Source organism: Balaenoptera ricei, chromosome 13 (genome assembly GCF_028023285.1).
Source record: "Balaenoptera ricei isolate mBalRic1 chromosome 13, mBalRic1.hap2, whole genome shotgun sequence".
NCBI classification, from domain to species: Eukaryota; Metazoa; Chordata; class Mammalia; order Artiodactyla; family Balaenopteridae; genus Balaenoptera; species Balaenoptera ricei.
Genome location: NC_082651.1, coordinates 26,845,961 through 26,918,049, shown reverse-complemented (window position 1 = coordinate 26,918,049; position 72,089 = coordinate 26,845,961). Strand labels below are relative to the sequence as shown.

Here is a 72,089-nt window from a genome sequence, read left to right as displayed (position 1 = left end):
GCCTGCTTGGCAGAGTCGTGCTCCCTTTAGTATTTGCGCCTTTGGGATGCCTCATGCAGGGAACTGCAAGCACCGTACTGCTCTCATGAAAATGCCCTTTTCCTAACAGGGGCATTCCAGCACTTAAGACTGACAACAGCACTGTATTCCGGCATGTTTTGAAGCTGCAGCAGTAATTCTTTACAGCTCGGAAGTGCAAGTATTCGCATAGATTCCGTTTCCGAAAGTTCAAAACTGCCCAAGTACTTTTAGTTTCCAGTGAGCGAAGAGAGACTGAAGGACCACTCTGGCCCCTTTCCCGATTAACTTTGAATCAGGAAATTGTGCAATGTGTGATGGTGTACGGGACTTAAGACTTTAGGTATGTTACGTGTCCTCACACATTTTCTAAGCATAGTAGTGTTCAGGGGAAACTATACATTTTCATGACTGCATGTAATGTCTATTCTCTACGTGGCCTATAGAAAGGTGAGGTAAGTAAGTGTACCCAGAATGGACACTAAGAAAAGAGTGTTTTCATTGCAGCTCACAGTCTGCACTGGGAGCCACTGGCATTACACCTAAGACCTGCTAGAGCTGTGTTCCGGAGGTCTCTTGAATGCTTTGGCCTTGTAGCTATCTGGAGAAGAAAGCAGACGGTTGCCTTTCACTCTGCTTCAAAGAGGTGATCCAGAGGCCTTAGGAAAAGCATACTAGAGTTCCTGCACTACTTGCCCAAAAGTAAATGGAAAAACTCTGCACTCCTCATTTTGTGGATGGAATATCTGAATGAGACTTTGAACCTTGTGGAGAGGTCTAGCTTTCTCTTTGTCAATGAGGGCTCTGGGATGCCTCCTGCAGGGCACAGGACACATTCTGTTTCTCTAGGAACTCTCTCTTTTCTCCACAAAGGCATTCTAGAAGTGAAGACAACACAGGAACCCACTCTCTTCCACAGGAAACTTTTACGCTGCAAGTATCCTGCTCTCCAGTGGGGAAAATAGTGCTTTTCTCACTAGGTCACCAATATCAAAGTTGCACACTGCATATTACGTGTAGTTTCTGACCAAGGCAAAGAGTCTCAAGCAGCACCCTGTTCTTCTCATTTAAACTTCGTTCCAAGGCAATTCTGCATGGGGTGAGTAGCGTGACGTGCTTACTGCCTTGGGATCGGTCTCGACGTCCGTACACCTTATCAATGTCTAGTGGGTGTTTCAGGAGAAAACTGTGCCTTTGTCAGGCTGCTTCAAAAGTCATCTGTCTGATTGGCATAGAGTGAAGACAAGTAAGGGTTCCCAGCATAAACCCTACGGAGAGTGTTTCTTCATTGCAGCCTAGGTTCAGAGCTGGGAGCCCCTGGTCGTACACCTAAAAGACCTGCTGGACCTGGGTTCGGGTGCACTTTAGAAAGCTCGGACATCTAGCTATCCAATGAAGAAAGCAGTGTGTCGCCTTTCTCTCCGCATTAAGATAGATGATCTGGAGGCCCAAGGCCCCTTAATGTTGTGAAGTCACCCAGGAAGAGACATTCGGGACGCAGTGTTCTTACACGGGAGGCGCTGAAGACGCAGGAGTCCTAGGAGTCCTGAAAAGCTCACTAGCGTGAAGGCACTACATGGACTATGTTTTCATGGGAAATGCTGCATGCCTAAACTTTTAGTTCTTTTAGATGTGCAGTGTAGGTAGTAGCAGAGTTCTTGGATCATATGGTAGCTCTACGTTTAACGTTTGAGAAACTGCCAAACTGTTTTCTACAGTGTCATCTTGGATTTAAACAATTATCACAAATATTAAACATATACAAATGTATACAAACTACTGTGAGTATTCCTTCTATTCCCATGAACTCATCCAGCTTTAATATTTACGAACTGATGGCTGTCATGTGTTATCTATACCTCCACCTGTTTCACCCTTTTCCATATTATCTTGAAGCAGCTCCGAGACAACATGTAATTACATCTATACATTTTTGGTATGTATATTTAAAATATAAGACTTTTATTCCTTAATATCAATTTTAATATTATATACCCAGTGAGTGCTCAAATTTACAGTTGTCTCCTAAATGTCATAAAAAATTGCTTTTAAGAATTTGGAATTAGATCCAAATAAGGTCCACACTCTGCCGTTGATTTTTAGGTCTCTGAAGTCTTTTTTAATCTATAGGTTCTCCCTCCATGTTTCTCTCACTTTTTTTTTCCTCCTTGCATTTTATTTTTGAAGAAAGCAGGTAATTTGTCCCATCTAGATTTTGACGATTACATTCCATGTTTTGTTAACATATTCTTCAATCTTTTTATTTCCTGTAAATTGGTAGTTGATCAGAATGAAGCTTGCATGTTTTGTTTTGGCAAGACAGTTTCATAGGTGTTGATGTGTTCTTCCATGGAGACATATAATTGTCTCTTTCTGTGATATTAGCAGTCACTGATGATTCATACCTACATCCATTAATTCAGTTGAGGCTTCAAAACATGGTGAATTCTGTTGTTCTTTTTTCACTTATTAGCTGGGTATATTTCTATCAGGAGAAGATTCCCGTCATCAGCTATTTGGTTGCCCAGTTGTAGAGGCATGATTCTCTTCTTTTATTTAAGTTTTCAAAATAATGAGTTGATTCACAAATATTCTCCAGTGGGGACCAATTTTTAAAAATTTATTTATTCATATCACCGTGGACTCCATTACAGTTATTATTCTAACTGAGGCCCTATCTTTGGCCACTTGGAGCTTCTCAGTGACTCCTATGTCCTTTTGACATGACATCAGTTGTTTCTAGACTTTTTCAGTGGTCAGAGCTAGGAAATATGTATGTTTGTTTTTAATATAAAATATGCCATAGGTTCATACTGCTACTTTCCATTTAAATTCAGAACTATAGAATTTTCACTTATCCTTTTCTGTCTTCTGTTGATAGTCTACTTTCTCCCACCCCAAGAATACCAGTTCTCAACAATGCCTGAAATTTGCTCTATTTCCTAATTCGAATCCAAGTTCTTTTGCCTCTCTTCTACTATTCTACTTAAATCACGGCTGCTTTATGGCCCTTGAAATGTCAGATAGAACATAAATGTAGGTAGAACTGTTTATATCATTTTGAGTTACATGTGCATTCATTCACATAGATTTGCTTTTCCTTTTGCATGCCGAGTAACTGTCCATTCTGCACTTTTAATGAAAATCAAGTGATACTTACTGGTTAAAGCAGCTTTGGAAAAAAATGGCTCTTATCAGAATGATTGACATACTAAGTTTAATGTACTCTCTTGGTTTATATTCTGCCTTCTCTAATTAATTTTTTATTCTTTCCCTACAAATGAAATAATACATATTTTCATGGTTTTGCCTTATAGGACTTACCAGAAACTATTCCTTTTTGAAAAATGTGTACAATTGGGCATCAGGTGCCAGATGATGACACTATTTTTAAATTCCAATGTGCTGTTAATGGGTTTTTGAAAGAAAATAAAGATAATGGTGAGTTGTTTTTCTTTTTTTTTTTTCCTTTCCCTGAACTTTGGTATGCATTTTGAGTGGGGTTGAGGATTTTTAACATTTTTAATAGTTCTGACATTAGGCCTGTTGTGTTTGATAACATTAAGGTGGAAATGTCAGATGGTGCTAATAGAGTACGGTGTTTTTCCTGTTTATGGTCACAAACAATTTAGTTTAGTTTGGAAAGTGATTTTTGTGAGAAATAGGAACTGAACTAGCTTACTTATCTCTTTTTGAAAAATTTGAATGGAAAATACATAAAAAAATAAAAATGTTCTTTTGTCCTATTTATTGGTTGAGGGGTGGAAGAAAGGTTAAGACTCTCAGGTTCTTAGTGTATATAAAAGAGAAAACAAAAAGCAAAGGTTCGAAGTGAGACAGATCCCTGGAAGCCAAACAAAACAGAGTGGACCAGAAGAGTGGCTTCCTCATCATATGTGTTTAAGATATTTTTGCTGCTTTTACACTTTGGGTACAAGTGAGGAAGAACACTACCACCTCTTATTCTTATCTTCAGACAGGAAGAACTTAAAAGGCTGGTGTTTTCTTGTTTCTGCTCTAAGATCTACTCTGTTGATAGTAGGTCTTAATAGCATCTGAATTTTAAGGATCCACTTGCCTTTTTCTAGCATCTAACTATCAGAAGGAACATGGTATTTGCCATGTTTTAAGACTGAGGAATCTTTTGTCTTTGGAACACCACTGACCCACATGAGAAAGTGGTCATTTTGTCCTCTCTCTAAATTTAGCCTGAGGAGTGTGCACTTTATTAAATAAATCTAACAGTAAATATTCCGTGTATATATAAAATGCTGCACATCTATACATAAAACAGGGAGTAAGGGAGAAGGAATAGAGATGGAGGTGGGAAGATAGAGGATAGGAGGTGAGAGAGAGAGGGAGAGACTGGAATTTTAAGACAAATTTTCATTCTATATCCTGGTCGCTTAATGAAGGTAACTAGCTCTTAAATATCTTAAGCCCTCTTCACAGATCTTCCCTGTACTTTAGCTTTAAAACTTGAGAGGCTTGGCCTTGCCTGTGATAACCAGGGTGTCTACAAAGGAGGCAAATTATCTGATTTGTGTAAACTGTAGTCACAGAAATGTTACCACTTAAGGTGTTAGAGTGAAGCTGCCGGCCTCCTCACTTCCTCCAGGCTCCTTTGTGTGTGTTCTGTCTGTTCCACGTGGGCTAGAAGATCCTTACAAGTGCATGAGAACACGTTTGTAAACCTTGATTGTTCACATGTTATACCAAGTGTAGTCCATTGCATATGCTGACTCCTCTGTGGGTCTTCTGCATGCAGTGGGCTAACTTCACCATGCTCTCTGCCATTGCAGTCTCAGGACCTTAGTTATGATCCTTTGGTGGCTTCCTCTGCTATAAGCCCCTCCCACAGGTGCCAGGCTCACTGATAATGAGGAGGAGACTATACTATCCACTCCCTAGAATTGGTAGAGACTCAGAAAATAAATTGTTTTAGTAAACACTGAGAGCCTTATAGGTGTGTTGTTAGGGCATGGGGATACAGAGGTGACTAGAAGTCTGTTCAGTAGAAACTTACAGTTATCTAGGAAGATAAGCATGTGGTGACTATAAGTGGGTTAATTATAATAAAAGAATCAAGTGCAGCAGAAATATAGAGGAGAAATTGAGGAAGGCCTGACTGAGGAGACATCATTTGAGCTGGGCTTGGGGGAAGAGGATTTTGCCAGAATGAGGAAAGGACAGCCCAGGTATTGGGAACAGGTACAAAAGGCACAGGGCTTGGACTTGTGCTCTGGAGGGGCAGCCTCTGGTGTGATTAGAAAGCAGTGTGAAAGGGCAAAGAATTCATACATTCATTTTCAGCAAATATTTGTATAACACCTTCTAAGTTGCAGGCACTGTTCTAGGAACAGAACAAAGATCTTGCCCTTACGTACTTTACATTCTAGTGGGGGAGAGAGATAAATAAATAAGTAAATATATGGAGTGTCAAGTGGTGGTAAATGCTTTGGAGAATAACAAAACAAGATGAAGAGGTGAGGGGATGTGGTAGGTGATCAGGGAAGTCCCCTCTATTAAGATGTCGATTGAGAAGAGCCTTGAAGTGAGAAACAAGCCATTGGATATCTGGGAGAGTGGAGATGGAGTGGGAGAGTGTGTTCTGAAGCAGAAGGAATAGTAGGTGCAAAGTCCTTGAAGCACGACTGTGCTTGGCATGGTCGAAGAATAGTAAGGAGGCCAGTGTGGCTGGACAGGGGAAAGTGAGTGAGGGCAGGGCAGTAGAGAATGGGATCAGGGAGGCTGGCAGGGGAAAGGAGGGAGGTGGATGATGTAGGTCCTTGTAAGTCATAGGTTGAACTTCTAATTCAGTTGGAGAGACAGGCTGATATTTGTTTATAAAGAGTTCTCAATGCTATGCTAAAAACTTGGGCTTTATTTTGTGCTAAGTGAAGATTTTTAAGCAACAGAGCAATCCAGCCAAGTTTATATTTTAGAGAGAACATCTTCCAAGTGGAGGATCAGTTGAAATAGAAGAGACTGTTAGGGGCTTCCCTGGTGGTGCAGTGGTTGAGAATCCGCCTGCCAATGCAGGGGACACGGGGCGAACCCTGGTCCGGGAGGAGCCCACATGCCGCAGAGCGGCTGGGCCCGTGTGCCACAACTACTGAGCCTGTGCCCTGGAGTCCGTGAGCCACAACTACTGAGCCCACATGCCACAACTAATGAAGCCCACGTGCCTAGACCCCATGATCCACAACAAGAGAGGCCACCGCAGTGAGAGGCCTGCGCACTGCAGGGAAGGGTGGCCCCCGCTCGCCGCAACTAGAAAAAAGAAAGCCCGCATGCAGCAACAAAGACCAAATGCAGCCAAAAATAAATAAATAATTAATTAAAATTAAAAAAAAAAAAAAAAAAGAAGAGACTGTTAGAATCGTAAGGCGGTAGTAATCCAGGCAGGAGATGACGAATGTCAGACACCACCTAGTCACAGACATACCTTTTGCAGAGATCAGCTACATGTTGTTGTTTTTTATTTACTTTCTCATATAATTTTTTTTAAGTCCTGGACCACAAAATACTGTGGCACAGTTGGAAAAATCTGAGACTCGATTCTAGTCTTTTTTCTGTTTGCCTGCTGTGCAGCTTGGGCTTACGTCTCAAGCCTTAGTTTTTCATTGTGAAATAAGAATGGTGCTACTTAACCCGAGAACTCCACAGGCACCTAGACCTGTGGCGTGTGAGGAGCAGTGAATGAGAGAAGGAATGGAAGTGTTTTGGGACCCCAAGAGCCCTTCAGAAACCGTTTGTTCTTTTTAATATTGAGCATTAAAAGTGAAGGCATTCCATTTGTTTCACTCAAAAACAAATTCTATTCTTCTGATAGCCTGTTTTCCTTTTCCACTCCCTTTTTCTGTAGTCAGATCAGTTCCTGATGGGCATTCTCCAGTCCACACTATTGCATCTGATTGGAGACTATGCAAAATTTCCCAGAGGCAATGAATTTTGACTTTATAGTAGTTAATTCTTTATAGTACGTTCCTGCAAAAACACTCTTTTCTTCAGAGTTTTTCCTTTTCAGGATAGTGGTAGTGTTGTGGTAACTAATAAAGGCTACTCTTCAGAAAATTGTGTAACTTGCTTTTAGTGTATCTACTTCGCTTACTTAATTCCATATTCCCTGTTTTCTAGACAGACTTCTTGGTGTCCACTGTACCCATGGTTTAAACAGGACTGGCTACCTCATGTGCAGGTGAGTTGCCAACCCCAAAAGGCAGACCATGTTTAAATTGTTCTGTTTACAATAGTAATGTAAGCTAATGTAAGCTGAATGCAAAAATGCAGTCAAGAAGTGTATGAAGTGGAAGGCAATTTTGCCCCCTACTCAGATGTTACCACTGGTAATAATTTAGCACATATTTTTTCAGATGTAAAAAATGCAGATATAAGCATATACAATGGTCCCTTGGTATCTGCAGGGGGATTGGTTTTAGGACTCCTCATGGATACAAAAATCCTCGGATGCTCAAGTCCCATACGTAAAATGGTGTAGTATAGTCGGGCTTCCATATCTGCAGTTTATGGAACTGTTGGATATACAGAACTGACTGGACATGTGATTTAATGGTATAGTGTTTAGACATTCTGGTTTATAATTTAATATATGGTGGACATCTTCCTCTGAAAATATTTGGAGACCTCATTCTTATTTATTATTCTTTTTTTCCTCCAAATTTGCTTTATGTAGTTGGATATAAATTAATGAACACAAACTTAAGCAAGATACATGTAACAATTTAATAGAACCTGATACTCTAATTCTTTCAGTTTTTCTCAAACTCATCATGGGGCTCATAAGAAAATTAACCAACATGGATACTACTACAGTTGAATGTCAAATCTTTAAGTGCTTATGACATACTAAATTCTTGTATAATGCACTTATGAAGAACCCTTCAAAAGACTTGTGTCTTGTATGTAGCAAAAAGTGTTAAGAGTCAAATATTCAACTCAATATAAAATAATAAGAAACACTTCTGATTTGTTAGGTTGAGATTGCTTCTCCTTTTACTAATGAATGATTTTTTTAGCTGTAATATCACTGAGCTGAACTAATATGTCACCTTGGAGTACATAAGGAAAAATAAACACATGCTAAATGGGCAAAACATTACAACTACATCTTTACCAGGCCATCTCTACTTCTAACACTTCAGAAGCTTAGAGATTCAGAGTGTTCTTACGTTAATTGCAAGAAAAATAGAAAGGAGAAATTCCTTCTTTTTTGAGATCACAACTGTGAAGTCGTGATTATACAAATTCTGCATTTGTGTGCAAAACATGAAACACATTTCTCTTAATTCTCCCTGCTTAGAATTGTCAGTCAACTAGCAGGAATTTCCTTCCAAGAAACAGAGACTGAAATGTGTTTTATATAACTTCAATAACCTCAGCACTACAATAAGAAGACATGCAGTATCCTTTTGCTGTGGTTCAAGACAACAGGGAAGGAGGTCACAGGAAAGAATAAATCAAAATTGTTTCAACTGAGAAATTTTTCTCAGTTTAACCATGGTGCCACTTTCATTTTTATATAAGCATGGTGGCATAATTCAAGCTCAATAAATCAGAATTCTTAATATTTAAAATTTACCTTGACTTTTAATTATCACCATGTTAACAACCAAAATAATTCTATGAAACTCATAAGAAAGGGTAATGTTAAACCCCACTTTACTAGAGTTAGTTTCTGGACACATTAACTCATTTTTTTTTTAGAAGAGGGACAGTGAATCTCAGTTTGCTTACAAGCTAGGAGATCACTTTGAATTCTGCATTTCTTAACTGCAAACAGATATAGCACATGTAACAAGTTATAACTGGTTTTCAACTGGTTTTCAAGCACAGAGCCAGCCCCAAGAGTAATAGTACACTATTTAAAAAGACCTAAGGTAATGAATTCCATTTCCAGTGGAAAAAAAGAATCGTATGGTCTTGGACAAACAATTCTGATGGTTTACTTAACAGTCACTTAGTAGTTCTTCTTTGCTCATAGAACTTTATGACTTTTTTGAGGAGTGAAGCATTCAGCTTTAGTGGATAAATCCTTGTTAGGCTAACACAATCATTATCATATCCCTCTTTGCCATGAATTGTCTTATGAATGGTCATATCAATCTGTTTTGGCAAATGAGTAATTAGGGGAAGGCTGTTATTGTGCTTATGAGAATGATATTTTTCTCTGAAAAATGATAAATATGCATTAGGAAAATGACCATTTGGGCTCTTTTTCGGCTTCCTCCTTCTTTTGTGAGAATATGATACTTGGTTTTACAGCAGCCATCTTGTGACCCTGAGATGATCATATGCCAATAACGACAAATGGTAGATTAGAAAGAACCAGCAAAGACAGAAAACAGCAACATCAATAGTAACAACAATCACAGCAAAAGAACAATGGGACCTTAACTTGTGGAGTTCCTATAAAGTAAAAAATAAGTGCTCTATGATTATTCTAAAAAAAAAAAAGAACTATGCAAACGAGCTTAAAACTCCTTTTTTTGTGCCAGTGTTCTAAAATGTAGCTTTTAATAAAACCTTGACCCAAATGCCAGCAACTTCAGAAAACAATTTGGGTAGGAGGAAGAAGAAAGTTTTCTCACTTAGGAAAAACAACCACTATCTTTATCCTAATCTTCGACACCCAATTTAAACATATATAGCTGCTGTAACACTTCACACAATTCCTATGTACTGGAGCAATAACAAGAGCTAAATACAATTATATTTTTAAACACTGGGTGAAGGCTTTACATAAAAATACCATCCTACTTTTCCCCCTAAATTTCTAAAATATCACGTACTTTTCCCCAACATCTGCAGCCATTCAGGAATTTTTAGGAAACTTTCATGCATGATCTTAATTCCTAATCCCTGGCTCTTTGGGCTCAACGACAAAAGATCAAAACCACCAAAAATGATGGTTCACTTGAAGTCAGGTGAGAGACACTGGCTCAGTTAGTCTCGTAAGACAAAAGCCGTGCTGCATCAACTGTCTCCATGCAGGAGGGGCACGTGAAGGATCTCATCAGCCAGTCATCTGTACAACCCAGGTGATCTGCATACACAGCAGAAATCAAATTGGGTTCTCATAAACAAAGTGCATCATACAGATCACACACTCCCCGATCTTTTTTTTTAATATTTGTTTTATTTTGTTTATTCATTTATTTATTTGGTTGCACCGGGTCTTAGTTGCTGTCGGTGGGCTCCTTAGTTGTGGCATGCACACTCTTAGTTGCGGCATGCAAACTCTTAGTTGCGGCATGAATGTGGGATCTAGTTCCCTGACCACGGAACGAACCCGGGCCCCCTGCATTGGGAGTGCAGAGTCTTTAGCCACTGCACCACCAGGGAAGTCCCCCGGATCCTTTTTTCTGATCCATTTCTTCCAGGGTCATAAACTCCTTCAGGCTGATGCTGTATGAGGCCTATTCTTTGAGCTATCCTAATTTGCTCCTCTCAGCTGAGGTGCTAGGCGAGTCTGACTAGGTGTTGGATGAGAGACCAAAACTGGAACTTGATCCAGATATGGCAGCAGCAGCTCCTGATCCAGCTCCATCCCCTTGCCAAAGCTAGCCCAGTCGGACTGAGACTTGTGAGGCAAGGAGATGTCATCCGAAGTGGGGGACTTAAGGCAGTTCCCCATCTTCCAGGGCTTGAGTGTGTGATCTGTGTGCTGTTTTGACAGTCTCCCAACCTCATTCTTTTTTTTTTTAAATTAATTAGTTTATTTATTTATTTATTTTTGAATTTTTAAAATTTATTTTGTATACAGCAGGTTCTTATTAGTTATCTATTTTATACATATTAGTGTATATATGTCAATCCCAATCTCCCAATTCATCTCACCACCACCGACCCCTGCCCTGCCCCGCTTTCCCCCCTTGATGTCCATACGTTTGTTCTCTACATCTGTGTCTCTATTTCTGCCTTGCAAACCGGTTCTTCTGTACCACTTTTCTAGATTCCACATATATTCATTAATATACAATATTTGTTTTTCTCTTTCTGACTTACTTCACTCTGTATGACAGTCTCTAGGTCCATCCACGTCTCTACAAATGACCCAAGTTCATTCTTTTTTATCACTGAGTAATATTCCATTGTATATACGTACCACATCTTCTTTGTCCGTTCATCTGTTGATGGGCATTTACGTTGCTTCCGTGACCTAGCTATTGTGAATAGTGCTGCAATGAACATTGGGGTGCATATGTCTTTTTGAATTATGGTTTTCTCTGGGTATATGCCCAGTAGTGGGATTGCTGGGTCATATGGTAATTCTATTTTTAGTTTTTAAGGAACCTGCATACTGTTCTCCATAGTGGCTGTATCAGTTTACATTCCCACCAGCAGTGCAAGAGGGTTCCCTTTCCTCACACCCTCTCCATCATTTGCTGTTTGTAGATTTTCTGATGATGCCCATTCTAAGCGGTGTGAGGTGATACCTCATTGTAGTTTTGATTTGCATTTCTTTAATAATTAGTGATGTTGAGCAGCTTTTCGTGTGCCTCTTGGCCATCTGTATGTCTTCTTTGGAGAAATGTCTATTTAGGTCTTCTGCCCATTTTTTGATTGGGTTGTTTGTGTTTTTAATAGTGAGCTGCATGACCTATTTATATATTTTGGAGATTAAATCCTTTGTCTGTTGATTGTTTTTTTTTTTTTTTTTAAGGCTGCATTGTTCCTTTGTTTACTGATGAACATGTACAAGTCAGAAGTTTTTGATATTATAAAACATCAAAGTAATGAACATTCCTGTGTGAACATCTTTGAATATATATGCTTTGTCTCAGTTAACTTCACTCAGAATGGGACTTCTGCATCAAGGAGTTTATGCCCTTATGCTTTTTGTGGGTATTGCTACACTGTACCAATGTATGGTTGTTCATGCAGGAAATACTTATTGAGCATCTGTTATGTTTAAGCATTGTGCTGGGTGCTAGCAAAAAGACTTGTGAAATTTTGTGAGTGAAGAGACTTGACCTGCCCTTTGTGAATTCTAGCAGTCCAGAGAGGGAATAGATATTCAAGAATCATACTCTGCATGTAGAATTACAACTCTGACAAGTGCCAAGGAGAGGGACATGGTACCATGAGAGCATATTTTAGGGAGGATTTGATCTCATCATGGAGATTAGAGAAGGTTTAGGGATGTTTCAGCTGATATGTGAAGGATGAGTAGGTATTAACCAGATAGGGACGTTGGGGAGAGATTTCTGAGCATAAGGAATAGCCAAAGACCCTATAAGAGGAAAGCATATGCTGTGTTGGAGGAACTGGCCAGGAAGGTGGGGCCGTTGGGGGAGCATGTCATTATAATGGAGCTGCAAGTGTGGGTAGGAGCTCGATCGTGCAGGCTTATGTTTAAGGTTTCAGACTTGAAGAGTAATAGAAAACCATTGAACTTTTTTTGTTGAAGGTGAGTGTGTGGAACATACCCAATTGCATTTTCAACCTACCGTTTTGCTACCGAGTGGAGAATACACTGCAGGGAGAAAGAGTGGAAGCGAGGAAGCAAGTTAGGAGACTTGTGTAGAAATTGGGCATAATGGTGGCTTGGACCAGGGTATGGTGGTCATTTTGGTGGAAAGATGTGGACAGATTCTAGAGGTATGTAGGCAGTATCATTGTCAGCACTGGTGGTGGGTTGAGGATGAGGGTGAGGGAGAAATAGCTGTCAGTGATGGTGATTCCTAAGTTTCTGGCTCCTATGGTTGGTTAGATAGGGTTTTTTAGATATGATGTTATTATTTGTCCTAATTTGTCTTTTGTTATTTGTTGGTTCTTGATGAATACTCTATCATATTAAGTCTCCTGTTTTTAGTGTACAAAGCATTTTGACCGAAACTGACCATTGTATGTTATCAGATAACTTTTTAACATCTGCCAGTTTGGTCCTGTATTTTATTCTCTTTCATTTATTAATTAAATTGTTGTATTAATGTAAATAACTATATAATAGATTTTCTAAAGTTGCGTTATCCTTGCATCCTTGGTCCTTGGAATAAAGCCTTTTTTTTCTTTTCTTTTTTTTTTTGGCTGTGTCGGGTCTTTGTTTCTATGCGAGCGCTTTCCCTAGTGGCAGCAAGCGGGGGCCACTGTTCATCGCGGTGGGCGGGCCTCTCACTATCGCGGCCTCTCTTGTTGCAGAGCACAGGCTCCAGATGCGCAGGCTCAGTAGTTGTGGCTCACGGACCCAGTCACTCCGGGGCATGTGTGATCTTCCCAGACCAGAGCTCGAATCCGTGTCCCGTGCATTGGCAGGCAGATTCTCAACACGGCGCCACCAGGGAAACTCTGGAATAAAGCCTTTTTGTAGTCATGGTATATATCATTCTTTAATAATTATTGATTAGATATGCTGATATTTTCTTAGGATTTTTCTATCTATATTTGTAAAGCACAATTGGACCTTTTTTTGCAAAAACTTGATTTTCTTTCCTTTTTATTTACAAATGACTCGAATTTTGTTCTTTTGTAGATATTTGATTGATGTAGAAGGCATGTGGCCAGATGATGCAATTGAATGTAAGTATAAGGGTTGTCACTACTTTTCCCTTGTTATAAAATTTGAAGGTAGAAATGTAAGGGAATTTCTCAAATTTTGGAAAAATAGAAAAGTTTGTAATTCATTTGTTCTGACATACGATAACCTTTTACCAAAAGTTTATAAAGAGATGTATCTGGAAATAGCAAGATATAATAGCCTGAATAATTAGTCAGTGGATTTCAGCATTTTTTTTTCTTTTTTAAATTTATTTAATTAATTAATTTACTTTTGATATTATACCCACTGCCCCACCAAGGAAGTCCCTTTTTCTTCCTTCCTTCCTTCCTTCCTCCCTTCCTTCCTTCCTTCCTTTAAAACTCCAAGTTATTTAAAATACATGACTTCTTACTTAAAATCTCCAGTTCATGTAACCAAGGGGTTTATAACTTCTCCTTTAAAAGTTATATTTCTGGGACTTCCCTGGTCATCCAGTGGTTAAGACTCTGCGCTTCCAATGCAGCAGGCCTGGGTTCAGTCCCTAGTTGGGGAGCTAAGATCCCACGTGCTACACAGCCAAAGAAATATTTTTAAAAAGTTATATTCCTGTATTATTGAATTTAGTGGTTTAGATTTTTTTTTTAATGTTTAGAAGATTTCAATTTCTTTACCAGGAACAAACAAAACATAATGTAAAACTAGTTTTCCAGAAACTATTTCCATCATTCTCTTCTTCCCTTTCTCCTGCAGACTGGTGTTTTATCTTTACAAGTTCTCCGTCATTCCATAAGAAAGCTGCTCGTCTTCTGGTTTCATAAGAGATGGTGAACAGTGGTAAAATATCCAGTTGACCGAAATTTCTAGAGTACACTTCAGGGAGCGAATGATGGGGTGGAATGTTGGGGCAGAGTGAGAGATACAGATTCTGGTGAGACTGAGAGTCATGCACAAAAATTACTGGGCTGTGGTGAAGGGAGAACAAAACTAAATCAGGTTCCTGCTGGTGGACAGGAAGCCAAAATGAAGAAGAATGGTGCGTAGCGGGGCAGTGTAATTAGGCCCCTAAGTGCTGTGTCTTCTGATAGTAATTATGAACAGAAACCAAATAATAGTTACTAATAACATGGAGGTGACCAATCCTTGAGAGCTGAGGCAGAGAGAAGGAAAGATGGCATTATGCCTTGTCTCTGGTTCCTTGAGTTTCCCAGGCTGGTTTGTGACCAATCTTGGGTGAAATCATAACTAAGTCATTTCTGCTAAGGTGATCAGCTTTCGTGGGGTCCTTTCTCTGCACTCTGTCCAATGGTAAAGCCCACTGGTTTATGCCTCCTGGAAAACAGTTATTCCAAAGCAGTATAAGTGAAGCATTGATGAAACAGCCATGAAGAACATGTTTCCACATGGCCTCGCACCACCTTTTCAAAGTGCTGTAAAACTTTTTTCATCCAAAAATCAGTAACAGAAAAGGATTGGGATCAAATCCCGTACAGAGGTAGTGTAAGAAAAAAGAGAATAAGGAGCAGAATAGCATGTCTTCAGACAATAAAATCAAGTTGGAAAAGACAGGTCCACAAAACAGATCAAAACTGTAACCTATTATTTCAAAGTGGGCTAAAAGATGTTAGGAAAAACAATGCAAAAGATGAAAGAACATGGATCGAGGTGGGAATGGGAAGTTATTGTTTAGTGGCTATAGAGTCTCTGTTTGGGATGGTGAAAAAGTTCTGGAAATGGTAAATGCTGATAAATTCCACCTATAGGTGTTTGGTTTTAGTTGATCTTCTTCCATGAAAGGGTTTGCAGAGATTCAGAAACTATGCTGCTGCCTCCATCTTTCTGATGTCCTGCTCAATCTTTTGACATAATTATTTTGAATTTGCACAGTGGTGATGGTTGCACAGCATTGTGAATGTATTTAATGTCACTGAATTGTATACTTGAAAATGGTTGAAATAATAAATTTTGTTTTATGTATATTTTACGATAATAAAAAAAAGATGAAAGAACAGCCTAAACCAGAATTAGGTAAGATGATAGAACTCAAGACAGAATTCAAAATAAAAGAAAAAAATTTCAGAAATGAGGACTAAATTTAAAATAATACAAGAGTGGGGACTTCCCTGGTTGTCCAGTGGTTAAGAATCCACCTTGCAATGCAGGGGATGCAGGTTCGGTCCCTGGTTGGGAAACTGAGATCCCACATGCTGCAGGGCAACTAAGCCCGCACACCGCAACTACTGAGCCCACGGGCTCTGGAGCCCACGCGCCACAACTGGAGAGCCAACGTGCCGCAAGGAAGAGCCCACGCACTGCAACAAAGAGCCCACGTGCTGCAACTAATACCCGACACCTCCAAAAATAAATAAGTTAATTAATTAAATAAATTAAATAAAATAATATGAGTGAATGAACATAATGGATAATGCCTTAAGAGAAACAAACAAGAAGAGGAAAAATTTTTTTTAAATCAAAAAGAAGATAAAAAGAATTTTAGAGAAAAGGCAAACATAAAAGATAGGCAAAAAAGAGTCAGGACAGCTCTGAAAAGAGAAATATAAATACGTATAAGGGGCTTTCCTCGTGGTGCAGTGGTTAAGAATCCTCCTGCCAATGCAGGGGATATGGGTTCGATCCCTGGCCCAGGAAGATCCCACATGCCGTGGAGAAGCTAAGCCCGTGAGACACAACTACTGAGCCTGTGTGCCACAACTACTGAAGCCCACGTGCCTAGAGCCCGTGCTCGGCAAAACGAGGAGCCACCGCAATGAGAAGCCCGGTTGCCGCAACTAGAGAAAGCCTGCGCACAGCAACAAAGACCCAAAGCAGCCAAAAATAAATAAATAAATACATTAAAATATATATATATATACGTATAAGAATCTGTTATACCATAAAAGTGACATTTCAAATCAGTGGGACAGATTAGTCAATAAGTTGTGATACATAAATGTTGGGGTATAAATATTTCTCTGGAAGGATCCACAGCACGGCCAAAGCAGATGTCTCTGAGGAGGGAAATGTGTGGCTGGGGAACGTGGGGAAAAGGGTCACTTTTCATTGAATACCCTTGTGTACCTTTTCTAGTGTTCTGTCATGTGAATCTATTACCTCTGAAGTTTGCCTGAGTTCAAACCCCAGTTCCCCCAATTGCTAGCTCTTAATCTTGGGCAAACTCTTCACACTCTCCAAGCCTCTTTATCTGTGAAATAAGGTCAGTAACTTAGCCTGGTGCTGCCTGGCACAGAATAAACTCTCAAAAAATGGACATTATTAGTGAAAAAACCCCAAATGCCCATCAGTGGATGAATGGATTTTTTAAATGTGGTGGATATGTGAAATATTATACAGCCATAAAAAGGAATGAAGTACTAACACATGCTACAACATGGACGAACTTGAAAACATTATGCTAAGTGAAAGAAGCAGACACAGTGGTCACATTTGTATTATTTCATGAAATGTCCAGAAAAGGCAAAACCATAGCGACAGAAAGCAAATTAATGGTTGCCAGGACTGAAGGAAGAGGGGATGAAGAGTGCCTGCTGATGCTTAAGGGGGCTTCTTTTTGGGGTGATGAAAACGTGATGGGTTAGATGCCGGTGATGGTTGCATAGGCTTGTGGATGTACTAAATGACACTGAATTTGCAGTTTCAGAAGGTGAATGTTATGGCATGTGAATGACATCTCAAAAAAATAATTTTGAAAATTAAAATTGCCAGTTTTCCCATAGTCACTATCCACTGTCTCCATCTCTCCCTTCTCCCCACTGCATTCCTTTTCACGCCCACCCCTGCCGCTCTCTCCCATCGTCACTCCCTCGAGCTGCCCCACGAGGCCTCCCAGGGAGCCTCTGAACCCCTGGGCGCCTGCGTCCTGTGGCTGTTGGAGCTGCTGCCCAGTGCGCGTGCCCCCACCACTCTCACCCGTGAGAGTGGACGCTTGCGTCGGATTTTTTCTCATGTGTTTCAGTTGATGGTGATGTTTACAAAAGGCGGCACGTGCCCTGCTCAATGGAGGAAGCCCCTCAAGTTAATATTTAGGCCCCTCCAGAAGTTTAATCTCGTCCACCAGTAACCTCAGGATGCTGTGCTCTGAAAGCCAGGTTGGCCGCCTACGGGCATCTGCAAATACAGAGGACTTCAGAGGCATTTCGGCCTCAAATTGAGTACTTGTACCTCCACATGGGATGTGACCTCAGCCCTTTGCTGCACCTCTGTAAGTGAAGTGGCACAGGAATACTGGCCTTGAAAAGATCGTTGCCAAGGTTAACTGAATAGTGCATTGGCTCCCCTCGTGCTTAGGTGTTGAGTACATCGTGATTTACATACCAGGCCCTATTCGTGGGCCTCCTGATGCAGCAGTTCCCTTGGCTCTGCCCCTGTCGTCAGCTGCCCCTAGGATAACTCTGAGCCCTAGCCACTTCTCTGGTAGATTTCCCTATTCCCCCACTACAGTCACACCTGAATAAGGCAACTCAAACCTTTCAGAGATGTGTCCTGAACCTCTTGTTTTCTGAAATACCTATCTGGTGGTTGTGAGACTTAAGGCCAACCTCCCCAAGAGACTTTTTCTATTTCTCCTAGTAAACCTAGACTCATCTTCTGTCATCTTCAGCTCTACTCAAATTGTGTTCTTTCAACCCAGACCTCTGACCCTGCTTTTTACTTCTGCCATTTCATCCTCACTCCTGCTTCATTTCATAAATCCATAAATCTCTTTTGGCCTTCCTAGCCCTAGGCCAAGTTCCTTCCTCTTTCCTCAGTTTTAAACCCTTTCCTTTATTCTCCCGTCCAACTTTCAGTCCTTCCTTTCTCATGCAGACTTTGATTCCAACCCCATCAAAAAAAAAAAAAAAAAAACACGCCACACTTAGCATCTCAAAATTCAGAAGGTTGATTACTCATCTCTTAATTCTATTACATTTATTTATTCAGCTCTATTGTTTTAAAATATATCAAAGTAAATAGAGAAATTTATACCTATCTTATCTATATATGGAAGAACAGCTGGTACCCAAGGTGGCACCAACAGTCCTAGCAGGTCTTACTTTACATATATGTAGTAGTCAGCAATTTCCATTTCTTTTTCCCTCTCAATGAAAAATTGCAGTTTCCCCGAAGAGGTGTATCTGGCAGCATTCTCACGTTGTTGAGCCCGCCTCTTCATGGCCTCTCGCTCTGGCCTCTGCTCTTGTTCAATGGGCTTTGACATTACTGGCTCAGGCACGTTGGGTTCCCTCCATGGAATTCGTTGCTTGCTGAAGTCTTGGCATAGAAGTTGGGTTTGGAGCTTGGGTGGGGACTGGCGCTTAGTCACAGCAGGGGGAACAGGCTCCCGCTGGAGAGAAGTGCAAGATGAAGTTTTGTAGGGTGCAGGCCTAGGAGCAGCAGACTGAGGGACACGAGGCTGGGTATGGTTGGTTCAACCCGGTTGGGTTGGGTTGGTCACAGTTGGCTGAGCTGATTTGGCAGGACCTGGCAGAGAGGCAGGAGCTGGCTGGGATGAATTGACTGCAGCAGGTTGAGCTGAGTCAGTAGAACCAGGCTGGGCATGGTAAGCCCCAGCAGGCCGATGTGAGGCCAGAGACTGTGGCCTCCGAGGAGCGGGTCGAGCTTGAGGCTTGTCCCAGGCAGAAAAAGGCAGAGGTATCAACTTGACCTTCCCAGGAGGAGGCCGCTCATACTGGGCTGGAGATGGACACTCTGTTTCAGCACTGCTGTCTGGTTTCTGGGCTTGGACTTGCGTTTTCTCAGGACTCTTCCCCTCACGTGGAGTATGCCGCCATGGCTGGATAGCTGGGGGTGGCTGGGGGTCTTTGGGGTTGCTTGAATTTCCCAAGACCCGACAGGAAAAGAGCCCAGTTTTCGTCTCATTCTTTTTCCCCAGTGCATGAAGAACCTTCACAGACTCCAGCGTGCGCACGCCAAGGGAGGTTCGAGGCTTTTGAAAGCTCTGTTGGAGAAGCTCAGTTTGGTGTTCCTTTCGCTTCGTGTTGGGAATTGCTGGCTTCTCTTCTGCCTTGACTTTTTTCCCTGACTGCTTGTTCTCTTCAGCCTTGTTTCTTCCTCTGGTCCTTTTGGTCTTTTCCTGCCCATGGCTCTTAGTTTTGCTGATCTTTCTGGATGCAGCTTTCTGAGGTTTGCCTTGAGGGTGCTTGGCCGTGTTCACAGGAGCCCTGTCACTGACTGCAGCATTGCATATAACCACTTCTCCCCCTAACAGCACTCTGGATTCTTTGGCTGGATTTTGGCCTTGGGAGCACCACTGATAAGCTCAGAGGCTTTATGTTTGTTCTTCCTGGGTTGATCAGAGGGAACCTTTATGACACTTGGCTTTTCCTGCACCTGATTCACCTTAAAGGCTCTGGTATCTTTGGCTTTGATCACGTTGGGACCTTGGGATTGATCAAGATCTTTCAAAGAACTAAAGAGCTGGGGAAGGTGAATATCCTCCGCCAGTGTAGTAATGTCTGCAAAACCACTGCTAGATTCAATCCCATTTTCAAGTGTCCCTAGGTCCTCACAACTCAGGCTGTTCTCTCCCAGATCAGCATTTTCAGAACCAGGCTGCTCCTCTTGTCTGAGGGGACCGGTGTAGGCCAGCGGCTGGTGAATATCAGGGATTTCTAAAGGGAGTAGTGGAGGATCTTGGTTTTCTTTTGGGATGTGTTAGGCATCCAGAATCTTTGAAAGCTTGGTTTTAATATCATCCACGTTCTTACTCTCTATTTGTCCCTGGCTTGGAGCTGGAGGCAGGGCCAGGAGACGACTGGCACTCTGGACTGGAGCTGTCACTGAAATGTCCCCAAGTTCAGGTGGTGGGTTACTCTTAAGTATCTGAATATTTCTGCTACTACAGGGCTTGGGGAGTTCTTGAGTTTATGTCACACAAAATGTCTGGCTTGGAGGTTGCAATCCCAGGGAATTTTTCATCACCAGGGATGTCTCCGTCACTACAAAGGAATCAAGGTAAAAGTTAGTCCCTGGTAAGTGAGATGCTCCCGCTAAACTCCAACACAGCAATCATGTACCGTTCAAGGTACATGATTGCTGTGTTGGTGTTTAGGGGCAAGATGGGCGAGGCATTTCTAGTAACTCTTCTTAAGGATCATGGACAATGCCCTATGCTACGAGATAAGCGGTGACTGTTGTAATTCTTACTGGTGATCATTTCATGTCACTGATTCTTGGCTTTCTTTGTATTTCATAGGATTGTTATAAGTCCAATACAAAATGAGTCTTATTTTTAAAAAACTGAAGTGTTTTACAAAGCCTAGCATTCTCATGTAGAGTCCTTTCAATTCTCCCCACTTTCCTGAGAGGCTAAGAACTCTTCACACCATGAACTAGGAGAGGGGGTAGAGCCCTTTCTGATGAAATATATAAACAAAGACAGAGTCTTAACCTGCTTGCTCTGGACAGGATCTCGGACCACAAGGTCTTCAATCCTGGTATAAATTAAGGAAGTGAGGACAGTTAAACTGGCACTATCATAACAAGAGTTCTGAAACACCTTCCAAAGAGACTGTAGCAGTAGATCAGGGAAGGGAATGCTACAGTGTGGTAGTACAGGGTGAATGATCGGCTACAGCAGTGAAAACTGTGGTACCTATTGGTGTGCTCTCGGGGTTCTTGTACATGTAGCATAGATGACCTTTACAGTGTCCCTCCCACCTTCCCACCTGCATTAGGTGTTTTTTTTTTTTTAAATTTGTTTATTTATTTTTTGAAGTTATTTATTTTATGTATTAATTTTTTTGGCTGCACTGGGTCTTCATTGCTGTGCATGGGCTTTCTCTAGTTGCAGCTAGCGGGGGCTACTCCTGGTTGCGGTGTGCGGGTTTCTCATTGCGGTGGCTTCTCTTGTTGCAGAGTATGGGCTCTAGGTGCGTGGGCTTCAGTAGTTGTGGCTCATGGGCTCTAGAATGCTGGCTCAGTAGCTGTGGCACATGGGCTTAGTCGTTCCACGGCATCTGGGATCTTCCCTGACCAGGCCTCGAACCCGTGTCCCCTGCCTTGGCAGGTCGATTCTTAACCACGGCGCCACCAGGGAAGCCCTAGGTGTTCTTATATAGAGTCTAAAAACAGAGAGCACTGAGCGAAGGTAGTGCTTATTAAAGGCTCAGGATCTAAATTCTACCTGTCTCTACACCACTTCCCAGCTGTAGATTTGACCCCATTTTTGAATGCTGACCTCATTCTTCAACTTTCTTGCTGTTTGTGGGGCTTGCACTTAGGCATTTTCTTAAAAGCTAAACATAAACTTACCATATGACCCAGCAATTCCAGTCCTACGTATATATGCAAAAGAAATGAAAACATATGTCCAGAGAAAAACTTTTACAAAAATGTTCATAGCAGCATGATTCACGTTATCCGAAAAAAAAAAAAAAATGAAACAATCCAAATGTCCAACACCTGGCAACTGGATAAACAAAATGTGGTAGAGCCATACAATGGAATACTAACCAGCAATAAAAAGGAGTATTGGTACACACTATAACAAGGATGAATCTTGAAAACATCATGCTAAGAAGCTAGATGCAAAGACTAGATATTATATAATTCTATTTACATGAAATGTGCAGAAAAGGAAAAAGGCAGATTGGAGGTTGTCTGGGGCTGGGAATGTGGATTGATTGCAAACAGGTATAAGGGACTTTTCTGGGTAACAGAAGTGTTCTAAAACTAGATTGTGGTGATGATTGCACAGCTCTGTAAATTTACTAAAAATAATTGAATTGTATACTTAAAATGGATGTATTTTATGGTATGTAAATTAAACTTCTATAAAGTGTTTTAAAAATCTCTGTAAAGATATGCAAGAACAAGTCACACTGAGTAGCTCTGGAAAGGAAAGATGGGTGCCTGGGAAACGGGAGAGGGAAGACACTTTATTAAATACTCCTTTATATATTTTTAATTTTGTACCATGTATTATCAGTTTAAGAAATGAGAATAAACAAAACAAAAACTTACAAGGAAGAGTGTGGCAATAAAGGTTTAATGGCTTTGGTGAGTTCAATAGGAGTAAAACATATGTTAGGCCATAGAAATGTTCTAGCTTACAGAAAGGAAGATGATAAATCCTCTGTCACCATCTGAAGCACAACATGCTTAGTTCAAAGGGACATGCTTAAAAACAGGATGTCAACAAATAGACCCAGAAGCTGTCAACTTAGGAAAGGGGAGTAGAAAGGATGACCTGTGAGAAATGGTTCAAAGAGTGAAGACCTGAGGGAAAATACTTCAGGGAAGGAAGTGGGGACCTGAGAGGTAGAAGATTAGGTCTCTTTTGTGCCTTCAGAGAGCAGAACTGGAAGCAGAGCCAGGAAATCTAGTACAGGCAGATTTTGGATCTTTTTAAGTTTTAAAACCTTTGCCAGCTGGAGCCTTAGACAAATGAAACAAGTTGCCAGTGAGCGGCAAGTGAGTGGTGGAGCTGTTGAAGCAGAGGCTGGAGCACCCTGTGGAGCAGAGGCAGCGGAAGTGTGGACGGTCCCTTCCAAGAACGAGTCTGAGAACCTCTGGCACTTCCAAAGGACATGGTATGCACCGCTGGGTGTAAAGCACACATGTTTACATCTGATTAAATGAGGAGCCTTGGTGTGTGTGTTTCTGCTTCTAGTTTCAATCTTTCTGATTAAGTTCATTCCTGCCTATAAAACGGTAAACATTTAAAAATAGAAAATAGTCTAAAAATAAATTCTTTCTCAACAAAATATATCTAGTTAGCCCTCTAGGATGGTGAAAATCAAAAGGACAGACGACAACAAGTGTTTTCAAGGATGTGGAGAAATGGGAACCTTCATACATTGCTGCTAGGAATGCAAAATGGTAACAATACTTTGCATAACAGTCTGGTAGTTCCTCAAATGGTTAAATATAGAGTTACTGTATTATCCAGAGTATATCCATTCGTAAGCATATGCCCAAAAGAAATGTAAAATACGTCCACACAAAAACTTGTACATGGATGTTCACAGCAGCTTTGTTAATAGTAGCCAAGCAGTGAAGAAATCCAAATGTCCAGTAACTGATGAATAGATAAGTGAAATATGTGCATTCATACAGTGGAATATTATTTGGCCATAAAAAGGAATGAATACATGCTACAATGTAGATGAACTTTGAAAATATTAAGTGAAAGAAGCCAGTCACAAAAGATCACATGTTGTATGATTCCATTTACATGAAATGTCCAGAATAATGAAATCTATAGAGACAGAAATCAGATTAGTAACCACAGCCAGGGCAGGGGTGGGAGACTGGGAGAAATGAGTGACTGCTAATGTACATACAGTGCTTATGGTAGGTGTTGAAAATGTCTTAAAATTAAATTGGGGTGATGGTTGCACAACTCGGTGAATACACTAAAACACACTTAACTGTACGCTTTAAATAGGTGACTTTTATGGTATGTTAAGGATCTCAAGAAAGTTATAACAATGTGTTTATTCATGTACGCAAACTGAAATACATGTCGATTATGAAGACTTATTTGGAGAAAAAAGCTTCTCGGGCTCTCTGTTCTTACATCTTCTGTTACTGAATCAGGGGTACAAGAACAATGGAAGGTGACCAACAGCGTCATTTCCATTTAATAGTGGACAGTCCGAACAAAAATGTGGGCGCTGGGTATTGTACGTTTGGTGCAGCGTTACACACACTACGGCTAGCGCTAAGTGCAAACCGTCAGAACCGTGCCGTCACGCTAATTTGACTTCCACAGATTCAATCAATAACCACAATTCACAGGTCTGCACTGTGTGTGACAATTTGTGCTGAGGACCCACCATGGGATAGAACATAGAACTGTTGCTGAATTCATTTACAGATGCTGTCGGTAAACCACAACAATCCACTTTCCTTAGTCCGTGGGAGAGTCTCAGGCATTTCCTGTAATGATCTCATCATCCCTTAGCGCCTGGATGTGAATCAACCCACTCTGTTCTCTGCCACTGGGCTTACACATAAAGATTGAAGTGACTACAAGTCAACTCACATTATCAGCTACCATGATTTAAGCTTTCTGTTGCAGAGAGTCTTGAAAGGAGATACACACTGGCTGGCTTCTTCTGTTATAATTTCTATTATTGTGAGAGTAAACTCACCTGTTAATGCCTTATTACAACTGGGGAAAAAGTAACTGCCACCATCTCAGAGATGTTTCAGGCTTTTTGTAGTACTTTATAGTTTAATTAAAATCTAGGTGAAATTCATTCCTATATTCATTGATCAGACAAACCATCATAGAGACCCAGGGGGGAAAAAAAAAAGCTTTTCAATTAAATAATGACTTTTTAGGTGGAAACTGAGCTTAGGAAAACATCTCTAATATAGGAAAAAGGCTGTATTTTCTTACGTCACCTTATACAGCTATTCTTCATGTATGAAGATTGTTATTGCTGACCTTCTGCCGGCAAGGTGCCTGCTGAAAGATGCTTTTCTTTCAGAAAAATGGGTTTATGCTAATTTATTTATAACAACTAAAGTTTAGGACCAGAGATACACATTGATAAGACAGAGTCAAAATTAGAAATACAGTCGATGGCACCAAAAGACAGTCTTTTCTTGTGAAAAGTTTTTAGATATGCACAGTTCAAACTGGCAACTGGCGTTTCAGTACTAAAACTTACTAGCTCGTCTGCCCCCAAAATAACATTTTGACGTAGATTTAATTCTGAAAGGCAAGATTAGAACTTCTAAAAGCAGGAACTAAGGTGATAACTGTCTATTAGTCGCCATCAGAAAATCAGAACTGGTCAATTATTTCTGCAAGTATGGTAGATGATAACTCTAATATATCCTCCCCCTCAAATCAAAAATGCATTGCGCCTGCAGAATGGTCCTCAGAAAATTTCTTTTCATACATGAATGAGTAAAGATTGCAGAGACATAACGAATCTGAATAATGTCAAAATTCAAAGTATGGCCATGAGACTGTAGAGTTAAAATGTAATGGAAGTACTTGTCATTAGAACCGAGCTCAATAAACTAACAGGATGGTAAGGTTCCCAGATAGTGGCTGCGTTTGGGGTAGAAAAGAAAGAAAATCAAGAGCTAAAGTCCTCAATTAATATACAGGAAAAACTGGAAGGTTAGCAAATGATCATTAAAATCTTGTAGAGGGTGGTAGAGCTAGATGACTTAAGTCCCAAAGGATTTTCTATCAGGTTTGAAAAATTATGGTCTGGAAGTGACCCTCTCACTCTCTTTTCTTCTCTGCATTCTCTGAAATCTTTCCTCTTAGCTTTAGTATTTATGAGGATTATGATCACCGTTTTTACATGGATGGCTCTAAAATCTTTATTCCACTCATGACATACTCATGAGGTCATACGTAGCTATGTTTTTAGATATTTTCACTTGGATGTTTTGATCTAACTTCAACTTTAATCAATAAAACTCCTTCATATTTCAGTCAGAATTAGTTTCCTCTTCCAATCTCTCCATTTTGATAAGGTGTTTGCATAGTATTTTAGTTGCTTTGGGTAGAAATTTCAAAAGAACCACGGCTATTAATTACCAAGTCCAAGTGATGAGAGTCCAGCTTAGTTTAGTCTCATAAATTAATTTATGAATATCACTTACTTATTTAAAAATCTCTACTGACAACTAGCTAAACATTTGGCAATAAAATTATATCTAGACACACAAAATAAATTCCGTGTGGATTAAGTGTTTAAATGCATTGCCCTCCACCCTAAATAAGTATGAAAAAAAAAAAAAAAGGAGAATACTTTTTTATAATCTTGTGGTTGGGGACATCTTTCTTAGCATGGAAAAAAGAAATAAAGAAGTTGATTACACAACAATGCTATTACACTATTAATACTATATAAATAATGCTCAAGAATTAATAAGAAAAATTCTTCAGAGAAAAATGGGCAAAGGATATAAGCAGCTAATTCTCAAAACAAGAAATGTAAAGAGCAATCTCTGAAACCTAATATTTAAAAAATGCAATTTAAAGCAATGAGTTTTTTCACACATTAGATTAGCAAATATTAAAAAGACTGATACTACCCATAGTTGGCAAAGGAATGAAGAAACACATCCTCTCATACTTTTGGTGGGCACATATATTTGTACAAAATTCCTGGAGGGCACATAGTTAGAGGTGGGGAGGTCTACAGATTACTGACAGTCTTTTAAATTTCTATTATTAATGATCTACTTAGGATTTAAAACTTCTTGGTCAATTCTGTTAATTTATATTTTCTTAGAAAATCACCCATCTAATTTAGGTTTTAAAATATATCAGCCTAGGGCTTCCCTGGTGGCCCAGTGGTTGAGAATCTGCCTGCCAATGCAGGGGACACGGGTTCGAGCCCTGGTCTGGGAGAATCCCACATGCCGCGGAGCAACTAGGCCCGTGAGCCACAACTACTGAGCCTGCGCGTCTGGAGCCTGTGCCCCACAACAAGAGAGGCCGCGACAGTGAAAAGCCCGTGCACCGCGATGAAGAGTGGCCCCCGCTTGCCACAACTAGAGAAAGCCCTCGCGTAGAAACGAAGACCCAACACAGCCAAAAAAATAAAATAAATAAATAAAATCCAGCCATTCATATTAAAAAAAAAAAAAAAAAAGGAAAAAATTATATATATCAGCCTAAAGTTGCATACAGTAATCTTTTTAAAAAAAACACTTCTTTGACTGTGGTTATACCCTTCCATACTATTAGTGTTGATCCTTTTCCTCATGGTCAGAATAACCAGAGATTTGGTCTATTTTTTTTTTTGAAAGAACCAGATCTTGGTTAAATCGATCAATTCTGGGAACTGATTTATAGAATGCTTATTTCAATTATTTCCTAGTTGAGTTTGTTGAACTAAAATATCATTGAAGGCTATACATTTTCCTCTCAATATAGATTTAGTCACATCCCGTAAGTTTTGGATATGTGCTTTTACTGTCATTAATGAAAAAAATTCTATAATCTCAATTTTTAGTTCTCCTATAGCCCAAAAGTTTAGAATGTTTTAAAATGTTTATTTAAGGAAGAAGTTATAGTTGTTAAATTCCAACCTTATTGTACTGTGGTTAGAGAATATAAGCTTAGTTAGAAATGTTCTACTTTGCGGATTTATCAACATTTTGCCTAAATATACAGTTAATTTTTGTAAATATTCCGTGGGCATTTGGAACAACTGTGGATGCTGTGTTTCGGGAATAAAGTTTTCTATAGATACTTTAAATCAAACTTCTTAATATTGCTATTAAAATCTTCCATATCTTTTATCTGTTATATGTCAAAATCTGATATAAACAATGAAAATATCCCATTCTTGTACTTTTGTCACGTTGTATATTGTAATTATGTCTGGATGAACATATGAATGCACTCTGGTTGAAAGCACAGCAGTAATTTTGGAAGTCTCTGAAAGACTCTTTCTTCCCTTGGAAATTACAGAGTGGAGATAGGGTAGATTCTCAAGACAAGTAACATTTAATTAAAAATGACCCAAAAACCCTACCTTTCCATGGTATAGAAACTTGTATTTCTAATCCAGAAAAACTATAAATTATTGGCAGAAAGGGGGAAGTATAGGAATTTTCATGCATTGCAGGTAGGAATATAGACTGGAAATTAATTTGGTACTAATGTAGAAAATTAAGTATACATATAGCTTATGATCCAAGATTTCCACTTCTGGGTCTGTGCAACAAAGGTAGTCTCACAAGGTCCATAAGGCAATATGGACAAGGATGTGCACTGCTGGTGTTTTGCCTTGTTGGGAATTGACGGCGACCTGGGTGTCCATTACAGGGAAAGTGCATAGGTAAATTGGTAGATGCACTCCATGGAGTACTATGCAGTGATCAGAAACCTGAATTAGATGTATGTATAGCAATGTGAAGAATCTTAAAAATACAAGCTTAGTGAAAATAACAAAAATAATGACATACCTTTTATATAAATTGAAAATACATGACAACACAGAATACATATTTTGTAAGAACTCTTGTAAGCCAAAAGATATTTACATAACAAGGCCAGTTCCGATGGGAGGACAGGAATGAGGATGGGATATGGGAATGAAATTTTAAAAAGAGAGGCCATGAACTTAGGAGTATACTTAACTCAACTCTTGGCAGCTGAAGTTAAAAAAAAATTTTTAACTTTATCTTGGCATAGAAACTGCGTACTAATTCTATGCTTTCGCTCTGCTTCTAGAAAGATTTGTTATGACTAGATTGGAGGTTCAAACAGGTACTTTAGGCAGAAACTAGAACACAATGAAAAGCTTGAGAATTCTCTCTTCCAGCTCATAACTAACGTTTTATGTTTGATCAGTCTGGCTGAGGTCACTTTTTAATTAATGTCACAAAGAAATTTTTATGGTTTCATATTAGAAAAGATGTGCTTCTTGTTTAAAAAAAACATGAAAAAATAAAAAGAAAAAATGTATAATCCCATAATCTTAAAATAATCTGCTAATATTTAATTTTGATCCAGTCATATAAATACATGTAAATATTATATCTTGCTTTTTACCTCTTAGCATATAATGAAATGTATCCTTGGGTTCCAAGATACTGCTTTTGACTGTTGTTTCTCTCCATATATGTGTGATTGTGAAGAGTGATACGAAATTAGCCTGTTTTATAAAAATGTAAGAAACACTGGTAAACATTTAATTAAATATTACTAAAGCTCTCATTTTATTCTCTCATGGAGGTCTCTTTGTTTGGTAGTTAGTTTGTGTTGTTCATTTTCCCCACTGCTGAAAACGTGGGCAACTGGAAATAATGAGAGGTCAAAAATACAGAGAAATTATTCATCTTCAGCTTTTTCTCCGTTAACAAAAACTGATAAATATGGCTTCTTTTGCACTGACAGTAGTAAACTATCCCTTTTCTTTGATCCCAGTATACACCCAGACATTGAGAGAAAAAGATGGGAAAGGGAGGGGGAAAGAAAGAAAAAACAGGGAGAGACAGAAAGAGCACAGAGACAAACACAGCAAGAACATGAGAGAAGGAGAGGAGAAAAGGAGTAAGCAGAAGAACAAGAGAGCTACACAGCAGAGACAGTGAGACAAGAGACAGCATGGGGTGGGGTGGAGGAGAGCACAAGTGCACAGAATGTGGGTGCACAGAGGCAGAGAGAAAGAACACAGAAGCAGACAGAGTGCAAAGACACTGTAATAAGAGAAAAGCATGAACTATAGAGCCTGGGGACAGCCTGCATAGACACAGCAGAGAGAGACACAGAAAGAATGAGTCAAAGAAAGAGTAGGTGTAATCAAAGGAAGAAGGGAAGAACAAGCAGGCAGTTGCACTTATTCCCTTAACCCCTCAAATGTACATGTCCTGGGTACACATGTTCAGGGAAAAAAAGCATTAGCATATCTAAGGAAACCTGGGTTAAAGATAAGATAGGCAGTTCAAAAAAGAAGAAATATGGTCGATCAACACACAAAAGAAACTAAAAACTCCATGTGATTAAAGAAATGTGGATCAGGATAGATACCATATTTCTGGCCTATGTGGCAAGTATTAACAAGAATGCTGTTGGCAGGTATTGACCAAAATATTATTGCACATTACTGGTGAACAAATAATTGAATCAACATTTCAGAAGGACAATTTAGTAGTGTGGCTTAAACATTTTTAATGTGCCTACTTGGTAACCCAGAAATTCCATGTTTAGAAATGTTTCTCAAGGATATTGAAAAATTCAGAAAGATGTAACAAGACTACCCATCGAAGTGCAGATTATGATAAAGAAAAATTCCAAAAAAACTTAAATATCTGTCATTAGGAACTAACTAAATATTATATTTATACAATGGAACCCATAAAGCTATTAACAATGGCTACATAAATCTTTATTTACTGCATAGAAAGATGTCTATGATATACTAAGTGCAGAGCTTCAAAACAATATACCTAGTATGATTTCATTTTTTTGGACTGTTGTTTCTCTCCATATATGAACATGATTGTGAAGACTGGTATGAAATCGGCCTGTTTTATAAAAGTGTAAGAAACACTGGTAAACATTTAATTAAACATTAATAAAGCTCTCATTTTATGCTCTCATGGAGTTCTTCATTTGATATTTAGCTTCATTAGATTGCAGACCTAATAAAATAGATCCAAGATAGGCAGTAGGTATGTGAATCATAAAATATAAACCTGGAAGCTTATCTGTAATGTTAATCATGACTATTTCAGGATGGTGAGAATTATGGGTGATTTCCAAGGTCTTTATATTTTATATATTATCTAAACTCTTTATATTTAGTTATCTTTTCACTTTTATACTCAAAAGTAATAAAATATCTTTTTTGACCAAAGTATTTAGTAATAAAGAGAAGAGAGAGATGTAAAGTGGTAGAAGCATCAACCACAGGCAAGCCCTCCACTCCCCAGTCTATGATAAGGAGAGACATAAGCATGGTTCTAGCTGAGAGGAAGGAGCCTACAGAAAAGGAATAAATCGAATATAAAAGAGAGAGAGAAAACAAAACTGAGAAAACAGATAATGCATTTTAGAAAATATGACAGCACAGACACCTTAATGAACCTTTTCTTTCATAACTGAAAGACACAAACAAAAAACATCAAAAAGGAAAAAAATAGGGCTTCTCTGGTGGCACAGCGGTTGAGAATCCGCCTGCCAAGGCAGGGGACATGGGTTCGAGCCCTGGTCAGGGAAGATCCCACATGCCGTGGAGCAACTAAGCCTGTGTGCCACAGCTACTGAACCTGCGCTCTAGAGCCCACGAGCCATAACTACTGAGCCCATGTGCCACAACTACTGAAGCCCACATGCCTAGAGCCCGTGCTCCAGAACAAGAGAAGCCACCACAATGAGATGTCTGCGCACCACAACGAAGAGTAACCCCCACTCGCCACAACCAGAGAAAGCCCATGCACAAAGACCCAAAGCAGCCAAAATAACTAACTACATAAATAAACAAATTTATTAAAAAAGTAAAAAAATATTCAGAATCTAGGGAACAGACTCAACTCACACCACAAAATTCCAGAAATAATATCTAAAGAAACAACTGGGAATAAGTATAAGGAGCCACCACAAAGCTCTTCCTACACAAAGGACCATACAGCAGAAGGGTAAAAGGTGAGTCAACAATTCAAAATATCCCACTGGTATCTCAGAAAAGGGACTGAGGTAATAAGTGGCCCAGGAGAAAGATAAATGTCCCAATTGGAGACACGTTCCCTGTGAAAAAATAGCTCCTTATGTCCTTGCCAGAATGGTTTACTGTATGCCTGCTCTGGCCAGGAAGAAGTCAGAAAAAGGAATGGGAAATAACCTTTTAAGTCTAAATATCTTAGTTTTATTACTAAGATTTGCTAGAAAATAATAAGGCCTCAGCCATATCACTGCCCACACAACAATGCTATGAAAGCAGCTGCCAGGTGACTTTACAGTAGTGTAATAGCAAAACCCCAAAGGCATGTCCTATAGAACAAGATACTTTCCTCACCTCCACACTTGATAAGGTGGCCATCAATTTATAAGTTTCAAAACAATGGCAGAGAAAAATGTCACCTACTGTAGCTGTCCAGAGTCCTAGAATCAATTACTATCTTTCTGCCTTTCCCAAACTCTGAGGGGCAAAAGAAATACAAGCCATACACAATGAGCCTTCAAGTTCATGTCCTAGGAAGGGGACTCAAGCAGTACCTTGTAAATAGGTAATAAGGTCATCAAATGTGATCAAATAAATGGTTGTGATCAAATAAATGGCTTCCACAGAACTGTTTTGAGACAAAGGTCATCTGAAAACAAAAGAGAAGGATTTATGAAAATATTCTATAGCATTAAAGTGGAAGAAAGGGGGCTTCCCTGGTGGCGCAGTGGTTAAGAATCCGCCTACCAATGCAGGGGACACGGGTTCGAGCCCTGGTCTGGGAAGGTCCCATATGCCGCGAAGCAAAAAAGCCAAGGTGCCACAATTACTGAGCCTGTGCTCTAGAGCCTGTGAGCCACAACTACTGAGCTCACGCGCCACAACTACTGAAGCCTGTGTGCCTAGAGCCCGTGCGCCACAACAAGAGGAGCCACGGCAATGAGAAGTTCCCGCACCACAATGAAGAGTAGCCCTCGCTCACCACAACTAGAGAAAGCCTGGGCGCAGCAATGAAGGCCCAACGCAGCCAAAAATAAATAAATTTATAAAGAACCAAGTGGAAGAAAGGAAGGAAAAAAAGAAGGGAAAGAGAAAGAATTTATTTTGCCAGAAGGTTTACCCATTTTAGTCAATAAAGAATTTGTACTCTCACTCTAGAGAAAATTTAAAAAGAACATGGACTTAATGAAATGGATCCAAGATAAGCTAGGACAATACAGGGAGACTAAAAGGTAGTTGACAAATTAACACACTTCATCCAAAAATTAATGAATGTCTGCCATGTGTTGGAAAACCAAGGACAGGTACCAAAGGAAAAAAACTGACAGAAATGAAGGGAGACATAGACAATTCAATAGTAATAGCTGGAGACTGCAATAGTACACTTTCAAAATGGATAGAAAAACTCGACAGACCAATAAGGAAATAGAAGGCTTGAACAACACTATAATCCAACTAGACCTAAAGACATATACATAATACTCCAACCAACAGAAGCAGAATACACATTCTTCTGAGGGCACATATAATGTTCTCCAGGAGAGACCATGTGCTAGGCCATAAAACAAGTCACAATATATTTACAAATTATACAAAGTATGTTTTCTGACCACAATGGAATGAAACTAGAAATCAATAAGAAAATTTGGGAAATTCAAAAATATAGAGAAATTAAATGACACACTCTTAACTACCAATGTTCAAAGAAGAAATCACAAGGACAATTAGAAAATACTTTGAGATGAATGAAAATGAAAGCAAAACATACCAAAACCTTTGGGATGCAGTGAAGGCAGAGCTTACAGATATTTGTATCTGTAAATGTCCATATTAAAAGAAGAAAGATTTCAAAACTATAACCTCACCTTCAACCTTAAGAAACCAGAAAAAGAAGACCAAATAAAACCCAAAGCAGGCAAAATGAAGGAAATTATATAGATTAGAATGAAAATAAATGAATCAGAGAATCAAAAAAAGAGAAAAATCAAAGAAATCAAAAGTTGGTTCTTGGAAAAGGTCAACAAAAATGGACAAATCTTTAGCTAGAATTCACCAAAGGAAAAAAGGGGAAAACTCAAATCATTTACATTAAGAATGAACCAGGGGATGTTACTACCAATCACACAGAAATTAAAAAGGATCATAAGGGAATATTATAAACAATCACATGTCAACAAATTAGGTAACCTAGATGAAATAGACAAATTCCTAGAAAAACAACCTAGCAAAACTGACTCAAGCAAATATAAAAAATCTGAACAAACCTATAATAAGGACAGAGGCTGAGTCAGTAATCAGAAAACACCCCCCAAAGAAAAGCCCAGGCCCAAACTGGTGAATTCTAAAAAACATTTAAAGTAGAATTAACAACAACCATTCACAAACTCAAAAAACAACATCATCATCAAAACAAAATGAGAAGAAGGATTAATTCCCAATTCTTTCTATAAGGAGATTATTACCCTGATAAAAAAGGCAAAGATACAGTAAAACTACAGACCAATACCCCTTATGAATATAGAAGGAAAATCCTCAACAAAATACTAGCAAACTGAATCCAGCAACACAGAAGAGGGATTATACATTAAAACCAAGAGGAATTTATCCCAGGAAGGCAAATTTGGTTCAATATATGATTATCAATCAACGTAACACACCATCTTCATAAAGAAAACATAGGATCATTTCATTATACGTAGAAAAAGCATATGGCAAAACCCAAAACCCTTCCATAATAAAAACACTCAACAAAACAGGAATAGAAGTTCCTCAACCAGATAAAGGGCATTTATAAAAAAATTCACAGGGCTTCCCTGGTGGCACAATGGTTGAGAATCTGCCTGCCAATGCAGGGGACACGGGTTCGAGCCCTGGTCTGGGAAGATCCCACATGCCGCGGAGCAAATGGGCCCGTGAACCACAACTACTGAGCCTGCGCGTCTGCAGCCTGTGCTCCACAACAAGAGAGGCCACAATAGTGAGAGGCCCGCGCACCGCAATGAAGAGTGGCCCCCGCTTGCTGCAACTAGAGAAAGCCCTCGCACAGAAACGAAGACCCAACACAGCCTAAAATAATAAATAAATAAATAAATAAATAAATAAATAAATAAATAAATAAATAAATTTAAATACTGTTAACCAAACTCTTAAAAAAAAAAAAAACAAAAACTCACAGCTAACATCATGTTTAATGACCAGAAAGATTTCTCCTTAAAATCAGGAACAAGACAAGGATACTCATTCTTAACACTTCTATTCAACACAGTACTGGAGGTTCTAGCAAGGGCAACTAGGCAAGAAAAAGAGATAAATGACTTGATATTGGAAAGAAGAAGGAAAACTATCTCTATTTGCAAATGACACAATATTTTATATAGAAAACACTAAGGAACACACAAACACAAATTACTCAAACTTATAAGCAAGTTCAGCAAAGTTGCAGGAACCAAAATACATACAAAAATCAGTAATATTCCTGTACCACAAGGAAAATTCCCAAAATGAACTTAAGAAACCAATACTAGTTACACTGGTATCAAAAAGAATAAAATACTCAGGGATACTTTTAACAACAGAAGTGCCAAACTACAAAGAAGTGGAACCCACAAACATCGTTGAAGAAATTAAAGATGACCTAAATAAATGGAAAAACACCCCAGTTCATGGATTAGAAGATTTAATATCGTTATGACAGCAGTACTCCCTAAATTTTTCTACAGTTTCAATGCAATCCCTACCCAAGATTCAAGTTGTCTTTTTTTTTTTCTTTTTGGCAGAAATTGACAAGCTGATCTGAATATTCCTATGACCTAAGAATAGATAAAACAATCTTGAAAAAGAAAAAACAAAGTTGGAGGAGTCACAATAATTAGACAGTGTGGTAGTGGCATAAAGAGTGACATACAGATCAATAAAATAGGGTTTATAGTCTAGAATAAACCCTTACATTTATAATCAATTGCTTTTTTTTCATTTTTTAAGTTTATTTTTATTTTTCTGATTTTTTTTTTCTTATGATCAATTGATTTTTGCCAAGGGTGCCCAGACAATTCAATGGAAGAAAGAATAGTCTTTGCAACAAATGGTACTAAGACACTGGTTATCCACAGGCAAAAGAATAAAACTGTACTACCTCAATGCCACATACAAAAGTTAACTAAAAAATGATCATAGAACTAAAAGTAAGAACTAAAATTATAAAACTTTTAGAAGAAAATAAAGAGTAAATATTTTGTAACCTTGGGTTAGACAATAGTTTTAGATATGACATGAAAAGCACAAGTGACAAAAGAAGAAACAGACAAATTGTACTTTGTCAAAATTAAAACTTTTGTACCACAAGTAAAATCATCAAGAAAGTGAAAAGGACGGCACAGAATGAAAGAACATGTTTGCAAAACATATCCTAATAAGGGACTTGTATTCAGAATAGACAAAGAAACAGAACTCAGTAATAAAATGACAAATAAGCCAATTTTAAAATGGGCAAAGGATTGGAATAGACATTTCTCTAAAGGTAAACAAATGGCCAATAAGCATATGAAAAGATGCTCAACATCTTAGTCATTAGCGAAATGCAAATTAAAATCATTAAAAAGTGAGATACCTCTTCACACCCATTAAGATTAAGCTATTATCAAAAGACAGACAACAAGTGTTGATGAGGATGTAGACAAACTGAAATATGATCCAGGTGGGAATATAAAATGATGCAGCCACTTTGGAAGACACTTTGGCAGTTACTCAGAAGTTTAAACAGAGTTACCATATGATCCAGCAATTCTACTCCTAGGTATATACGTAAGAAAATTGAAGGAACATGTCCACACAAAAACCTGTACATTAATGTTTACAGCAGCATTTTTCATAATGGCCAAAAAAGCAGAAACAATCCACATGTCCAACAACTCATGGATAAACATGTTGTATATGTATTTGAAATACTGTTTGTTACTGTTCATAACAAACAACAAGTACTGATTCCTGCTACAAAATGGATGAACCTTGAAAATATTAAGTAAAAGAAGCCAGACACAAAAGGCCACATATTGCATGATTTGCTTATATAAAATGTGCCCAATGGGCAAATCCATAGATACAGAAAGTAGATTAATGGTTGAAGGCTAGGAAATGACTGTGAAGGGGCACAGGGTTTCTTTTTGGTATGACAAAAAGTTCTGGAATTAGTGGTGACAGTTGTATAACCTCCTCTGAATATACTAAAAACCACTGAGTTGTATACTTTACAAGAATGAATTTTAAGGTATGTAAATTTCATTTTTAAAAAATCAATAGAGATTGACCAACGCTGAGACATACCCTGGGAAAGTAAGAAAATTTAAATTTTAAAAACCCAACAAAAATCCAGGATCCAATAGGGAAAAAATATTAGGGTTGCCTCTGGCACAGAAATATTAATTGTATGTGCCCAGAAAGTGGGAGCAAATCTGACTGAGTTTTGAATTAAAGATTATTATTCAAAAGTTTTATACCCAAACAAGTTGTTATTCCTATACAAAGGTTACAGAATGATAATCTCAAATTTATAAGAACTGAAGAGATGCTCACTCCTGAACAACTGTTGAAAAATCTAGCTAAACAATAAAATTATTTAAATTAATAAACTCACAAACAGTTACACTGAAAAGACTCATGATATTGACCCTCTTTAAAAAACACATAAAATGGTGATTTTGCTTATAACATGGAAGAAAAATGCTATACTTCTTAAAAATAAAGCTAATCAATATAGTAGTAATACTACCATAATGAACTGAGACAACATTCACAAAATTAACGAATATTGTTATGTTGGGGGAAGTGTGTGTAGGTGGAGAGTGGAGAGAAGTAGGGCAAGTGCAACCAGTTTCTTAATTTTTCATATAATGGAGTCAATAGATACTATTTCATATCTGAGTGGTACATTGAGACAGTGGCTTAAGCATATTTGTTAATTACATGGCTGCTAAGTTAGCAAAAAACAACTCAAAGAAAATCATATAGCAATAAAAAAAATGGAAAACAATAAGAAATCATTAAAAATGATAAGAAACCCTGAAGAACCAAAACAATTTTGAAAGAGAACAACAAAGTTGGAGGATTCACACTTCCTGATTTCTAAACAGTAATACAATAACAGTGTGGTACTGGCATAAAGATAAATAGATCAATGGACTAGAATAGAGAGCCCAGAAATAAACCTTTGTGCCACATGGTCAAATGATCTCTGACCCTTGACAAGGGGCCAAGACCATTCAACAGGAAAAGAGCAGTCTCCTTAACAAATGGTGCTGGGAAAACTGGATATGCACATGCTCTTTGAATGAAATGGGGAAAAAAAAAAGAATGAAGTTGGGGCCTTATCTTACATCGTATACAAAAATTACCTCAAAATGGATTAAAGACCTAAAACCATAACATTCTTGGAAGAACACACAGGGGAAAAGCTTCATGGCATTGGACTTGGTAATGACTTCTTAGATATGACACCAAAAGCACAGGCAGCAAAAGTAAAACTCGACAATTGGGACTACATCAATATTAAAAATTTCTGGGCATCAAAGGACACAATCAACAAAGGTGAGAAGGCAACCCACTGATTGGGAGAAAAATTTATAAATCATATATCTGATAAGAGGTTAATACTCAGAATATGTAAAGAACTTCTACAACTCAATGACCAAAAAATAATGCGATTCAAGAATGGGCAAAGTACTTGAATAGACATTTCTCCAAAGATGATATACAAATGGCCAAGAAGTATATAAAAAGATGCTCAATATAATCATGAAAGAAATGCAAATCAAAAACATATCACTTCATACACATTAGGATGCCACTATTAAAAAAAAACAGAAAATAACAAGTGTTGACAAAGATGTGGAAAAAGTGGAACCATTGTGTGCTGTTGGTGGGACTGTAAAATGGGCAACTGCTGTGGAAAACAGTAGGGTTGTTCCTCAAATAATTAAAAATAGAACTACCATATAATCCAGCCATTCCACTTCTGGATATGTAACCCCCAAAATTGAAAGCAGGATCTTGAATGGATATTTGTACACTCATGTTCATAGCAGCATTATTCACAATGGTCTAAAGGTGGAAGCAACACAAGTATCTATTAACGGATGGATGAATGAATGAACAAACAAAATGTGGTATATACATACAACGCAGTATCACTCAGTCTTAAAAAAAAGACAATCCTGTCAGATAGTACAACACTGATGATCCTTGAGGACATTATGCTAAGTGAAATAAACTTGTTACTTAAAGACAAATACTGTATTCCAATTACGTGAGGTACCTAGAGTAGTCAAATTCTTAGAATGGTGGTTGCCAGGGGCTTGAGCATAAGGTGGAATGGGGAGTTGCTATTTGAGTCAGTGTAGAAATTCAGTTTTGCAAGATGAAAAGAGTTCTAGAGATGGGTGATGGTGATGTCTGCACAACAATATGAATGTATTTAATACCATTAAACTACACCATGCACAAAAACAAATTCAAAATGGATTAAAGACTTAAATGTAAGAACTGAAACCACAACCAAAAAAAGAGACAAAACTTCTTGAAGAAAACATAGGCACTAAGCTCTTTGACACTGATCTTAATAATTTTTTTTTGCATATGTCTCCTCAGGCAAGGGAAACAAAACCAAAAATAAACAAATGGGACTACATCAAACTAAAGAGCTTTTCCACAGTGAAGGGAACTATCATCTACTGAATGGGAGAAGATATCAGCAAGCAATCTATCTGATAAGGGGTTAATACCCAGAATATACAAAGAACTCATACAACTCAACATCAAAAACCCAAACAACCTGATTTTTAAAAATGGGCAAAGGATCTGAATAGACATTTTTGCAAAGAAGACATACAGATGGCCAAGAGGCACATGAAAAGATGCTCAACATCATTAATCATCAGGGAAATGAAAATCAAAACCACAATGAGATATCACCTCCCACTTGTCAGAATGGCTATTAGCAAAATACAACAAGTACTGGCAAGGATGAAGAGAAAAGGGAACACTCGCGCACTGTTGGTGGGAATGTAAATTGGTGCAGCCACTATGGAAAACAGTTTGGAGGCTCCTCACAAAATTAAAAACAGAACCATCACATGATCCAACAATTAACATATGGGTATTTTTCTGAAGAAAACAAAAACACTAATTCAAAAAGGTATATACACCCCTATGTTCACTGCAGCATTATTTACAGTAGCCAAGATATGGAAGCAACCTAAATGCCCATGGATAAAGAAAATGTGGTGTATATATTTATGAAATGGAATATTGCTCAGCCATAAAAAGAATGAAATCTTGCCATTTGCAACAACATGGATGGACCTAGAGGGTATTATGCTAAGTGAAATCTAAAAACCAAAACAAACAAACATAACAAAACAGAAACAGAGTTATAGATAGAAAACAAACAGGTGGTTGTCAGAGGGGAGGTGGTGAAGGGAGGAAAGAAATAAGTGAGGGAGATTAAGAAGTCCAAACTTCCATTTGTAAAATAAATGAGTCACGGGTATTAAGTGTACAGTGTGGGGAATACAGTCAATAACTATGTAATATCTTTGCATAGTGGCATATCGTAACTAGATTTACCGTGGTGTTTGAAATGTATAGAAATATCAAATCACTATTTTGTGCACAGGAACTAACATAATGTTGTAGATTAATTATACTTCAGAAACAAAATAACAAACTCATAGAAAGAGATCAGATTTGTGGTTAACAGAGGCAATGGGTGGGGGGAGGGAGTGGGAATTGGTTGAGGGCAGTCAAACTTCCAGTTATAAGGTAAACAACTCTTAGGGATGTAATGTACAACATGATAAATAAAACGAACACTGCTGTATATAATAGATGAAAGTGGTTAAGAGAGTAAATCCTAAGAGTTCTCATCACAAGGAAGATATTTTTTTCTATGTCTTTAATTTTGTATCTGTATGAGATGATAGATGTTCACTAAACTTACTGTGATAATCATTTCATGATGTATGTAAGTCAAATCATTATGCTGTACTCAAACAAACAGTGCTGTATGTCAATTAAATCAATAAAACTGGAAGAAAAATAAATAAACTAGAATTACAAAGAAAAAATGGTTAAGATGATAAATTTTGTTATGCATATATTATCACAATTAAAAATAATAAAGAAAAAGAAAGAAAACACGAGAATCAAATACTTAGGAATAAATTTAGACAAGAAGGTATAACACTTGTACGTTGGCAACTACAAGACCTTACTGGAAGAAATTAAAGACCTAAATAAATTGAAAAACATCCTGTGTTCATTGGCTGGAAGACAATGTTGTTAAGATGGCAATAAACCCCAAAGCAAGCTACATATTAAATGCAATTAACATAAAATTCCCAACAACCTTTTCAGCAGAAATGAAAAAAAGCTGATCCTAAAATTCATATGGAGACACAAGGGCCCTGACTGGCCAAAACAGTCTTTAAAAAGAACAAAGTTGGAAGACTCATACTTCTCAATTTTAAAACTTACAACAAAGCTCCAGTAACAAGATCAGTGCAGTAATGGCATACAGATCGGTGTATAGATCAATGGAACAGAACTGAGAGCCTAGAAATAAACCCTCACACCTATGGTCAACTGATTTTTGACAAGGGTGCCAAGACCATTCAATGGAGAAAGAACAGTCTCAACAGCTGATTTTGGGACAATTCCATGTGGAAAGAATGTTTGACCCCTACCTCATACCATATAAATAAATTAACTCAATATACATCCAAGATACAAATGAAAGAACTAAAAGTATAAAATTCTTGAAAGAACATATACGGACAAATCTTCATGACTTTGGATTTGGCAATGGTTTCTTAAATATGACACCAAAAGCACAAGCAACAAAAGAGAAAATAGGTACACTGGGGCTTCATTGAAAGTAAACTGCTGTGCTTCAAAAAACAGTAGTAAGTGAGTGAAAACACAACCCAGAGAGTGGAAGCAAATATTTGCAAATTACACATCTGATAAGATTCCACAATCCAGAATATATAAAGAACTCTTGCAACTCAAAAACAAAAAGGCCAAACAACTTAATTAAAAAGTGGGCAGGGACTTCCCTGGTGGCGCCGTGGTTAAGAATCCACCTGACAATGCAGGGTTCAAGCCCTGGTCCAGGAAGATCCCACATGCCACGGAGCAACTAAGCCCAGGCGCTACACTACTGAGCCTGCACTCTAGAGCCCAAGAACCACAACTACTGAGCCAGCAAGCCAGAACTACTGAAGCCCACACACCTAGGGCCCATGCTCTGCAACGAGAGATGCTACCGCAATAAGAAGCCCACATGCCACAACGAAGAGTAGCCCCCGCTCGCCACAACTAGAGAAAGCCTATGCACAGCAATGAAGACCAAATGCAGCCAAAAATTAATTAATTAATTAATTAATTAAATTTTAAAAATGGCCAACAAGCACATAAAAAGATACTTAACATCATTAGTCATTATGCAAAGGGAAAGGCAAAACAAACCACAATCAAAATGACAATGAGTATGAGATACCACTTTGTACCTACTGGGATGGCAAAAAAAAAAAAAAAAAAAAAAAACTAAATAAAGAGTGTTGGTGAATGTGGAGAAATTGGAACCCTTAGTATTTGTTGCTGGGAATGTAAAATGGTGTGGCCACTGTGAAAAACAGTTTGATGGTTCCTAAATAAGCTTAAAATAAAATTACCAAATGACCCAGCATTTTCAACTCTTATGTGTATACCTAAAAGAACTGTATGTAGGTGTTCAAATAAAAACTTGTACACAAATGTTCATATCAGGTCTATTCACAATAGCCAAAAGGTAGAAACAACCTAAATGTCCATGAATGGATGAACAGCTAAATAAAATGTGTCTAAACATATAATGAAATATTATTCAGCCATAAAAAGCAATGAAGTACTGACAGATGCTAGGACATGGGTAAATCTCAGAAAGATTATTCTAGAGTCAAAGAAGCCTGACACAAAGGCCACATATGATATGATTCCAATTAAATGAAATAACCAGAATAGGCAAGTTCACAGAGACAAAAAGTAGATTAGTGATTGACAGGGACTGGTAGGAAGGGGGAATAGAGAGTAACTGCTTAATGCGTATGAGGTTTTCACTAGGGTGATGAAAAAGCTGTGGAACTAGATAGTGGTGACAGTTGTAAAACACTGTGAATATACTCAGTGCCACTGAACTGCATACTTTAAAATGATAAAACTGTAAACTTTGTTATGTATATGTATTTTAGTACACACACCAAAAAACCCTCTATCTGCAGCCTTTCCCCCTACCTCCTCTATGGAGCAAAAAACCTCAATCTGTGTCTGTCCCAATTTTTGGCTTACTTTAAAAAAGAGTCTTATTGTACTATTTATATGTGTAATTACTGTCATTTAATACCTACCAAAAACTCAATTGAGAAATAATATTTATGGTTAAAGGTCTGAATGTTTTGTGCCTTCTTTTGGCTAAACTAGTGGTCTCCAAATTGTTTTGATCATGGGATCCCACTGATAAAACATTTTTGAGTACAAATTACTAAAGTAGATATTTATTTATAAATTATATATTATTGCTGTACTCATACACTGTAAAACATATACAAAAAATATAAATTTTAAAAGGTTCATACTCCAATGAACCATTTTGCAAGTATCCCTATTTGGAGAGCACCTCTCCAAATCAATTTTATCTTGGGTTAAAGTAATGGTCTGCATTTACTGACCCTTTGAAATCTGCCTTTATGGAATTCCCTAAACTAAGGCCCTATTAGCCTTACATGATTGTTGTTACTGAGAATATACTGTAAGGATGCCGTTGAGGATTTTGTTACACCACAATGCCTTCTTTATGAGAACAGATGAGAGAAATTTAAGAAGTCTTAGTACCAGAAATATCTGTAATGCTTTTGAAAATTTCGCTTGCTTTTATATTAGAGTTATGTAAGTGATCACAAAATTCTAGCAACACTAATTGCTAGAAAACATAAAGCAAAATTTGTGGTTCATTTTTAGCAACCATATCCACAAGGTATCAACTTGCCTTCCCGTCACTCTTAATTCTTCATGTATTTATTTTCTAAATTATGTTGTAGCTCACCCCTCCCTGGCTTCAGTCTAATTTTCCATCATTCCAATTCTTCATTTACTTAAAAAACAATCATATCATATTACTTATATATGTATGTGTCTGTGTGTGTGTGTGTGCTTAAAAGCACCTCAAAATTTCTTAAAAGACAGGGAGGAATGAATAAACAAAAACCAACAGGCAAAAAAACCAGGCAATATTGTTCAGAATGGAGGTCATTCTAAACTTGAAGCTCCCCTGTACCACAGGTATAGACTTTGCAGATTTTGAAGCATTTAGAAGCAAAGCCTTTCATCCAAAGGGTAATTCGTAAACGAGTGTTGATGAAAAGAATGACAACTCAAACAGCACTGTACTACACTTTCTCACTCTTTTCCAGCTGGTAAGAAATGTTATAGTGAGGAAAGGGCAATTGGCTATTTTTCACCTGTGTGCAAAGCTTAACTAAAAAGTCAATGAAAAATGCAGTCACATTGCCAGATGGAATTTGTAGCCATGTACCTGGACGTGTTTCCTTCTGGTGTGCTCTGAAGTAATTTGGGGGTAACCTGTATTCAATGGTTTCTTGTTTTTCTTGCTCTGCTTCTCAAGGTATCTCCTCTGATGGTCAGTGATGCTGCTGTATAATTTAATTCGCCTGGGTGACAAACAAACTCTTTCATGGCCAAAAGCATGGATCAGTCAGTCGGGCAGTATCAATGGTGGAAATAGAGCTGCTCCTCTCATGCAGAGTCACTTCCTTATCTGTTTGGGTCAATATATCTGATTCCACAGAAGTGGTGGTGGAAAGGATGTTGGTGGCAGTATCTGTGAGTAGCTCACTCTCCTCTGAGTGTCTAGAATCTGAAGAAGTGTTATTTATGTAATGAAAACCTGGCTGTTTTCTCAGAATATATTTATCAAATTTAATCTGTTCAATTTTAATCTGATTGGACCTCCCAGGTTGATGAGTAGAAAGAACCTTGTTTTTTTTTTAAGATCGCCTGTGTTTTTATGGCATTTCTCCAGGCTTTTATACTGTTTATTTTTCTGAAGCTTGTTGTTCTGCTGTTGCTGTCTACCACTCCATTCCTTAACATCTTGTTCCCCCTTGCTATCATCCTGTGTACTTTCTGAGGGCTGGAGAGAATGTGTGATGGGATGCTGAAGAAGTTTAGACAAAAGATCAAGTCGCTCCACCAAGGAAAGTTCCTTCTTGGCACTGAACTCAGGAGGTTTCTGTTGCCTCTGTCGCTCCTGATACCTGTTCCAGAATTCATTTAAACTCACAGTGTGCTGAGTTGTTAACTCTGGGGTGGCCTTATGATCCCTTTTTAGGTCATTAACTTGTTTGTCATATTTTGGAAAATCTCTAGCCTGACTTTTAGTAGTATGCTGTACTTCTTTGTTTTCCAAGCTTACATTGATACTGAGGTATACTATTCTGGTATAATCTGACTTTGTCTTTGCCACATTTTGATAAGAGGAAGGAAGACAAGTGTGTTCTCTTTGTTTGTCTGGATGATGCTGAAAGGAATCTTTCCAAGAATGCCTCATGAAAACTCTTCTTCCTAAGGATTCATGGCAAAAATCTTGATCACATGGTAGGTGCACTGGATGATGAAAGTAAAGCTTAGCTGACCTGAAGACAGAATGGCTGGTATTTTCAAATTCTGAATGACATCTGGACTCTGAAAAGGCGAAAAAAAAATTTGAAGGACTTTCAAAATATTTGCATTCCCTTTAGAAATAGTATTCACATTTAATTCTTTAGATACAAAACAAAGACTGAAGGAAAGAATGGTCTATATAAAGAATCAGAAAATTCACTGCCTGGACAAAGGATTCATGCCTTGTGCCTAGTGGCCAGATTGACATGATAATAGTTTAAGAGACTCAGGTTCAAAAGACCCAGATTCTGGGCTGGATTGTGCCACAGACTGGCTGTATGACCTTGAAGAGGGCATTTAGGTTCTTGGGATTGTAACAGCAGCTGCTATGTATTACTGCTTGCTATGTGTGGGCTATTATGATATATGCTCTATATCTGTTTTTTTCCCCTCTTATAAAACTGAGAGAGAGGTATTATTAATCTCATTTTCAGCTAAGAAACCTGAGACTTTATTTTTATCATCAGTAATTAAATGGATGGAATTTTAAAAACTCCAACTCTTTATATGTTTTAGAACCTTGAAAAATTATTTTTTCTGAACCATCTTCACACCCCCTCAATTTTTTTATTGTGGTAAAATACACCTAATATAAATTACCATCTTCCATCTTCACATTTTGACAGTCATTCTTTATCAAAATAGGCATTTTAAGATGTAGAACATCTTAACAACTATAAACCATAATTGTAAATGTTAATTCAGTTTCCATACACATTTTTAGAGTTCTAAGTCATGGAAGAAACAGACATACATATGAAACACAGTATCACTTGTAACTATGGGATCCATTTTACCTTCTCTATAGATTATTGGTAATCAGAATTTTCACTAAATACTCTGGGAATCCCTAAGACAATTTCCCCAAAATATAGTGGAATACATGGAATCTGCTTTTATATCTAAAGTATAAAAACACTCTCAAACCTCCCAATGAACAAAAGTCCAGGACCAGGTAGCTTCACTGCTGAATTCTACCAAACATTTAAGGAAGAATTAATATGAAAGATTCTCAAACTCTTCCAATAAACAGAACAGGAGAGAACACTTCCAAACTTATTTTATAAGGCCCACATTACCCTGTTATCCAGACGTTACTTAGATACCCAGTGTAGATACACTACAAGAAAATTACAAGCCAATATCTCTGATGAACATAGATGAAAAAGAAACCAAACAAAACATTATCACACCAAATTCAATAATATATTAAAAAGATTATACACTATGATCAAGTGGGATTTATTCCAGGAATGCAAGGATGGTTCAACATCTTACAAATCAATCAATGTGGTACATGACACTAACCAAATAAAGGATAAAAATCATATAACCAATAGATGTAGAAAAAGCATTTGAGAAAACTCAAAATCCATTCATGATAAAAACTCTCAACAAAGTCGGTATACAGGAAACATAGCTCAACGACCATTTCTGACAAGACCACAGCTGACATACTCAATGGTGAAAAATGGAAAGCATTTCCTCTAAGATCAGGAACAAGAAAAGGATATCCACTGGCATCATGTTTATTGAACACTGTATTGGAAGTTCTAGCCATAGCAATTAGGCAAGAAAAAGAAACAAAAGGCACCCAAATCATAAGAGAAGCAAAATTGTCACTATGTGAAAATGACATGATTTTACGTATAGAAAACCCTAAAGACTCCACCAAAAAAACTGTTACAACTAAAACATTCAGTAAAGTTGCAGTATACAAAATTATTTAACAGACAAAAATCTGTTGCATTTCTATACATTAATAATAAACTACCAGGGGCTTCCCTGGTGGCGCAGTGGTTGAGAGTCTGCCTGCCAGTGCAGGGGACACGGGTTCGAGCCCTGGTCTGGGAAGATCCCACATGCCGCGGAGCAACTAGGCCCGTGAGCCACAATTACTGAGCCTGCGTGTCTGGAGCCTGTGCTCCGCAACAAGAGAGGCTGCGATAGTGAGAGGCCTGCGCACCGCGATGAAGAGTGACCCCCACTTGCCACAGCTAGAGAAAGCCCTCGCACAGGAACAAAGACCCAACACAGCCATAAAATAAATAATTAATTAATTTTAAAAATAGCTTTACAAAAAAAAAAAAAGAAGTACAACCAGCCTCCTCCATCTAAGGAGCATACATTTAAAATAATAATAATAATAATAATAATAATAATAATAATAATAAACTACCAGAAAAAGAAATTAAAACAATCCTGTTCATAATTGCATCAAAAGAATAAAATACCTAGGAATAAATTTAACCAAGGAGGTAAAAGACCTGTATACTGAAAACATTGATGAAAAAAGCTGAAAAAGACATGAACAAATGGGAAAATATTCTGTGCTCACAGACTGGAAGAATTAATATTGTTAAAATGTCCATACTACTCAAAACAATCTACAGATTCAATGCAATCCCTATCAAAATTCCAATGGCATTTTTCACAAAAATTGAACAATCCTGAAATTTGTATGTAACCACAAAAGACTCCAAATAGCCAAAACAATCTTAAAAAAGTACAAGAAAACTGTAGGCATCACACTTCCTGATTTCAAACTATATTACAAAGCTACAGTAATCAAAATGGTATGGTACTGACATAAAAACAGACATGTAGATCAATGGAAAAGAATAGAGAGACCAGAAATAAACTCACACATATAAGGCCAATTACCTTATGACAAAGCAGCCAAGAATGTACAATGGGGAAAGGATAGTCTCTTCAATAAATGGTACTGGGAAAACTGGATAGCCACATGCAAAAGAATGAAACTGAAGCATTATCTTACACCATACACAAAAATCAATTCTAAATGGATTGAAGATTTAAATGTAAGATCTGAAACCATAAAATTCCTAGAAGAAAACATAGGCAGTAAGAGCTTTGACACTGGTGTTAGCAATAATTTTTTGAATTTGATGCCAAAAGCAAAGACAACAAAAGCAAAAGTAAATAGCAGGAGTACATCCAACTGAAAGGCTTCTGCACAGCAAAAGAAACCATCAGACTACTGAATGGAAGAAGATATTTGCAAATGACATATCTGACAAGGGGTTAACATCCAAAATAGACAAAGAATTCAAATCAAATAAAAACAAACAAACAAACAACCCAATTAAAAAATGGGCACAGGATCTTAACAGACATTTTTGTAAAGAAGACATACGAATGGCTAACAAATACAGGAAAAGATGCTCAGCATCAATAATCATCAGGGAAATGTAAACCAAAACCACAATGAGATATCACCTCACACCTGTTAGAATGGCTATCATCAAAAAGACAAGAAATAACAAGCATTAGTGAGGATATGGAGCTAAAGGTTCCTTTTTCTGTGCACTGTTAGTGAGAATGTAATTAGTGTTGCCACTATGGAAATCAGTATGGAGGTTACCCAAAGAGTTAAAAATGCAACTACCATATGATCCAGCAATTCTGCTTCTGGGTCTACACACAAAACAATTGAAGGCTTGGTCTTGGAGAGATATTCATGTATCTGTGCTCACTGCAGCATTATTTAAAATAGCCAAGACATGGAAACAACCTAAGTGTCCATTGATGGATGAATAGATAAAGAAAATGTGGTATGGGGGGCGGGAGGATTTGGGAGATTGGGACTGACATATATACACTATTGATACTATGTATAAAATAGATAACTAATGAGAACCTACTGTATATAGCACAGGGAATTCTACTCAATGCTCTGTGATGACTTAAATGGGAAGGAAATCCAAAAAAGAGGGGATATATATATTCGTATAGCTGATTCACTTTGCTGTACAGTATAAACTAATACAACACTGTAAAGCAACTATACTCCAAAAAAAATTAAAACAAAACAAAAAAAAAAAGAAAATGTGATATAGAGGAAAGTGGGCAAGATGGCAGAGTAAAAAACCTTGAGCTCACCTCCTCTCACAAGCACACCAAAATCACAACTATCCGCAGAACAACCACTAAAAACACACACACACACAAAACACTGGAACCCACCAGAAAAGATCTCCTACACCAAAAGACATAAAGAAGGAACCGCAACAAAACTGGTAGTAGGGGGAGACTCACAATAAAATCAAATTCCATAACCCCTATGTAGGCAACGAAAACTGGAGAGTAAATATATTACAGAGGTTCTCCCAGGTTGGGGGTCTGGCATTTGTTGAGATGAGCCCACAGAGCATTTGACTTTGAAGGCCAGAAAGGCTTAATTGCAGGAGTCCCACAGGACTGGGGAAAATAGAGATATCGCTCTTAAAGGGTGCACATGAAATCTCATATACCCTGAGACACAGGGCCAAAGAAGTAATTTGATAGGAGCCTAGGCCAGACCTACCTGCTGGTCTTGGAGAGTCGCCTGGAGTGGCAGGGGTTGGGGGAGGGTGGCTGCGGCTCACCCTGGGGACATAGACACTGGTGGCAGACATATTGGGGAATACTGTTGGTGGATGACATATTGGCTCATTAGCTCCAAAACCTGGCCCCACCCAACAGCCTGCAGGCAACAGTGCTAGGACACCTCAGGCTAAAGAACTAACTGGGTCAGGACACAGCTCCACCCATTAGCAGACAGGCTACCTAAAGACAAAAAAGCTCACAGGTGCCTTTGGACTAGCCCCTAGACATGGCCCAGCCCACCAGAGGGCCAAGACCCAGCACCACCCACCAGTAGACAGGCACAGGACTCTCCCACCAGGAAGCCAGGCCAAGCTTCTAGACCAGTCTCATTCACCAGGATGCAGGCACCAAAAGCAAGAAAACTATGATTCCGCAATGCAGGCCAGAGCCTACCCTGGGACCAGCTGGGCCCTGGACTGGCCCACTAGCAGGCCAAAAAAACCTTCAGGATACCCCAGACCCTGTACCCAACTGTGTCAGGAACTGACACCATCCCCTCAACAATCTGAAATGAGCTCTGGGATCCCAGGACTCTGCAGCTGGACTCCAGGGACCAGCTCTGCCTGCCAGTAGACCAGCACTAACCCTATGATCTGGCTTCAAGTACCAGTGGGTAGGCAACAACCCTAGGGTCTTCAGAACCTTGACTCCACCCACCAGTGAGCCAGCATTAGCCCCGGCTCCCCTAGCATTCTGCAACCAGCCACATTGTGACCAGGCCCTGCTAAACAACAGCCAGCAGCATCCACACAAGGCAAGACCTGGCAACCAACCAGACTAGGGGCCTACCAGACTGCCCACATAGTTAGCCCACCACAACAGAAGGCCCAAGTAGCCCTCTTAGGGTGAACCACTAGAGCACACAGCTTGGGTAACGAGAGGGGAGTGCGCTGCTGAAATACACAGGACGCCTCCTACAGAGGGCCACTTCTCCAAGGTTGACAGATGTAACTTACCTACTACATACATAAAAATACAAATAGCAACTTATTGACAAAATGAGATGGCAGAGCAATATGTTTCAGATGAAGGAACAAGATAAAATCCCAGAAGAAGAACTAAGTGAAGTGGAAATAGGCAATCTACCCAAGAAATAGTTCAGAGTAATGATCATACAGATGATCAAAGAACTCCAGAGGAGAATGGATGCATAGAATGAGAAGTTATAAGTTTTAAGAAAAGACTTAGAAAATATAAAGAACAACCAGAGATGAAGAATACAATAACTGAAATGAAAAATACAGTGGAAGGAATCAAAGTAGACTAAAGGATTCAGAAGAATGGATCAGTGAGCTGGAAGACAGAGTAGTGGAAATCACTGCCACTGAACAGAAAAAAGATTTAAAAAAAAAAAAGAAATGAGAACGGTTTAAAAGATCTCTGAGACAACATCAAGAGCACTAATATTCGCACTACAGGGGTCCCAGAAGAAGAGAGAAAGAGCCCGGTAAAATATTTGAAAGAAAGAGCTCAAGAAAATATTTGAAGAGATAATAGCTGAAAACCTCCCTAACCTGGGAAAGGAAATAGTCATCCAAGTCCAAGAAGCACAGAAAATCCCATACAGGATAACCCAAAGAAGAACACACCAAGACACACTGTAATCAAAATGTCAAAAATTAAAGATACAGAGAATATTAAAAGCAGCAAGGGGAAAGCAACAAATAACATACAAAGGAACTCCCATAAGACTATCAGCTGACTTTTCAGCAGGCATTCTGCAGGTTGGAAGGGACTGGCATGCTATATTTAAAGTGATGAAAGGGAAGAACCTACATCCAAGAATACTCTACTCAGCAAGGCTCTTGTTCAGATTTGACAGAGAAATCAAAAGCTGTATAAACAAGCAAAGGCTAAAAGAATTCAGCACCACTAAACCAGCTTTACAACAAATGTTAAAGGAACTTCTCTAGGTGCAAAAGAAAAGGCCACAACTAGATATAAGAAAATTATGGAACAAAAAAGCTCACCAGTAAACATACAGTAAAGGTAGGAAATCATTCACAAACAAAGCTAGCAGGAAGATTAAAAGACAAAAGTAGTAAAATCATCTGTATCCACGATAAGCAGTTAAGGGATACACAAAACAATTTGATGTAAAACATGACATAAAAAACAGTAATCATGAGGGGAGGAGAGTACACATGTAGGGTATTTAAAATGCATTTGAAATTAAGACATCAGTAATTTAGAAGAATCACATATATATATACAGAGACTGCTATACAATAACCTCAAGGTAACCACAAGCCAAAAATCTATAACAGATACACACATACAAAAAAAAAAAGGAATCTAAACATAACACTGAAGATAGTCATCAAATCACAAGAGAAGAGAACAAAAGAAGGCGGAAAAAAATACCTACAGAAACAAATCCAAAACAATTAACAAAACGACAGTACGAACATACATATCGATAATTACCTTAAACGTAAACAGACTGAATGCTCCAACCAAAAGACACAAACTGGCTGAATGGATACAAAAACAAGACCCATGTATTTGCTCCCTACAAGAGACTCACTACAGATCTAGAGACACATACAGACTAAAAGTGAGGGGATGGAAAAGGTAGTCCACACAAATGAAAATCAAAAGAAAGCCAGAGTAGCAATATTTATATTAGATGAAATCAACTTTAAAATAAAAACTGTCACAGGAGACAAAGAAGGACACTACAGAATGATCAAGGGATCAATCCAAGAAGAAGATATAACAACTGTAAATATATATGCACCCAACATAGGAGCACCTGAATACATAAGGCAAAAAGTTAATAGACATAAAAGGAGAAATCAACAGTAGCACAATAATAGTAAGGACTTTAACACCCAACTTACATCAATGGACAGATCATCCAGAGAGAAAATCAATAAGGAAACGCAGGCCTTAAATAACACATTAGACCAAAGGGACTTAACTGATATTTATAGAGCATTCCACCCAAAAGCAGCAGAATACACATTCTTTTCAAGTGCACATGGAACATTCTCCAGGATAGATCACATGTTAGGCCACAAAACAAGCCTTGGTAAATTTAAGAAAACTGAAATCATATCAAGCTTCTTTTCCAACCACAACTCTATGGAACTAGAAATCACCTACAAGAGAAAAAAACTGCGAAAACCACAAACACGTGGAAGCTAAACAATACGCTACTAAACAACCAATGGATCACTGAAGAAATCAAAGAGGAAATCAAAAACTACCTAGAGACAAATGAAAATGAAAGCATGATGATCCAAGACCTATGGGATGCAGAAAAAGCAGTTCTAAGAGGGAAGTTTATAGTGATACAGGCTTACCTCAGGAAACAAGAAAAATCTCAAATTAACAATCTAAACTTACATCTAAAGCAAGTAGAGAAAGAAGAATAAATAAAAACCAAAGTTAGTAGAAGGAAAGAAATCATAAATATCAGAGCAGAAATAAATGAAATAGAGACTAAAAAAACAATAGGAAACTAAAAGCTGGCTCTTTGAAAATATAAACAAAATTGATAAACCTTTAGGAAGACTCATCAAGAAAAAAAGGGAGAGGGCCCCAATCAATAAAATCAGAAATGAAAAAGGAGAAGTTACAACCAACACTACAGAAATACAATGGATCATAAGAGACTACTATGAGCAACTGCACACCAATAAAATGGCCAACCTAGAAGGAACTGATGAATTCTTAGAAAGGTACAACCTCCCAAGACTGAATCAGGAAGACACAGAAAATACGAACAGACCAATTACCAGAACTGAAATTGAATCAGCAATTTAAAAATTCCCAACAAAGAAAAGTCCAGGACCAAATGGCTTCACAGGTGAATTCTACCAAACATTGAGAAGAGTTAACACCCATCCTTCTGAAACCCTTCCAAAAGTTTGCAGAGGAAAGAAAACTTCTGAACTCATTCTAGGAGGCCACCATCACCCTGATACCAAAACCAGACAAAGATGTTACACAAAAGAAAACTACAGACCAATACCACTGATGAACATAGATGCAAAAATCCTCAACAAAATACTAGCAAACCGAATCCACTAATAAATAAAAAGGATCATACACCATGCTCACGTGGGATTCATCCCAGGGATGCAAGGATTTTTCAACATCTGCAAATCAATCAGTGTGATACACCACATTAACAAACTGAAGAATAAAAACCATATGATTGGGCTTCCCTGGTGGCACCGTGGTTAAGAATGCACCTGCCATTGCAGGGGACACGGATTCAAGCCCTGGTCCCAGAAGATCCCACATGCCGTGAAGCAACTAAGCCCGTGTGCCACAACTGCTGAGCCTGTGCTCTAGAGCCTGTGAGCCACAACTACTGAGCCCACATGTTACAACTACTGAAGCCTGTGCGCCTAGAGCCTGTGCTCCACAACAAAGAGGAGTCACCGCAATGAGAAGCCCGCATACCACAACAAAGAGCAGCCCCTGCTCGTTGCAACTAGAGAAAGCCTGCACACAGTAATAAAGACCCAACACAGCCAAAAATAAATAAATAAAATAAATTTATTTTAAAAAAAACCATATGATCATCTCAATAGATGCAGAAAAAGCTTTTGACAAATTTCAACACACATTTATGATAAAAACTCTCTAGAAAGTGGGCACAGAGAGAACATACCTCAACACAATAAAGGCCATATATGACAAACCCACAGCTAACATTATACTCAATGGTGAAAAGCTGAAAGCATTTCCCCTAAGATCAGGAACAAGACAAGGATGTCCACTCTCGCCACTTTTTTTCAACATAGTTTTGGAAGTCCTAGTCACGGCAAGCAGAGAAGAAAAAGAAATAAAACGAATCCAAATTGGAAAAGAAGAAGTAAAACTGTCAGTTTTTACAGATGACATGATACTATAAAATCCTAAAGCTGCTACCAGAAAACTACTAGAGCTCATCAGTGAATTTGCTAAAGTTTCAGGATATGAAATTAATACACAGAAATCTGCTGCATTTCTACATACTAACAATGAAAGCTAAGAAAGACAAATTAAGCAAACAATCCCATTCACCATTTAGAACTAATAAACGAGTTCAGCATCGTTGCAGGATAAAAGTTAAATATTAAAAAAATCAATTGTATTATGATATACTCGCAATTAACAAACTGAAAATGAAATTAAGAAAACCATTCTGGGGGAATTCTCTGGCAGTCCAGTGGTTAGGACTCTGCAATTCCACTGCAAGAGGGCATAAGTTAGATCCCTGGTTGGGGAACTAAGATCCCTCAAGTCAAGCAGCACTCCAAAAACAAAAAGAAAAGCAAAAGGAAACCATTCTGTTCACAACAGCCTCAAAAAAATTAAAATATTAATGTAAATTTAACATAAGAAGAGAAAAACTTCTACTCTGAAAGCTACAAAAAATTACTGCAAGAAATTAAAGAATATCTAAATAAATATCTAAATAAATAAATAAATATCTAAATAAATAAATATCTATCTAAATAAGACATCCCAAGTCCATGGACTTACTGTTAAGAAAGCAATTCTCACCAAAGTGATCACAGATTCAACACAATCCCTATCAGAATCCTAGCTGATTTCTTAGTAGAAATTTTGCAAACATATGGAATTGTCAAGGACCCAGAATAGCCAAGACAATCATGAAAAATAAGGTCATGTTGGAGGACTCATACTTCCCAATTTTAACTCACAGAATGGGAGAATATATCAGAATCAAAATTTTGATAAGAATGTGTATCTAGAATACATAGAACTCTTAAAACTCGATAAAAAAGAGAAATAGCCCAAATAAAAACCAGGCCAGAATCTGAATACACATTTCTCCAAGGATAACACACAACTGGCCAATAAGCACACAGAAAGATGTTCAACATCATAATCATGAGGCAAATGCAAATCAAAAGCAAAATGAGATACAAATTCACATCCACTAGAAGAGATCCAATGAAAAAGTCAGATAATAAGTGTTGGTGAGTTTGTAGAGAAATTGAAATCCTCATACATTGCTACTGGGAATGTAAAATGGTGCAGCCACTTTGGCAAACAGTCTGACAACTCCTCAAATGATTAAATATAAAGTTATCACACGATCTAGGAATTCCATTCCTGGGTACATACCCAAGACAAATGCAAACATACTGTCCATATAAAAACCTGTACATGAATATAAAAGCATTTATATTTTATAAATATAAAATCATTATTTTATAAAAGCATTATTCATAGTAGCCAAAAGGTGGAAACAACCAAATGTCCATCAACAAACAGATAAACAAAATGTGATACATACATACGATGAAATATTATTGAGCCATTAGAAGGAATAAAATAATGATACAAGCCCTAACTTGGATGATCCCAAAAACATCATGCTGAGTTAAAAGAAGCCTGTCACAAAAGTCCACACATTAAATGACTCCATTTGTATTAAGGTCTAGAATAGGAAAATTTATAATAGAGACAAAGTAGATCAGTGGTTGACTTAGGGCTTGGGGGAGGTGGGTGATGAGGAAATAGAGGGGTGATAGCTAAGGGGTATAGGGTTTCTTTCTGAGGTGATAAAAATGTTCTAAAGTCAACTGTGTTGATGGTTGTACATATCTGTGAATAGGGTAAAAATCATTAAATGGTACACTTTAAGTGGGAGAATTATATATGTGCATTACACATTAAAAAAGCTGTTTGAAAAAAAATGTTCTATGAGCATTTGAAAGGTTTTTTTTTTAAAGCATACAAACATTTATACACATCAACCTCATTATTTCCAGATGTTTCTCTAACTCTGCCTTTTTTTTTTAATTTCATTTCTATGGTCTGTCATGGGCTAAGTATGTGTGTTCAAGCTCTCTAGTGTTCTGTATTATCCATTTCTCCTTGAGGGTCCTCTAGGACAGCGGTCCCCAACCTTTTTGCCACCAGGGACCGGTGTCATGGAAGACAATTTTTCCACAGACGGGGGTGGGGGGTGGGGGGATGGTTCAGGTGGTAACGTGAGGAATGGGGAGCGATAGGGAGCAGCAGATGAAGTTTCTCTCGCTCGCCCGCCCGCCGCTCACCTCCTCTGTGTGGCCTGGGCTAGAGTATGCTTCTGCAGGTTATATTTCCATCTTTCTTTTCCAAGCTATGTGTCCTAGACTACCCACTGCAGAGTTGCAATGCTGTTTTTTCATCTTATACGTTCTTTTTTGTGTGTGATAAACACAGAAGATTAAATTTACCATCTTAACCAATTTTTAAGCATACAGTTCAGCAGTGTTAAGTATGTTCACACTGTTGCACAACAGATCTCTAGAACATCTTCATCTTGCAACACTGAAACTCTATACCCAATAAACATGAATTCCCCCTCCTTTCTCTCCCCAGCCGTTGGCAGCCACTTTTCTACTTTGTTTCTGTGATTTACACTATTTCAGATACTTCATGTAGGTGGAATATACAGTGTTTATCTTTTTGTGACTGGCTTATTTCACTCAGCACAAGGTCCTTGAGATTCACCTATGTTATAGCATGTGAGAGGATTTTCTTCTTTTAAGGCTGCATGACATTCTATTGTATATATATCACATTATATTTATCCATTCATCTGCTGATGGACATATCTTGATTATTGTGAGTAATGCTGCAATGAACATGGGTGTGCAGATATCTCTGAGATCCTGCTTTGAATTCCTTTGGATATACACCCAGAAGTGGGATTGCAGTATCATATCATCATTCTATTTTTAATTTTTTAGGAACCTCCATACTGTTTTCCATAATGGCTGTGCCATTTTATATTCCCACCAGCAGTGCACAAGGGTTCCAATTTCTCTGCTTCCTTGCCAACAATTGTTATTTTCTGTTCTTTTGATAGTACCCATCCTAATAAGTGTGCAGTAGTATCTCATTGTGGTTTTGATTTGCATTTCTTTGATGATTAGTGATATTAAGCATCTTTTCATATACTTGTTGCCCATTCATATATACTCCCTGGAGAATTGTCTATTCGAGTCCTTTACCCATTTTTAAATTGGGTTTCTTTGTAATTGACTTTTAGAAGTTCCATATATAATCTGGATATTGATCACTTATCATGATTTGCAAACCTTTTCTCCTATTCCACAGGTTGTCTTTTAACTCTGTTGATTGTGTCCTTTGAAGCAGAGTTTTAAATTCTGATATAGTATAATTTATTTATTTTTGCTTTTGTTGCCTATACTTTTGGTGTCATATCCACGAAATCATTGCCAAATCCAATGTCATGAAGCTTTCCCCCCATGTTTTCTTCTAAGAGTTTTATAATTTTAGCTCTTCTGTTTGGATCTTTGATCCGTTTTGAGTTAATTTTGTATATGGTAAAAGGTAATGGTCCAAATTAATTCTTTTGCATGTGGATATCCAGTTTTCCAACACCATTTGTTGAAGAGACTATTCTTTTCCCACTGTGTAGTCTTGGTAGCCTTATGGAAAATCATCCATCTAATACATTCTTGATGTTAGCAGCTGCACGAGGACTATTTTCAAAATACAGTATCGCTAGATTAGCTTCTTGACTCCTTTCTTTTCTTATCTGGATACTGTTCTATATTCCTCTAAGACATAAAGTTTGACAGCTAAGTAGTAACGGCTTGTGTCCTATACACTTTTCTGTTATGTTATTAGAAAAAGGGGGCCATGGTTAAACATAAATAGATTTGATCTTGGGTCTTTTTTGTTGTAATTTTTAAAAAGTTTGTATTGAGATTCTTTCTGTCTTTGTCACAGTCATCTGGAATGCCTTAAGCTTTCCTTCCCCTGTTTCAGTGTTGAGGCATGATACTTCACTTCTAATACTATCAGCCTTGGGTATTTAATTGTAATTTTGTTTCTAAATTGCCAGTATCTTTTCCCAGAAGTAACAATTATTTTACAAATAAATACATACATCCACACAAAGAAGCACTGAAGTGATATGCATAAGAAAGCAAAAAATAAAAAAATGGAATTCTGTTTAAATTGTGAGACTATAGTCTCATCAGAATTAAGTGGAAACACGTAGACACAGGCGTTTGTGTGTGCATGCTCTCTCTCTCTCACACCCCCTACCCCACTCCCCATTACCTGCAATATCTATTTGCAAGGATTTTTTCTCTTTGGGCCAGGCTTCCTTAGGAACTGTCCTCTTACTGTGGATCTCCTCTTTCTGTTTAATGGCTTTAGTGTCTGGTAGATTATCAATCTTCATGTCTTGTAGTTGAGCTGACTGCTCTGAAGCAGCAGCAGCACTGGAACCTAAGAGAGGGAAATCAAGATTCAGACAGGAAGCTGACAAAAATTATTTTAAAGTACCTCTCAAGCATCTACTAGTGTGAGAAGAGAGTTACACTGGATAAACAGTGAGATGGATGCAGGACAGGGATAAAGACGCAGCTGTAGAGAACAGACGTGAGGACACGGGGATGGGGAAGGATAAGCTGGGATGAAGTGAGAGAGTGGCATGGACTTATATACTACCAAATGTAAAATAGTGGGAAGCAGCCGCATAGCACAGGGAGATCAGCTCAGTGCGGTGTGACCACCTAGATGGGTGGGATAGGGAGGGTGGGAGGGAGACGCAAGAGGGAGGAGATATGGGGATATATGTATATGTATAGCTGATTCACTTTGTTATAAAGCAGAAACTAACACACCATTGTAAAGCAGTTATACTCCAATGAAGATGTTTAAAACAAAAAAAAAAAACTGAGATGGAAAGAGAAAAGCATTTTGGGCAAAGGTGAATACATATGAAAAAAATGGAATCAGGGAAGCAATTGAACATCTAAGAAACAGTGCAAGTATATAATTTATTAGATTATAGAATTTGTAAGGAAAAGAGAGAAAAATTAGCATTTGAAAAGTTCTTTGGGAGCCCATTCTACTGTTTTGAAAGACTAGGCTTAAAAAGTTTGGTTTTCATTCTTTTTTTTTTTAAATTAATTAATTAATTAATTAATTAATTTGGTTGCATTGGGTGCTCGTTGCTGCACGCGGGCTTTCTCTAGTTGCAGCGAGCAGGGCTACTCTTCATTGTGGTGCGCGGGTTTCTCATTGTGGTGGCTTCTCTTGTTGCAGAGCACAGGAGGGCTCGAACCCGTGTCCCCTGCATTGGCAGGCAGATTCTTAACCATTGCACCACCAGCGAAGTCCTAGTTTTTATTTTCAAGGGCAATGAAAACTTTCTGATGAGGAGATTAACATGATCAAAACTTTTTCTGAAACATTCGTTTAAACACAGCAAAAAAGCGGGTAAATTTTCAAATACAATATTGCCCAGAATACAATATAACTTCTGAAAAAGAAGCAATACACAAAAAAAGAGAAGTGGCTAATTATACTCCAAACTATGTTTTTATTTATACTTGTGGCAGACTACCAGCTGTCCTCCGAAATCCATTTTCCTTTTCCTCTAAAATAGAACCTGACTTAGCTGGGCATACCGTAATAGAGATTATATTTCCCAGCCTCCCTGGCAACATAGGTTGGTGTGACCGTGTGAATAAGTCTGGCCAATAGGATGGAAGGGGAATGGTACATTTAACTTTTGAGAAGTATTTAAAGGAAGAAATACACTTTTTTCTTTTTTTTCCTTTTTGCTGGCTAGAATACGTGTCTGATAACTACAGCATGAGAATGGAGGCTAAAATGTTGAAGCAACAGGAGAGAAAGAGCTTTGTTCCCTGATACTCTTTTCTGTCTTCTTTAAGCCAATGTCATTTTGTTTTTGTTTTCATCTCTCAGAGCCAAAACTATCCTAAACTAAACACACTTTTACAGGCATTTTTAATCAGCACAGTCCTACCGAAGTAAATTAACTCGGTAGGTAGTTAGGAAGTAAACAAGCTAAATTCCTGAAGAAAAAGGCCTATGTAAAACAATTTTATTAGAGAATTAGTATCTCATGGCAACAAATATTTTTATCAGTAGAGTTTTAAAAAGTCCATTATGTGAATTTCCGGCAATGAGATTAATTTGTGTACAATATTCACAAAGTTCTCCAAAAATATCTCAAAGAGCTTTAAAAATGTTAGTTTTACCTGCCAGTGTATACCAAAAGTTGCAGCTAACATCCTATTTCACATATGAAGAAGATGGAGGGTTGAAGAGAGCAAGAATGTATAATACTTTTCTATTTATATTCATTTTAGAAGGCCAGAATAGAACAATAGGCAGATAATTCTACAGTTCCACTACCTGTAGTGTCTTTCTGCAAGGATTCTTTTTCTTCAGATCGAGCAGCCTCGGTCACTGCCCTTTTACTGTAGATCTCCTTTTTCTGGTTTTTGTCTGAGAGGTCCTCATCCCCAGTGATGAGAACTTGAACTTGAGCATCTGGAATAATGATGTCATTTGATCCCAAGGAGAAGGAAAAGATAACACAAGCAAGTAATCCACCGCCTCCACCCCAAACAAAAACAAAAACCAAAACCTTTTTATGTATTAGGAAAAGAAGCATCTCTTAGGCTCAACCATGTAAAAGCTGTGACAGTTTTAAGGACTTTATGACATATGACAGTTTTGGGGGGTTTGGAAAGTTTTCCATATTTTTCTGTGTACGATCACTTTAAACAAAATCTGTTCTTTGCTGATTTGATGCAACAGTTAAAAAAAAAAAATCCAGATCAGGTATCTTTCAAAGTAGTAAAGTACATCTGAACAAACCTTTTCAAAATTTTTGTCACTTAGGGGGCAAATTTTGATATTTCATATAATCCTAGAAAAGCATCTATATCATCTAGATTTTATATATTATACTCATATAATTTTTTAAAATCTCCTGAGGTTAAATTTGTCTAATGCTTTCTATTTTCTTTCTGTTTTTCTTGGTCATACTTGCTAGAGATTTATCTACCTTATTGGTCTTTTAAAATCAGCTCTTTTCTTTTTTATTGTATGAGAAAACTCAAGTGAAAAATAATAATGTTGGTAAATAAATTAAAAATCACCAATACAACAACTAGGATACAGTTATCAAGCAGTTAATATGGTTATGTTTTTTACAATGGATTGACAAGAGATTCACTTCCTATCTCTAAGAATGAATATTTTTCAACAAAGCAGTCAGAAAGGCAATAGAGGTTACTAAAAACAACATAATGAACACCAATGTGTCTACTATAGAGCTTAAGAAATAAGATAAAACATTACAGATATAATGATATAATGATAATGATACCCTGTGTAAAGCCTCAATGATACCATTCTCTCTTTTCAGTAGCAACCTTAAGCTCAATTTAGAGTTCGTCAATCTCAAGGATGTTCTCGAACTTTTTACTATACAGTGTTGCATGTATTAGTCAACAAGGTACTGGATTGTTTTGCATGTCTTTAAACTTTATGTAAAGGGTATAATACTCTGTGTACCTTTAAGTAACTTGCCTTTTACACTCAGTATTACGATTGGGGGATTTACTCTTAGTGACTCTAATTAACTCATTCTCAGTGTTATGTAGAATTCTATGGAATTAATATATCAATTTTCACCTGTTGATAAACTTTAGGCTATTTCTAATTTTTTAATATTGAAAAGCATTACAATGAACATTACTATAAAATTACTTTGTAGGTTGTATGAGTTTCAAATATCTTCTCTCAGTCTGTGTCTTGTCTTTGAATTATTTATGATGTCTTTCGGTGCACAAAATTTTTCATTTTAATAATACCACTTATTTTCTTTTTCCTTCATGGTCTGTGCTTTGTGTGTCTTATTTAAGAAATCATTATTTCATGGTCAAAGGGCAGTCATCTAAATTCTAAAAGCTTAAAGATTTCCTTTTTACATTTAATATCATTTGGACTACATTTTTGTTTAGTGTGCATCAGGGATCTATCTGATTTTATTTTTTCTTACATATATAATCAATGGCCCAAACACTATTGAATAGTTCACCCTTTCTCCAGGATTCTTATGTCATCTGTGTCATATATTAGTTTCCACATTCATGGGTGTGTTTCTGGGTCAACATGTTATTCCACTTTTCTTTGTTTATTCCTTTGCAAGTGAGGTCTTAAATATATATATTTTATATATATATATAAATTATATATAAATTTTATATATGTATACACACACACACACACACACACACACATATAAGTCTTTTGATATCTGGTATGGCAAGTTCCCTTACCTTATTCTTTAAATATACTTCTTGATTTTCCAAAAAATTTGGAATCAGCCTGTCAAGTTCCATGAAAAATTCTACTGGAATTTTGAGCAACGATTCATTGAATTTATTTAAGTCTTCCTTAATATATTTCAATGAAGCTTTATCATTTTCTCTACATTAGTTTTGCATGTCCTTTGTTAGATTCATTTCTAAGTACTTATTTTTTGTTGTTTTTAAAAAAGTATCTTAAAAAAAATCTTTTGCATTATGTATCAGAAGACATGTATCAAAAAATGCACAGAGAACTCAGTGAATTGGTAAAAAGTGAACATGTACCCAGGTTTAAAAAAAAATCTGCCTAGAACCCTACATGCTCTCCCCTCATTCTTTCAATCTCCCCCAGGCTGAGCATAACACCCCATTTTAAATGCAACAAATTACTTATATTTCTGAACTTTATATAAATGGAATAATACAGCACATAGCCTTTATGTCTTGCTTTCTTCTCTTACATTATACTTGTAAGATTTGTTAAGTGTTAAAACATGTATTTGTCTTTTAGTCAGTCTCATTTACTGGTTACTATTCAACAGTGTTAATATGCTACAATTCACTCATACTACTGGAAAAATAATGGCATAGTAAATATAAAAATAATGGCATCTGGGTAATTGCCAGTTTGGAGCTATTATGAAAACTGCTGTAAAGCATATTCATGTGGCAGAGGAGACACCACCACAGTTGCCGCCACCTCCGGGATTTCTGGCTCTTTTCTCTTCATCTTAAATTCGGGTGTCTTTTATGAATAATCAAAAGCAGCAAAAGGCAACGCTATCAGGCCAGCGTTTTAAAACCAGAAAAAGAGATGAAAAAGAGAGGTTTGACTCTACTCAGTTTCCAGACTGCATTATTCAAGGCTTAAATGAAACTGGTACTGATTTGGAAGCAGTAGCAAAGTTTCTTGATGCTTCTGGAGCAAAACTTGATTACTGCCGATATGCAGAAACACTCTTTGACGTTCTGGTGGCCAGTGGAATGCTGGCCCCAGGTGTTACACTGGCAGATGACATGATGCGTACAGATGTCTGTGTGTTCGCAGCACAAGAAGACCTAGAGACCATGTAAGCATTTGCTCAGGTTTTTAACAAGTTAATCAGGTGCTACAAATACCTGGAGAAAGGTTTTGAAGATGAAGTTAAAAAGCTGCTGCTGTTCTTAAAGGGTTTTTCAGAGTCGGAGAGGAACAAGCTGGCTATGTTGACCGGTGTTCTTCTGGCTAATGGAACACTTAATGCATCCATTCTTAATAACCTTTATAATGAGAATTTGGTTAAAGAAGGGGTTTCAGCAGCTTTTGCTGTAAAGCTCTTTAAATCATGGATAAATGAAAAAGATATCAATGCAGTAGCTACAAGTCTTCGGAAAGTGAGCATGGATAACAGACTGATGGAACTTTTTCCTGCCAATAAACAAAGCAATGAACACTTCACAAAGTATTTTACCGAGGCAGGCTTGAAAGAGCTTTCAGAGTATGTTTGGAATCAGCAAACCATAGGAGCTCGTAAGGAACTCCAGAAAGAACTTCAAGAACAGATGTCTCGTGGTGATCCATTTAAGGATAAAATTTTGTATGTCAAGGAGGAGATGAAAAAAACAACATCCCAGAACCAGTTGTCATCGGAATAGTATGGCCCAGTGTAATGAGCACCGTGGAATGGAACAAAAAATAGGAACTTGTAGCAGAGCAAGCCATCAAGCACTTGAAGCAATATAGCCCTCTCCTTGCTGCCTTTACGACTCAAGGTCAGTCTGAGCTGACTCTGTTACTGAAGATTCAGGAGTATTGCTATGACAACATTCATTTCATGAAAGCCTTCCAGAAAATAGTGGTGCTTTTTTATAAAGCTGAAGTTCTGAGTGAAGAACCCATTCTGAAGTGGTATAAAGATGCACATGCTGCCAAGGGGAAAAGTGTCATCCTTGAGCAAATGAAAAAGTTTGTAGAGTGGCTCAAAAATGCTGAAGAAGAATCTGAGTCTGAAGCTGAAGAGGGTGACTGAATTTGAAACTACACCCTCAGTAAAACAAACAGGAGTCGCAGATAAAATGTCATGTCTCATGTGTCCTGGTTCTTACATCTTCCTACCTCCCTATATCAAGCATGATATAAGGGCTTTCATGGCAAAGTTTATTTTAACTGTTTCTATGGTTACTGGAAATGTTGGATTTAGTTTCTAAAACCATGTTTTAGAACTAGTCTATCTGGGAGAATCCTTCTTTGTCTCTTCCAGCTTCTAGTGACCCCTAGTGCTCCGTGGCTTTGGACAGCATAACTCCAATCTCTGCTCCTGTCTTCACATGGCCTCCTCTCCTCTTTTTATAAGTACACTAATCATTGGATTTAAGGCCCACCCTACATCCAGGATGATATAACCTAGAGATCTTTAACTAATGACATCTGCAAAGACCCTATTTCCAAATAACATCACATTCTGAAGTTTCCTGTGGACATGAATTTTGGGGCAATTACTACTTAACCCATAAAACAGATTTTTGTTTCGTTTTGTTATTCCATGTTTTTATTGTTGAGTCCTAATTTAGCTACAGTGTAGTCAAAGAAGCTGTTCTTTTTTTTTTTTTTCACACACACACACACACACACACACACTGTATTTTATTTTTACAAGAGATAAATAGACTAACACTAAGCATTGTACATGGATGACCACAACAAAAGCAACAACGATTGCAATTACCAAACATGAAATACACTCATACTATATCATAATATTGACATTCAGTCCAGTAATGCTCCACTGTAACAGCTCCTTTACTTTGCAGTGAAAATTGATTTGTATATTCTTTGCCTCTGAGTCCTTGTGGGATTTTTTTTTTTTTAATTCAGACAGAAAGTCACAAAAATTATACTCATCCTCATCAGTTCATTCAGTCCCATGTAATTAATTTTTTTTTTTATCTTGATCTTTTGTTAGCACTTTTATGAGTTCATCAGTTTTTCATTAGAGGTCTGAAAATGCTTATTCATTCAGTTCAGCAGTACAGTCAGTTACCAGAAACCTGTACTTGTCAGAGTCTTTTCTATGAATTTCTTGAAGATGAAACCCTTTTACAGGAACATATTTGCAAAAGCATCAGAGTACACCCAAAACTGTCTGTAAATGACAAAAGACTTAAAAATGACCACAGTTAAAGATTTGATGACAGTTCATAATAATGCAGTTGACAAGAAAATTAGTTATTTCTGAGATATACATTTTAAAGTAATAACTAGGATTATTACTTATAACATTATACCAGAACATATAAGATTTTTAGAAATTTCATGTAACGTCTGAAACATTTATATTAACATATTTCCATACATATTTCCATACAAATACAAATATAAGATTTTTAGAAATTTCATGTAATGTCTGAAACATTTATATTAACATATTTTCATACAAATAACCCAATGAAAGTTTAGTATTAGTTGTTTTGTTTGTTTGTTTATACTGCAGGTTCTTATTAGGCATCAATTTTATACACATCAGTGTATACATGTCAATCCCAATCGCCCAATTCAGCACACCACCATCCCCACCCCACCGCAGTTTTCCCCCCTTGGTGTCCATATGTCCATTCTCTACATCTGTGTCTCAACTTCTGCCCTGCAAACTGGCTCATCTGTAACATTTTTCTAGGTTCCACATACATGCGTTAATATACGATATTTGTTTTTCTCTTTCTGACTTACTTCACTCTGTATGACAGTCTCTAGATCCATCCACTTCTCAACAAATGACTCAATTTCGTTCCTTTTTATGGCTGAGTAATATTCCATTGTATACCACATCTTCTTTATCCATTCGTCTGTTGATGGGCATTTAAGTTGCTTCCATGACCTGGCTATTGTAAATAGTGCTGCAATGAACATTCGGGTGCATGTGTCTTTTTGAATTACGTTTTTCTCTGGGCATATGCCCAGTAGTGAGATTGCTGGGTCATATGGTAATTCTATTTTTAGTTTTTTAAGGAACCTCCATACTGTTCTCCATAGTGGCTGTATCAATTTACATTCCCACCAACAGTGCAAGAGGGTTCCCTTTTCTCCACACCCTCTTCAGCATTTGTTGTTTGTAGATTTTCTGATGATGCCCATTCTAACAGGAGTGAGGTGATACCTCATTGTAGTTTTGATTTGCATTTCTCTAATAATTAGTGATGTTGAACATCTTTTCATGTGCTTTGTGGCCGTCTGTATGTCTTCTTTGGAGAAATGTCTATTTAGGTCTTCTGCCCATTTTTGGATTGGGGTGTTTGTTTCTTTAATATTGAGCTGAATGAGCTGTTTATATATTTTGGAGATTAATCCTTTGCCCGTTGATTCGTTTGCAAATATTTTCTCCCATTCTGAGGGTTGTCTTTTGGTCTTTTTTATGGTTTCCTTTGCTGTGCAAAAGCTTTGAAGTTTCATTAGGTCCCATTTGTTTATTTTTGTTTTTATTGCCATTACTCTAGGAGGTGGATCAAAAAAGATCTTGCTGTGATTTATGTCAAAGAGTGTTCTTCCTATGTTTTCCTCTAAGAGTTTTATAGTGTCCAGTCTTATATTTAGGTCTCTAATCCATTTTGAGTTTATTTTTGTGTATGGTGTTAGGGAGTATTCTAATTTCATTCTTTTACATGTAGCTGTCCAGTTTTCCCAGCACCACTTATTGAAGAGACTGTCTTTTCTCCATTGTATATCTTTGCCTCCTTTGTCATAGATTAGTTGACCATAGGTGCGTGGGTTAATCTCTGGGCTTTCTATCTTGTTCCATTGATCTATGTTTCTGTTTTTCTGCCAGTACCATATTGTCTTGATTACTGTAGCTTTGTAGTATAGTCTGAAGTCAGGGAGTCTGATTCCTCCAGCTCCATTTTTTTCCCTCAAGACTGCTTTGGCTATTCGGGGTCTTTTGTGTCTCCATACAAATTTTAAGATGATTTGTTCTAGCTCTGTAAAAAATGCCATTGGTAATTTGATAGGGATTGCATTGAATCTGTAGATTGCTTTGGGTAGCATACTCATTTTCACAATGTTGATTCTTCCAATCCAAGAACATGATATATCTCTCCATCTGTTGGTATCATCTTTAATTTCTTTCATCAGTGTCTTATAGTTTTCTGCATACAGGTCTTTTGTCTCCCTAGGTAAGTTTATTCCTAGGTATTTTATTCTTTTTGTTACAATGGTAAATGGGAGTGTTTCCATAATTTCTCTTTCAGATTTTTCATCATTAGTGTATAGGAATGCAAGAGATTTCTGTGCATTAATTTTGTATCCTGCAACTTTACCATATTCATTAATTAGCTCTAGCAGTTTTCTGGTGGCAGTTTTAGGATTCTCTATGTATAGTATCATGTCATCCACAAACAGTGACAGTTTTACTTCTTCTTTTCCAATTTGTATTCCTTTTATTTCTTTTTCTTCTCTGATTGCTGTGGCTAGGAATTCCAAAACTATGTTGAATAATAGTGGTGAGAATGGACATCCTTGTCTCGTTCCTGATCTTAGAGGAAATGCTTTCAGTTTTTCACCATTGAGAATGATGTTTGCTGTGGGTTTGTCATATATGGCCTTTATTATGTTGAGGTAGGTTCCCTCTATGCCCACTTTTTGGAGAGTTTTTATCATAAATGGGTGTTGAATTTTGTCAAAAGCTTTTTCTGCATCTATTGAGATGATCATATGGTTTTTATTCTTCAATTTATTAATATGGTGTATCACATTGATTGATTTGCGTATATTGAAGAATTCTTGCATCCCTGGGATAAATCCCACTTGATCGCGGTGTATGATCCTTTTAATGTGTTGTTGGATTCTGTTTGCTAGTATTTTGTTGAGGATTTTTGCATCTATATTCATCAGTGACATTGGTCTGTAATTTTCTTTTTTTGTAGTGTCTTTGTCTGGTTTTGGTATCAGGGTGATGGTGGCCTCATAGAATGAGTTTGGGAGTGTTCCTTCCCCTGCAATTTTTTGGAAGAGTTTGAGAAGGATAGGTGTTAGCTCTTCTCTAAATGTTTGATAGAGTTCACCTGTGAAGCCATCTGGTCCTGGACTTTTGTTTGTTGGAAGATTTTTAATCACAGTTTCAATTTCATTACTTGTGATTGGTCTGTTCATATTTTCTGTTTCTTCCTGGTTCAGTCTTGGAAGGTTATACCTTTCTAAAAATTTGTCCATTTCTTCCAGGTTGTCCATTTTATTGGCATAGAGTTGCTTGTAGTAGTCTCTTAGGATGCTTTGTATTTCTGCGATGTCTGTTGTAACTTCTCCTTTTTCATTTCTGATTTTATTGATTTGAGTCCTCTCCCTCTTTTTCTTGATGAGTCTGGCTAATGGCTTATCAATTTTGTTTATCTTCTCAAAGAACCAACTTTTAGTTTTATTGATCTTTGCTATTGTTTTCTTTGTTTCTATTTCATTTATTTCTGCTCTGATCTTTATGATTTCTTTCCTTCTGCTAACTTTGGGTTTTGTTTGTTCTTCTTTCTCTAGTTTCTTTAGGTGTAAGGTTAGATTGTTTACTTGAGATTTTTCTTGTTTCTTTAGGTAGGCTTGTATAGCTATAAACTTCCCTCTTAGAATTGCTTTCGCTGCATCCCATAGGTTTTGGGTCGTCGTGTTTTCATTGTCATTTGTCTCTAGGTATTTTTTAATTTCCTCTTTGATTTCTTCAGTGATCTCTTGGTTATTTAGTAACGTATTGTTTAGCCTCCACGTGTTTGTCTTTTTTACGTTTTTTGCCCTGTAATTCATTTCTAATCTCATAGCGTTGTGGTCAGAAAAGATGCTTGATATGATTTCAATTTTCTTAAATTTACTGAGGCTTGATTTGTGACCGAAGATGTGATCTATCCTGGAGAATGTTCCATGCGCACTTGAGAAGAACGTGTAATCTGCTGTTTTTGGATGGAATGTCCTATAAATATCAATTAAATCTATCTGGTCTATTGCGTCATTTAAAGCTTCTGTTTTCTTATTCATTTTCATTTTGGATGATCTGTCCATTGGTGTAAGTGAGGTGTTATTAAAGTCCCCCACTATTATTGTGTTACTGTCAATTTCCTCTTTTATAGCTGTTAACAGTTGCCTTATGTATTGCGGTGCTCCTATGTTGGGTGCATAAATATTTATAATTGTTATATCTTCTTCTTGGATTGATCCCTTGATCATTATGTAGTGTCCTTCCTTGTCTCTTGTAACATTCTTTATTTTAAAGTCTATTTTATCTGATATGAGTTTAGCTACTCCAGCTTTCTTTTGATTTCCATTTGCATGGAATATCTTTTTCCATCCCCTCAATTTCAGTCTGTATGTGTCCCTAGGTCTAAAGTGGGTCTCTTGTAGACAGCATATATATGGGTCTTGTTTTTGTATCCATTCAGCCAGTCTATGTCTTTTGGTTGGGGCATTTAATCCATTCACGTTTAAGGTAATTATCGATATGTATGTTCCTATGACCATTTTCTTAATTGTTTTGGGTTTGTTTTTGTAGGTCCTTTTCTTCTCTTGTGTTTCTAACTTAGAGAAGTTCCTTTAGCATTTGTTGTAGAGCTGGTTTGGTGGTGCTGAATTCTCGTAGCTTTTGCTTGTCTGTAAAACTTTTGATTTCTCCATCAAATCTAAATGAGATCCTTGCCGGGTAGAGTAATCTTGGTTGTAGGTTCTTCCCTTTCATCACTTTAAGTATATCATGCCACTCCCTTCTGGCTTGCAGAGTTTCTGCTGAGAAATGAGCTGTTAACCTTATGGGAGTTCCCGTGTGTGTTATTTGTCATTTTTCCCTTGCTGCTTTCAATAATTTTTCTTTGTCTTTAATTTTTGCCACTTTGATTACTATATGTCTCGGCGTGTTTCTCCTTGGGTTTTTCCTGTATGGGACTCTCTGCGCTTCCTGGACTTGGGTGGCTATTTCCTTTCCCATGTTAGGGAAGTTTTCAACTATAATCTCTTCAAATATTTTCTCGGGTCCTTTCTCTCTCTCTTCTCCTTCTGGGACCCCTATAATGTGAATGTTGTTGCGTTTAATGTTGTCCCAGAGGTCTCTTAGGCTCTCTTCATTTCTTTTCATTCTTTTTTCTTTATTCTGCTCTGCAGCAGTGAATTCCACCATTCTGTCTTCCAGGTCACTTATCCGTTCTGCCTCAGTTATTCTGCTATTGATTCCTTCTAGTGTAGTTTTCATTTTAGTTATTGTATTGGTCATCTCTGTTTGTTTGTTCTTTAATTCTTCTAGGTCTTTGTTAATCATTTCTTGCATCTTCTCAATCTTTGCCTCCATTCTTATTCCGAGGTCCTGGATCATCCTCACTATCATTATTCTGAATTCTTTTTCTGGAAGGTTGCCTATCTCCACTTCATTTAGTTGTTTTTCTGGGGTTTTTTCTTGTTCCTTCATCTGGTACATAGCCCTCTGCCTTTTCATCTTGTCTCTCTTTCTGTAACTGTGGTTTTTGGTCCACAGGCTGCAGGATTGTAGTTTTTCTAGCTTCTGCTGTCTGCCTTCTGGTGGTTGAGGCTATCTAAGAGGCTTGATGGGAGGCTCTGGTGGTGGGTAGAGCCGACTGTTGCTGTGGCAGTCAGAGCTCAGTAAAGTTTTAATCCACTTGACTATTGATGGGTGGGGCTGGGTTCCCTCCCTGTTGGTTGTTTTGCCTGAGGCAACCCAACACTGGAGCCTACTTGGGCTCTTTGGTGGGGTTAATGGCAGACTCTGGGAGGGCTCACGCCAAGGAGCACTTCCCAGAACCTCCGCTGCCAGTGTCCTTGTCCCCATGGTGAAACAGAGCCACCCCCCACCTCTGCAGGAGACCCCCCCAACACCAGCAGGTAGGTCTGGTTCAGTCTCCCCCAGGGTCACTGCTCCTTCCCCTGGGTCCCAATGTGCACACTACTTTGTGTGTGCCCTCCAAGAGTGGGGTCTCTGTTTCCCCCAGTCCTGTCGAAGTCCCACAATCAATTCCCAGTAGTCTTCAAAGTCTGATTCTCTAGGAATTCCTCCTCCCGTTGCCGGATCCCCAGGTTGGGAAGCCTGACGTGGGGCTCAGAACCTTCACTCCAGTGGGTGGACTTCTGTGGTATAAGTGTTCGCCAGTCTGTGAGTCACCCACCCAGCAGTTATGGGATTTGATTTTACTCTGATTGTGCCCCTCCTACTGTCTCACTGT

General features: G+C 37.9%; 1 protein-coding gene and 1 pseudogene across 1 annotated transcript; one reads left to right on the top strand and one right to left on the bottom strand.

Moving 5' to 3' along the window:
• Positions 1–18,563: 18,563 nt before the first annotated feature.
• On the bottom strand, positions 18,564–58,966 carry C13H2orf78 (chromosome 13 C2orf78 homolog). The gene is given in 3 exon segments (XM_059943506.1): positions 18,564–19,741; positions 19,744–20,472; positions 58,843–58,966. Coding segments are annotated over 3 exon segments (2,031 nt in total).
• A 4,648-nt stretch (positions 58,967–63,614) lies between these two features.
• LOC132376693 (eIF5-mimic protein 2-like) lies at positions 63,615–65,082 on the top strand (annotated as a pseudogene).
• Positions 65,083–72,089: the final 7,007 nt, after the last annotated feature.